Here is a 72,089-nt window from a genome sequence, read left to right as displayed (position 1 = left end):
TTTATTTTACACATCCAATAAACAAATATTTAACAAATTATTTAAAATTAGATAAGTTTTATATTATAAAAATAAATAAATAAATAAACATATATATAATTAATAAATAAATAAATTAATAATATAAAAGTTTGATAATAAAATAATATTATTAATAATATAATAATAATACTTATAATAATAAATAAATAAATAACATAATAATTATATATATATATATATATATATATATATATATATATATATATATATATATATATATATATATATATATATATATATATATATATATATATATATATATAATCTAATAATGAAAATACAATAATATAAAAACCTTAATGTTTATTTGTATGACACTACTTTTAATCTAACTTTAAATCTATCTATTTGTATCTCTAATTGATTCTTAACATAACCATAAACTAAAGATTTAACTCAAATAGTTAAAAGATTTAACTCAAATCTAACTAACATAACTTTAAACATAACACTAATTTAACAATTATCTTAAAATATATAAATTAATAATATTATTTTATTTAAATTAGATTATAAAATATCCCCTACAAGCAAGAAGAAAGTGTTGGATATTATTTAAATTCAAGAAGGAAACCTGGTCAACTTAACTATTCGTACCATACTTAAATTTCCTTTTTCAAAATTTAATGATGAGGACTTCGGTTTGTCTATAGTACTTCTCTAAGTCTAGAAGTATAAATTATGTGTAATCTCAAACCTTAATGAATAGGATAGTGATACTTTAGTGGAGGGCTCTAGTACTTTAGTGGAGGTTCTAGTATTATAGTTATTATCCAGTTGTTGAGTATTTTAATTAAGGTTTCAAATCATTCTCAATTTTTTTACAGCAATTTATTTGGCAAGTCCCTTGTATATAACTAAGGTTTAAGGGCCACATCATCAAATATGATGCCACATCAGCATGCTTTTTGTCAAGGTGTTTAAATCAACCTAAATAAAAAGTGAGACCGATACTTGTATGCTGATGTGGCAACACATGATTCATTGCTTTTTAGTGCTTAGAGATACATTTCATTTAATTATAGGTAATCATCATCACACTAACAACTTTAAAGTCACAACTATTGATAAAATGTTGTAAAAAATATTGTACATTAAATCAACAAATATAGACATTAAATTAACAAATACTATTATAGCTATTGAAACAATTCAACAACTAAATCCTTTCTCCTACCCAGTGTGCATTATTTCCTCTATCACGATTCTCCAGTTGACATCATTCTTGTAATGTTTAGCGATGTGCCTTATTCACTATTACACCAAGCATGCAGACTTGCCGCAAAGATTATTATAAAAAATTGGTTGCGTTTCTTGCCCAACCCTGTAGCAGAGTATGTAACGTGCTTTCTCCTCCAGCGGCGCCTAAGGGAGAAACTAAAAAAGTTAAATAATAGTAGACCATTGCCATTTTCATGACAGTGACCTGTAAACTAGCACCCATCTTGTTGTCATCTGCAAGTGAAGAGATGCCAGATAAATCAATATACAATTTAATTCATCCTACAAGAGTTACAGGAGGACAAAGGAATTTATCTCATCAATAAAATAAAGGGAGGAAAACACGTGTTGAAGCACAACTATAAAATCTAACAATAAACCATTTTATCAAGGTGCGTAAACTATTTTATAGAATGCCGCGTTGCACAGCTTCTGCTGCACTCCATGAGTCACACATGTTAGGGATGCTTAATAATTAAAAAAAAACATTATAAAACTATTTTAGGAATATAAACTCTGCAGAGTTGCAGACGGCATAAATTTCAGACTTGAAAATTCACGCGTTTTCTTGTATTGGCAGACTACAAGTCTGCATTGTGCATAATAGGCCACCAAATTACTTTTAACTTCTGAGCACCTTGCTTCTCCTATCTTTAGAATTCGTATTAACAAAAATAAAAACTGGTTTCTAATTGATAAAAGTAAATTTATTTAAATCACGGCCAGTTAAACACTGCCCCTCGGGTATAATTCTAGGCAGGAATTAATAACCTTCAATTTAAAACTTCTCCTAATCCTGTAATACTAATATTATACATGGAGAGTTTAAAACTCTCCATTCACATGGGTGCAAGTCTTTTTGGGTATGCTTATTACGTGGAGAAGCATAACCTACAATGGCAGCAATCTCAATAAGAAAAACCTACAATGGCAGCAATCTCAATAAGAAAAAAGAAATGATTCATATTCTGACAGTTACAAAGGCATATGATTACAAACATTGTCCTATACATAAAAAGAAACGATTCACATGCTCGATAGTTACAATGAAAATGGAAGACAAAGCGGTTTGTCTGGAAGATGCGTGTGTAAAGATTAGAATGAACAGAGAAAGCAATAACAGAAACAGAAAAAATAAAATAAGAGACAACACACGATTTATCGTGGTTCGGCAAATATGCCTACATCCACACTCAATGTAGGAAATAACTTATATTAATCAACTCTATCTTACATGGGCTGCACACAGCCATTATATAATCATATTCAAATATGAAATGAACAATCGGGAGAACGTGAATGGTCATGTGACTGTTGGGCTTCACATTCCCAACAATCTCCCCCGTGAAGTTCAACTGGTACAATCATGCAGAACATCCCTGCTTCCATTTCAAAATTCACATTACAACCACCCTGCTAGAATTTAGCTTCGCAATCTTCTGCTGGCATACACTTTGAATTAATCTTAGCCAAAGCACGTCAGACTGAAGAAAACTTATCCACTGAGCATCTTCTCTTGAAACTTCTATGGGCACAAAGTTGCTCATAAATCTATAATCAGAAACATCACTATCTGTAGTAGCAAAATATACTCCTTCATCAGAGTCTCCTGCTTGTGTGCTCCCCCATAATAAAACATCAAAAAAATTGTTATCTTCCTCGGTCTTCTCCTTCTGCCAAGTGAGACATTCTTGATTCACTACAAATTTTTCTACCCTCTCAAGGTGTATCATAACCAAACCCTGGTACCCAGGTAGGACATCCATGAAAACATGCAACCGACAAATGTCACTGCAAACTTTCAACTGGGGAACCGTGAAAGACAGGTATCGCCCACAATTGACACATACAAATAGACCTTCCACAATAGTAATTCTGTAATGATTCCCTTCAGGTACCCATTTAAGTGATGCACCATGTGTCACTTGAATATGGAACCTACTCCCTTCCTCTGTGCTGAGATCATGGAACCCATTTTCTATAAAAAACCGCTTTGGACAAAATAGTAGTGAAACGTCTATGGGTCCTTTTACATTTGTAATGATTGTAGGCTTCTCGCCTTCCAAGGCTACATCAACTTCGTGAGACTTGGCCTTTCCAGGAAAATCCCTAACCCTGTCATATTTCTCATGCCTATCATATGAATCATAGCAATCATATAGTAACGGCTTTACTGACTCCAATTTTTTCTCAATAGTAGACTGATTCTTATCCATGTTTCTCCAAGACAACACTCTGAAAGAGTTATTGAAACACTGATCTCCTCCAGCTGCCCTCAGACGCTCCACCACCACCATTGTAACGCCACGGTAGCCTCCATTGCCACTGTTGGCAGTCCTGGATTCAGCCTGATTAACGATAATATTTCTTTTCTTTACTTGTCCCTTACTCTCACTGTCAGAATACTTCCTGGATCCTTTCTTCGTTATATATCTCTTCTTTCCCTGTTCACCGTCATCACTCTCACTATCAGAATACTTCCCGGTTCCTTTCTTCATTATGTATCTCTTCTTTCCCTGCTCACCGTCATCACTCCCACTGTCAGAACACTTGCCAGAATCTTTCTTCTTTGTTCCATTCCTCTTATTTTCCCGTGCGTTGTCCTCGGAATCATGGTCATCATTTTTACCATTCAATTTTGCATTCACGCACCTATCAATCCCTGTTTGTTCAATATTTGGTCTCTCTCCACTGGGATCAAATTCCATCTCCTCATGCGACGGACTAGGAGTAATCTTCCAAATACAATTCTTTAGCTTTCTTCTCAATTTCTGTCGTTTAAGCCTGCAATACTCATCAAAATCCAGCCCCTTTAGTTCCTCATCATCACTCTCTGATTGGTTATCCTCGCGACGCCTCACATCCCTCTCCAAAAACACTTGGCGATTTTCGGTGGGCCTGTAGGGATTATAACTGGGACTCCCTCTGTGATCGTAAATAGGGCTTGGACTCCGCCCTTCCATTTCATAGTACCCATTCCGTCGAGGGTTCGAAACCCCGTAATCCTCAAACCTAGGGATTGGACTCCCACTGCGCTCGCTTTCATGATGACTTTCTCTCACAGAATAGTAATTTCGATCACGATGCCCATTTCTATAAACAGAAGGCTCTGCAATGGGGCTACGCTCCCTTTCATAGCGGCTTTCTCCTCTGCTACGACCTGGGCTTGGGCTTGGGGAATGTCTTTCACCTCTGTAGTCATCCTCTTTTCGTCGTGAAGTTTTCCTGCGATCTGGGGATCGATCCTTGCTACGCCGTGCATACTCCCTTCTCTCATCTCTCAAATTCCTCTCACCTGCTTGTCTGTCTGCCATTGTATCCATTTTCATGAAGCGAGCAGACATGACTTGGTTCCAATGACTCAAGTCTTTGGAAAATGAAGATGCATCTCTCAACTTCTCAGCTAGAGCCTTATGAAAACGGTTTTTACAATATATTGAAGCCTGCGATCCACCATGGCCATCATAGACACCAAAAAAGTGGAGAGGAGTAGGCGTAGGGGCTGCGAATCGAGTTGCAATCTGCTTCCCTCTATCTCTGGTTTGGGCATCACCACTGTCATCCTCTTCTGCTGCCAACTTAAATTGTTTGGAGCATTTCCCATTGTCCTCCGCTCCTATCAAAGACCTCTTCCGTTGCAAACCAGAAAACCGTCTTTCATCTTGCACTTCTTCATCTAAGTCCATAGGCTTGTAGGCTTCTATGAAATTATCTGTGCAAAGGTTGTCATCATCATGGGAGTGCCTCTTTACTTTTGCCAGGGCCATGCCATCTGCAGAGCTTTCCGAAGCCAAAATTTCTCCCAAGCCTCCTTGCTCTGCTACCTCACTCTAATCTGCACCCTCCTCATCCCGGGAGTCAACAACAGATTGAACTTGGGTCTCCGATAGCATACGCTCTTCATCCCGCAATCTCTTGAGTTCACTCTCTTCACCAACAACCTCTTTTCTAGCATCTTTCTGCTCAGAAATTTCAGCATCTATACAGGACTATCATGGCATTCAACCTTCACCACACGAATGCCAATAACTTCTCGACCATTAACAGTCTGGCCAATAAGTGCCAAGGCTGGCTCAACGGGAGAGCAAATAAGAATCCCAACATCCTTTTCTTTCGCTGGATTCTCCTCTTCAACTGAGTCCCCCTCTTTCTTCCAACCATCCCACCAATGAACGTGGCGCTTGAAGCATAGTTTTACAAGGAACGTAAAACTGCCATAGAAGTTATAAGTTTTACCTTCTCCTTCTTCCTCCATCTCTGCTCAAGCCAACATGGTTCTGATACCAATTGTAAAGATTAGAATGAGCAGAGAAAACAATAACAGAAATAGAAAAAGTAAAACAAGAGACAACACATGATTTATCGTGGTTCGGCAAATATGCCACATCCACACTCAAAGCAGGGAATAACTTCTATTAATCAACTCTATCATACATGGACTGCACACAACCATTATATAATCATATTCAGATATGAAATGAACAATTGAAAGAACACGAATGGTCATGTGACCGTTGGGCTTCACATTCCCAACAGCATAGACGCTATAATATGTTCCTTATCAGTAAGTTTTCCAGCCAAATTTTGAGAAAATGGAAAATTATATAAATACATGTACAAGACAGAGAGACGGGCATCAAGGTTATTTCATTTCAGAAGAAAAAGAAAGAAGAAGCGCGTGAAGAAGGCTAAAAGCACATGTAAGTCATTTGGATTTACTTGTTCTGATTTGATTTTAAGGAAATATAGCTGGAGGATGCCTTCCTTCATTCTTCTTATCTTTCCCACACCCTGTTTTCTTGACTTCTGCAAATTCCCTCATTTACTTCCTTTTTCTGTCCTGATTTTAAGGAAATATAGCTCTATAGGATTGTTTTGGTTTCGAAGAGAAGCCATAACAGTATTAAACATAATTATGCAGGGTTGTAGTAACTTATTTTTCTAACCCTGAAAATAGTTTTCTTGATATCGTAAAATTGCTTATGAAAGAGATCGGTGATTTTGCTCCATGAATGTCTTGCAGCATTGCCTTCCTCAATGGAGGAATCTGTGGAGCTGGGCTATAGCCCTGTAGATTTGTCCTTTCAATGCGACTGTTGAGTAAATACGGTTTAGGAAGTTTAGTTTGAATTTTACAAGAGGAAAAATCTCATTACACAGTTTGGTGTGTTTTGCATTGTCTCATTACAAAGTTTGGAGGTGCACTAAGAAAGATATGATATAAAATCTTGAAGTATACTAAAAATAAAGGAAAGTTTAGATTTAAAAAGTAAGGAAAAAATCTTAATTTTTAATTTAGAAAGATAAAAAAAGCATTTTTATATATATTTTATTTTCAATTAGAAAGATCAAAAACAATTTTAAGTTTCTAAATTTTAAACATTTTAAATTAAAAAAAAAATAAAAAATTTCTATACGAACAATTCAAAAGTAATATTTAATTTTTAATATATAAAAAATATTTATTATTAAAAGTAATTTCTAATTTATCATCTAAATTATTTTTTCTAAGTAAGGAAAGTATTTTTAATTTTCAATTTAGAAAGGAAAAAGAATTTCTTTATATGCATACACAAATAGTTGAAAAATAATATATAATTTTTTATTTTCAATTTGGAAAGATCAAAAAGATTGTTTTTGTTTCTAAATTCAAAAATCCAAGTTAGATTCATACACAAATACTTATATCTTATTTATCTCTTATTTGAGTTTTAAAATTTATTTGTATAAAAAAAAATTAAATTAGTTCCATTAAAACAATTTTATATAAATTTTGATTTAAAATTCTAAAAAAAATAGAAGATTAAGAGAATGAAAAAATATAATATAATTTTTAATATATATTTTAATTATTATTTAAATTTTTATTAAATGTTTCTAATTATTCTATAACTATTAAAATTAACAAAATAAATACTTTTTCTAACCAATTAATTAGTTTTTAACTTGAAAATAACTTTAAACATAGAATGTATGCTCAAAATACAACTCTTTTTCATTTTAAAGAAATATTTGACTCAATTTAGCATTTGAATTATATTTAGAACTTGACTTTGATTTTCAATTTGGTTTTTAAAATCATGCACATGTTATTGAATTTGGAAGAAATTAGAAGAATGTAAAATTAAATGAAATTAGAATTTGGGGATATGGAAATGGAAGAATTAATTAATTAATTAAATAATTTAAAGAAACCATTTAATTATTTAGAAATGGAATTTAATTAAATAATTAATATTTAATTAATATTTAGAAAATGATTAAAATGATTAAATAATGATAGAATAAGAAATAGAATAATTAGTAAGACTATGAGGAAATATGAAATAGAAGAATAAGATTAATTAACTTAATTAAATAATTAAAGAATTATTTAACCAATTAGACAAATAATTAGTACATGATCAATGAGACATTTTTAGGTGTCTACATTTGCCCCTCTTTGAGACAATGTCGAAATGACGTTGTTTCAAAGAAAACGAAAAATTTCCTGCCCCGGTAATACTTAGGGTGTAATACCCCCTCGAGAGATTGTTTATGCATTAAAGATATGAATGATCTCTTGAAAAAAGAAGAATGTGAGATGAAAGAATGAAATAGAATAATATTAGATGAGAATTAGAAGCAATTGAAGATGATTGAAAATGATGAGAGAATAATGTTTAGAAAGAATATACGGTTTAGAGAGAATATGGGAAATTAACAGACTATCAAGAAACACATAAGATGAGAATGAAATTGAATGAGTCACGAACCTGTGTCATTTATTTTATTGCGCAATATATATTCATCACTGAGCCTTATTATTGAACAATGGAGCTTAGCACATCAGGGTATAAGGAACCAAGATGTAAAGATATCTCATTGAAGAAACAAACACGTAGCAAGCAAGCAGCAAACAAAGAAAAAGATAATGCCCATCATTGCTCCTCTAGTCACTTGTGGACATCCTTGAGTAGCATAGGAACATAATATGTCACCAAATGATAAAAGATAAAGACTGACCCGGATAAAATCCAGTAGCCATATTGACCTTGTGCCTTCGTTCTCAGTTGCTTGATGTGATAGTTGATAATGTCTGATCTCAGAAAGTTGTGGAACCCATTTAAGACTGACCTGACTAATTTTGAGTGTATCCTCTTTTGTTTAAGACAAGATAATGATCACGTTGATATGGATATGATACGATTAATAAGACAGTTTGATTAGTTGATTGTAGATGTTTGACTGGATAGTTGTATCCTTTGTTAACTTCATGTGAAGTGTTTGTTCGATATTTGCTAGGGTTTATGTTTCTAAGAAGATATTTTATTGCAAGTTTTTTTGATTGATTGATTTTTGAATTTTAGTTGTTTTCCAAGAGCTTTTTCGATGTTTTTGGATTTTGTAGATCGATATTTGAATGTTTTTGGTTGATTTTTTTCAAGATCATATTTGAATGTTTTTGGTTGATTTTTTTCAGGATCGTTATATGGATGTTTTTGGTATTTTACGATTTTCAATGTTTTTGAATTTTGTGTTTTTCATTATTTTTGGATTTTGAGTTTTCCATTGTTTCTGGATTTTTTCAGGACTTTATCTGATTTTTAGGATTTTTTTCAGGACTTTATATGTTTTTTTGGATTTTTTCAGGACTTTATCTGATTTTGAGGATTTTTTTCAGGACTTTATCTGATTTTTAGGATTTTTTTAGTTATACCCCCAGTGTGCAGACCTGTATGACATGATGATCTGCAGAATGTATGCGGAGATAAATGAATTTTTGACATGACCTATGTGAATGCAATATGGAGAATGAAAATGTATTTCCTATTCGAACAAGGTTGACTGTGTTTGTTTTAGCATTTGTAATACCCCAATTGAAATGAAGGTGCAAAACATTTCATAGGTAAGTGGTCAATCGATCCCTAAGGCCCTTTGGAACATTCAACTCAACACACTTAGTGACTCAAATTTACAAATGGAGACATGGAAAACTTCCCCATTTGTTCTTGAAAATTTGATCTTCATTTGCCCATGTGTGTGTAGATGAGTTAATTCCTTCTCTTGTGTTCACTAAAGATCCTTAGCATCCTATATGACTAGCTACATGGATTATTCTAACTTCAAAAGTATCTCGAATAGAGCCTCACTACCAGCAAACCTTGAGAGCTCCGATGAGGTTATAGACTGTAATTTCTCAAATATTGCTCCATTGCCAGTAGGCATTCATAGCCCTGATGGAGTTACTTGCATGTTCCGTAGTCAAGATTTTTTATTGCACTTGTACACATGATATTTCAGTTATATATCATTGCTCTTTTGCCTTGGGATGGATATTTGGCATATCTCTTTTTCTTTTTATTTTCTTGCCTTGACTTGTAAGTAATGAAACCTACTTGGGTGTGACAATTACAACGGCGCTGAAGTAGAATTTTAGATTTTTCACTAGTCATATGATCAACTAGGTGTCTAGAATGAATTAAAGATCTTCTTAATGTGTGAGATATAACAATTGATAGATTTTGGGTTGACAAGTCTCAAATAGTGAAATCACTACCCAACCATAAGTAAAGCGTCTTCACAGGGTAATGTTGAAAATGAATGACCTTAGGATCTCGAAGACTTCATGTCTTAATATCTAAGAAATGAGATGATCTTTGCTTCTCTAAAATGCAAACAGATGATAAACTTGAACAGTTGTCTTGTTTTATTGATGTTGCTATATGAAAATGCAGAAATTTTGAGAATGCGATGCATTTAAAAAAGAAACTATATGTAATGCAAATGTTTTAAATGATATGATATGCAATGTAGAAAGTAAAAAAACCTAAACTACACAGCCCTGAGGTATAATATCGCTTGAGGTGTATGTTGTTCATAGGGTCAGAGAGTGGATCTCCCTCCATGGTAGCCAAATTATATGCTCCATTGCCTATGACCCTTTTTATAATGAAAGGACATATCCAGTTAGGTTCAAATTTCCCTGGCCTTTCTCGTTCCGCTAGGTTCCTTTTATTTTCTTTAAGTACTAGATCTCCCACTTGAAAAGTTCATGGGCAGACTCATTTATTATAACTCCATCTCAGTCTATTTTGATATCCTTGTAGATGATTAAATGTTGTTTGTCTTTTTTCATCAAGGGTTTCGAGTTCTTGTAACCTGGCTACCCTGTAGTCTTCCTCTGATATGATGTTCTCTAAGGAGACTCTTAGAGATGCTATTTCTATTTCAATGGGAAGTATCGCTTATGTACCATAGACCAAGGAATATGGTGTTGCTCTTGTAGGTGTGCGTACTCCTGTTCTTTAAGCCTAGAGAGCGGGATTTAATTGGAGATGCCAGTCCCGTCCTATGTCAGTGACTACTTTCTTAAGAATTTCCAATATTGTTTTATTTGTAGCCTCTTCTTGTCCATTACTTTGTGGATAATATGACGTGGCAAATCTCTGTTGTATGTGGAATTTGTCACACAACTCTTTCACTTCCTAGTTTTTAAATGGACGTCCGTTATCTGTAACAAAACACATTGCAACTCCATATCTACATATAATGTAGTTGAGCATGAATTTTTCTATCTTCTTTCTAGTGGTGTATGTTAGAGGAATTTCCTCAACCCATTTGGTAAAGTATTAAGTGGCTGTTAATATAAACTTGTGCCCATTAGAAGAAGTAGGGTTTATTTTACCCACTAGATCTAATCCCCATTGTGAAAATGGCCATGGTGATGTGATGGGTTGAAGATCTTGTGCTAGTGCATGAATAAGGTCTCCATGCATATGGAATTGTTTACACTTCTATACATACTTGTAAGCATCTTTTTCCATGGTTGGCCAGTAATACCCTGTTCTTAGCAATTTATTTGACAACGGTGGACCGCTTTGGTGAGACCCACAGATTCCATCATGGACTTCTTTTAAAGAAAGGTATGCTTCATTCTCATCCAAACATTGGAGAAGAGTTCCATTGAAACCCTTTCTATACAAAGTATCAACTATAATGGTGTATCTAGATGCCTGACGAATAAATGTCTTCTTTTGATTTCTAGATAGATCAGGTGACATGTATTGAGTATGTAAATATGTATATATTTCATTGTACCAAGGTGATTCTAGACCCATGATTGCACATACATATTCCAATAGGGGAGTCTCATTTGTAGGTAGCATCAACTGTTCTATGAACTCAAACTGAGTTTCGTTAGCAGGCATATTCAAAAGAGATCCTATGGTTGCCATTGCATCTACTACCTTGTTTTGTATCCTTGGGATTTGTTTGAAGGCAATTTTGCTAAAGTGCTCTTTGTAATCTTCGACCAACTTCTTATAAGGGATGAGTTTGTTATCCTTCGTGTTGTAATCATCATTGACCTGGTTTACAATCAACTGCGAATCACCATAGACTTGTAACTCTTGTATTTTCTATTGTACAACTATACAAAGTCCTATGAGAAGAGCTTCATATTCAGCCATATTGTTGGTGCATTGGAAATTGATCCTAAATGACTTAGGTATAATGTCCCCTTGAGGAGTAATGAAGAGAATCCCTGCTCCAGATTCGTGACTTGTATATGACCCATCAAAGTATAACTTCCACATTACTGAGGCAGTTAATGTAAACATGGATTTGTCTGGAAAGTCTATCAGCAATGGGTGACTATCCTGTAAAGGAGCTTCTGCTAATTGATCTGCTATAATTTGTCCTTTGATGGCTTTTCTGTCTATGTATTCTATATCAAACTCACTCAAGATCATAACCCACTTAGCAAATCGCCCGGTCAATGTTGTTCTACTCAATAGGTACTTGAGTGGGTCAAAACATGCAATGAGTTGTACCTTATGACTCAACATGGAATGTCTGAGCTTTTGGGATGTAAATATTACTGCTAAGCATGCTTGCTCTATGGAGGTATAATTAAGCTCATAGCCGATCAAAGTCCTACTTATATAATAAATGGCTCTTTCTTTTCCATTTTTGTCATGATGTGCCAATAGAGCTCTTAGAGCTGAGTTCGTTGCTGATATGTATAACAATAGACGTTGTCCTAGAGTAGGAGATATTAACACTGGTGTGTTCAAAAGATAATCTTTCAGATCTTGGAAAGCTTCTTGGCATTGTTCTATCCATTTAAAAGTAACTCCTTTCCTGAGTAAATGCTGGAATGGGTGACACTTATCTGCCAACTGTGCTATGAATCTCCTTATGGATTGCAGTCTTCCTTGTAACCCTCTGAGTTGTTTAAGTGTTGACGAAGGTTACATATCAATGATTGCCTTGACCTTGGCAGGGTCTATTTCAATTCCTCTGTTTGATACTATAAACCCTAATAGTTTACCTACTGTTACGCCAAACACACACTTCTTCGAGTTTAATCTAACATTATACTATTCTAACCGATCAAATATCTGTGTAAGAACTCCAAGGTGACTTTCTCTTGTTTGTGATTTAGCCAATATGTCATCCACGTAATCTTCCATTATGTTATGGATCATGTCATGAAACAATGTTGTCATGGCTCTTTGGTATGTTGCTCTGACATTTTTGACACCAAATGGCATCATATTCCAACAGTATGTTCCCCATGGGCATGTAAAAGTCATTTTATGTTGATCTTCTAGTATAATTTTAATCTGGTTGTATCCTGAAAAACCATCCATTAAGGATAGCATCTCATTTCTAGCTGTTAGGTCAACTATCATGTCGATATTGGGTAGCGGAAAGTCATCCTTAGGACAAGATTTATTTAGATCTCGAAAATCAGTACAGATTCTTATGCCTCCTGTGGGCTTAGTCACAGGTACCAGGTTGGATATCCATTCCACGTAGTCAATAGAACTAATAAAACCTACATCCAGCAACTTTTGTAGTTCTATTTTAACCAGTAATGTGATACTTGGATGCATTTTTCTCAATTTTTTCTTGTAAGGTTTAACTCCTGGTATCAAAGGTAAGTGATGCAACACTAATTTAGAGTCTAAGCCTGGCATGTCTGAATAGGAACAAGAAAATTTGATAGGTCTTTGTTTGAAAAAATGGATGAATCTATCTTTTTCTTCCTTGCTTAGTGATTTTGCCAGATGGATGTTATGTACAACCTCCCCTTTTTCTATGCTTACTTCTTCTGTTTCCTCTGTAAGTAACGCTGACCTTTCCCTTTCCATAGGAAGATTACCCAAATCACTCTTGTCATTATAAGTAGTTTGATCCTTATGTTCTTTTACATAAGTACTTTCTTCTCTGAAGTATGCTGTTCTATTTAGGTTTATAACAAACCCTGCTTTATGATCACCTTGTGGAAATCCCTCTCTGACTCCTAGAAATTCTGAAATTGCTTCACCATTTTCAAACCAATCGAGTGTTGGTTTTCCTTCTTGCCCCCAATCAATCAAGTGTGAATGCACTAGGGGTAAATCATTACTCCCTTCTGTAGTAGACTCTGATAACATGAAGACTTGATTGTTTAACTGACTTTGTGTATCTTCATCCTGTATAAGCCTTATTTGATTTCTTAATATTACACTTTCTAGTGGGCTAGAATCATGGAGTGATAAGAATTCGTAGTCATGAGAGTCTGTCTCACTTTCAATATATGTTTCATCATATGAGCTATCATCACTTATTTCTTCTTGTTCCTGCCTCTGATTTTGTTGTAGATTGACTGGTCTTCTTTGGACATTAGTTACCCTCCTTAAGCCTCGTATAAGCCTTTGCAATCTTTCTTCATCTGTTTCATTAGGTTGAGCCTGAATTGCTTCTCATGGTAGAAGTAGTGACAATAACCATGGGTGGGATTCGGGTGGTGGTGGTAAACCTGCATCTATTGCCACATTAGCCTGTACTGTTGTGTCAACAACTGCATCATTTTGTAACTCAGTGGTAGGGTCTTGCAAGAGTTGTCTCATGTCTTCTCCATCTGATTCTGCACTTGGTGATGTAGGTACCCGATTACTTGTTTGAGAGGAAGATGGAAGCACCTGTGTGGACAAATTCCTTTGTGATATGAAATCTGATGGTTTGCTTGGTCGATTTAGTATATCAAGAGTACGCTATCTTGCTTCGGTGATATGTTGTGTACATTCTTGTATCCCAATCCTTGATTCCCTGGATTATCATTAGGAACAATAGGTTCTAGTCTTCCTTTTTTCTATAACCCAAGGCGTGTGGTACCATCATATCCATGTCTTTGGAGTATTTTTAATCCATTGCCATATTGATCTGTGTGTATTCTGGGTATTATCATATGATCTTCTTCTCTATATATCCAATGGTTAACATCTTCATTTAGGGATTCTTCTTGTAAGTCACCCCATCTAATGAAAGAGCATGAGTCTATGTATCTGACAATTTCTTTTCCTTTGTCTCGCTTTTGCACTATAGTGTGAGGTTTCCCAAAGGACTTAGGAGAAAGAGACAACTATTTCCCACTTAAAGTATTTGCAATAGAGTACTCTCCACAACCCATATCTTTTATTTGTAAGGAGGATGTTGTAGGCATTTCCTTTTTTGTTTCTGTGATCTTTAATGTTTCCAGCTGTGTAGTGAGAGGTGCAGCCTGATTGATAGGTACCAGATTATCGACACTATCTTTCAGATAATTGCAATGTTGGAATGGATTTGGATCACCCTTTATGGTGATTTCAATACCATTGTATGGGAATTTGACACATTGATGGAACGTGGATGGTACTGCTTGCATGGTGTGGATCCATGGGCGGCCCAATAACATGTTATATCCCAGCTCTTTGTCCAAGACTTGAAAAGCGACCTCTATTGTTATTGGTCCTATTTGTACTGGTAATATTACAATGCCTTTAGATGGACGTTCTTCATCATCGTAAGCCTTGATATTTATCCTCTTGGAAGAATCAATGTGAAGTTCTTTACCCTAGTGCTTTGACTAGCTTTAAAGTACAAATGTTGAGACTGGCTCCCCCATCTATGAGTACTCTTCTGATTCTTCTCTTATGAATGCAAGCTTCCAGATGTAGAGGGTCGTTATGAAATAGTCTATCACTAGGAATATCTTGTTCTGTGAATGCAATACGTGTGCCTTGTGTCAGATTTCCCACCATATATTGGAAGGCATTTTCATCTATATCTTTGTTAACTATCGAATCTTGAAGTGCTTTGTCCAATATAGCTCTATGAGTTGGCAAAATTCGCAATAGTTCAAATAATGATATCTGTGCAGGAGTTTTCTTAAGTTGGTCAACAACATTGTAAGTTCCGTGGTTGATTTTGTGGTATTCCTTGTAAAGTTACCTTTGATATGCGAGTAACTACTGCACAGTCTCTATCTCTGGGAGTTATGGTGATCGTAGCGATTGTATCATTTGTATCATAGGCTATTTTTATCAAGATTTATGATAATCCCTCCTCATAGTCTGTATGGGTATGTTTGACCTCCATGATATATTCTATGAGTTCATCTTCAAACCAACTTGAGTGAGATGTTTGATCATGCCCCCAGTCTGTGAGACAAAGATTTCTATCATCATCATACTTCGGTGCCTCTAATATCATGCAAATTTGGTTATCATCTATGTGAGTGTTTTGATATTGGTCACCTTGATCAAGTGTTTCTTGTGAATCATTGTTTGCTATATCCCCTGAGCTAATGGCATGAATAGTGTAGTCATATGAGACCTTTGTGTAGTTAGATGTATTGTCTTGGGTACCTGACATGGTATCTTTCCCCTTGTCATTCTTAACAAAAGGATTCTTAAAAATTGTATGATTTGTGTTTGTTGAGGTTTTATCGGTATCAATTGTAATGTCCCCTTAGTCTATCATATCTTGGACCAAGTTTTTCAATTTGTAGCAACTTGCCATTTTGTGACCTTTAGTCCTATGATAATCACAGAAATCATTATCATTCAACCATGTGGGTTTGAAAGGACCTGGTTCATACACTCTTACCTCAGGTAAAGTGATCAGGTTTGTTTGCATTAACTTTTTGAGCACTGACTCAATAGGTTCTCCTAAAGGTGTGTAATTTCTTCTTGGAGTATTTACCTTGGGGTATCTTGTGTTCATGTTTTGTGTAGCATTTACATTTGCTGATGTTGTGTTATTCCCTATATGTGGATTTGTTGATTGACTCGTTCCCAAAGATAAAACGGGTTGAGTTCTGTTTATCATTCTGGCATCTACAATACCATCATTGGTCACATTTTTGTTTTTCAACCAAAACTTAGATTTGTCATTGTTGTTAACATTGCCATACTTAATGAGACCTTGTTCTACTAATCCCTTCTCACATTTGAGATCCTTTTCTGTGATTTGTTTGAATGTGGTTAAACATTGCATTTGTATTGGATATTTAATCTTAGAAATCAGATTTTTTGTGAACATATCCACTTGCTCTGTTTCTGGGATAATTGTCTTGCACCTCCTATAGAGAGCCCTCCATTGTTGTATGAAGGATGCAAATGTTTCATTCTCATATTGTTTAGCGGTACACAAGTCCATCCAAGTAATTGGGGTGTCAATGTTGTGCGAGAAGTTTGCAATAAATTGTTCAGCGAATTCTCCCAATGATGTGATGGTTGGTGGTAAATGTGAAAACCACTCTAAAGCCGACCCTCCCAGACTTTTAGGAAATAGTCTCATTAGATAAGTATCTTCTGAGGCAACCTCTATACATGCCATAAAAAATTCTCTGATATGATCTCTGGGATCACCCTTCCCTCGATATCTATCAAATTTAGGCATTTCAAAATGTTGTGGGAAATGTGGCATGTATAATGTGTGATCGAATGGATAAGGACGTAAGTCCTGCATTATGTAGCTCTTTTTATCGTTACCAGTTTGCATGGTCGTCATTTATTGTTGTAAATTTTGTATTTGTTGTGTCAGAATATCTGTTTGTGTCAAAGGTATACCTTGTGTTTGTGTATGCCCCACAAAAGGATTCGTGGTTGCATAACTAGGAGGTTGTTGGAAGGTACCAAGATTATAACCTTGTGTGTTGTGCGTTCCACTAGGTACTGTGAAATATCTGATATGTGAACCCATGTTTGGTTGAGTTGTACTTTTTGTATTGGCAAGACCTAGATTTGCATTTTCATAACTATATGTGGATCCCATAGAATAGGAAACTGGAGGTTAGGTTGCACTTGTTGCTTGTGTTTGAATAGGTGCTGAGACACTTGATATTATTAGTATGCTTTGTGATGGTATACTAGCATTGATCGCCGAGGATGACACACTTGTTTAAAAGTTTGCATTTGTGTTGCCATTTGTTTGGATAGGTACATTTTGAGGAAAAATGGAGGTCGTTGCTTGTATTTGTGTCAAGGGTGGTGTTTGATTGTTATCTTGACCTAAAGTTTTTCCTGGTGGTAAAATCTTTGTGACATCAAAATCCTCAGGTAGTTTTGCCCCATTTTGTATTAACAACGAAAGATACTTGTCCCTATCGCTATGTATAAGTGCATCTAGGATCATGAGGACATGTGGGTCTTGCTAAGCGGACTCAACTTCTTCCTTTGTCAAATGCTGGTGTAATTCGTTTATGGGGGACATTGTTTGTGTACTTGAGTGTTGAATTGTTGACATGTCCATGTTCCAAGTAGGGTTTATAGATTGTGTGTTGTTCGGGTCCATTATTCCTTTCGCTTTCTATGACCTTGTGACGGACATCTAAAATTGCTTATATGAGGGTGGTTCTATGCAAGACAATGACTTACCCCTAGACTGTAGACGTAAATACAAGGATATACTAGAATCTCTATTGAGGATTTTGACGTGAGACCTTTTAAGCATTTCTAGATTTCTCTAATGCAAGTCTTTCAATTTGTTGACGAAGTTGTTCAGCCTCAATCTCTCTATCAATTATATGGGAAATTCTAGACTCAATGTTTATCTCGTGGATGACTCCTATATATTGAGGTGCGCTTCTTCTTAAATCCCAAGCTAAGTTAGCTAGACCATCAATGATTTCTCATTAACCACCATTTGGAACTAAATTAGGTTGCTCGAAGGGGAAAAAACCATCACCTGGGAGACCCATGAAGGCACATGCTATGAACCCATAACTGACAATGGACTTAGACGTATATGAGGTCTAGATGAAGACGTATATGATAATGTAGGACTATGTAACTAATATGGATGATAATGCAAAAGACTTAGAATGATAACGAGGATGTAAGTGGGACTATGCAAAAGACGTAGGACGATAATGAGGACATACGTGGGAATATGCAAAAGACATAGGATGATAATGAGGACGTATGTGGGACTATGCAAAAGACGTAGGATGATAATGAGGACGTAAGTGGGACTATGAAAAAGACGTAGGATGATAATGAGGACGTACATGGGACTATGCAAAAGACGTAGGACGATAATGAGGACGTACGTGGGACTATACAAAAGACGTAGGATGATAATGAGGACGTAAGTGGGACTATGCAAAAGACGTAGGATGATAATGAGGAGGTGATTAGGACTATGCAAAAGACTATTTAAAAGACTACCTCGGGTCACAAGTATGTAAGGAATTTTGAGAATCGGTTTCAAAATGGACTTTGTTTTCTGTAACTTCGTGTGTAGGACAATGTTTTGTAGTTTTCCAAATTTGAGAACAATTGCTGGTAGGTATGTATAGCTGACTGATTCAATTTTCATACAATCTCGGAAAATTCAAAGATATGTGTGATAGGGCCTGAAATAGCCCAAGGGAGTGACTCAATATTGGTCTAGCACATCAATACATAAAAAAGCACGAAATACAATGTTAGGCTGGATAGTGGACACCATTTAGTGAGGCCCTTACGAAATACCGAGACAAAATGAACAGATAGAGAGTCTGGCAACACTGGCTCCACTCCACGACACACATTTCTCGGGCATGCTAGTCTCTCTTACCCCGAAGATCCGAGGGATTCCTGTATCATAGTGTAAGGTACATGAAGGGTATATATGGGGTACAATCCGCACTCCCGGAACCACTGAATGTAGGATTTTTGGCAACTAAATTGGTTCTTCGTATTAGGTTTCTAGGGGTCCCGATCCAATGACGAATTCTCAGAGTAAGCCACTTAAGGCTTTAGTTGAGCTTATCGGTGCAGGGAAGGCCCCCACATACATCGAATTCACTCAACACTCTAGCCGCCTGACCAATATATTTATATAGCGGCTCGAAAAACCCGCTCGAGAGTACGCTGGGAGAGATGATATCCCCAACGTATCCCAATTTGAAGTACCTCTGTGGGTGATAAAATCCCCAATCGAATATACCCCTCACTACGTAGATTAAAATAATATTTGGATGTCGTTGTCACTTTCCTCCTTTCTACCAAGACCCCGAAGGCGGGTGGAAAGTTTATTACTGCAACAGTAGGTCCACCCCAAACATGATAAAAATTCTTTACCTTAAGAAAAAAAGAAATATGATTTAATCTAATGCAGCCTGATTCACATTCATTTTATAGCCCAAATTTAGGTGTTAGATACGCATGTGCATGTCTATTTTAAACACCAAATCCAAGTATGAAGGCATACATGTCAAATTTTAACCATTTGTTGATTTTAAGCACCAAAAACCAAGTGTGAGGTACATGCATGTCAATTTTAGCCCATGTTCATTTTAAGCACCAACAATGAAGTGTGAGATTATCCATGAATGTCCACTTTAACTGTTGTTGATTTTAAGCACTAAAATGAAGTGTGAAGTGTGCATGCAAAAATACTAATCTAATCCTCTCTGCGAATCCACCACAGGTTGTAAATAGAAGATTAGTAGTAAAATCAAACTAACAGAAAATAGATATTCAAAACTTGACAGAGGTGATTGTGTAATTTTACCTGTGTGATTGTGTGATACTTACAGACCGAATGCATGAATTTGACAGACCAAATGTGTAAATCTGACAGACCGAATGCGGGATGATATCTGATTGATTGCATAGCAATAAGAGGTCAATTGCATGACAGAAGGCAGACAACAACAAAAGTTAAAAACTAAAAAAAAATAAGAAAACTAAACCCGATCAGGAACCTGCAAAACTAATCGTGAAGCCCTAGCCAAATCCCTCATCATCCATTCAAAATTGATTATATCATATTTAATTGTATAAGAAAGAACTAGGCTATTATATTTGTCTAAGGACAGTTGTTCTTCCGAATCTTGTATCAATTTTTCTGTCTGGATAACCTTTTGATAGCATTTGGCTTCTCTCCTTTGTTGTTTCATCCTTCTTGCACCTGAAATCTTGAACTGAACTTTTCTTGCCATTAACTGTATCAATCAAATCATAAAATAAAAGAAATTTGATCCCAGATTAACCCAATTTGAGGCAGAATTAAACAAAACAAAAAACAGATGGAAGAAAAAATTAAACAGCAAAACTTCCTGCGAATGTGTGATCCAGAAAGGGCGATTGCGCGATCTAGATAGGGCGATTGTGTGACCCTGTCAGAACGAATGCGTGACCTCGAGGGGTCGAATGCATGATTCTTTCTATGTGATTGTGTGACAATGAATGCTCGATTGTGTGATGGAAAAATCTTTTCTCGAAATTCATGCAACTTGAAAAAAAATAAAAAATCCGCACAATCTCCAAAAATCACGCAGAAAAATAAAGATGGTTAAATTGTTGTTACTTCATGTCGGGTTCACCAAAATGTATACATCTAAAATTCATCTTAAAACAAGTAATCAATTAGAAACAAGGGAAATCACGAATCCCTTCTAACCAAAGAATCTAACAAATAAGCCAATGAAATAACACATTCAAGCAAATAGGAATTAAAATAATCAAATGAAATCAAAACTCCCTATCCCAAGATTGCATATCGCTTTCATTGCTCTTCTCCTCTCTGTGGTATGATGGCTCTCAAATATTGCGCTAGTAACCTGCAAGTGACACAAAGATTCAAAGTTCGTGATTTAGAATAAATTGTCCAGGATTGAGGAGGATTAGAAATGGAGATTGAATACTTAATTTATAGATTTTTGGATGAGATTGATTGAAAGGTGGAACAAATTGATCAAGAGGTGGAACTTAGGTGAGCTCACATGTTGATTGATAGTTGAACTGCTGATTGTAGGAGTGAAACTCAATAGATTGAATAGATTAATTGAGTCAACTGATTGAGAAAAAGCTGATTGAAGGAAGAAAAATAATGATTGGTGGAAATAAAGAAGATGACACAAAGAGCTTAATTTAGAAAAAGCTAACTTAAGGATGGAAATAGAAGTTGGAGAGATAATGATTTAATTAATTAATTTAGCATGTGCTTGCATTTAGATTTAGATTTTTAATTTAATCTTTGCATGATATTTAATTCAAATAATTGAATTTATTTTAATTCAATTTAGTATTTGAATATATTTAGAACTTGACTTTGATTTTCAATTTGGTTTTTGAAATCATGCACATGTTATTGAATTTGGAAGAAATTAGAAGAATGTGAAATTAAATGAAATTAGAATTTGGGGATTTGGAAATGGAAGAATTAATTAATTAATAAAATAATTTAAAGAAACTATTTAATTATTTAGAAATGGAATTTTATTAAATAATAAAGATTATTTAATTTAAAGGATTAAATCATAATTAATTAAATAATTAATATTAATTAATATTATTTAGTGTCCGCTTCCTTTTTTGGAATGATCATTTAGGTTGCTTATGTTTATAGTAAACTATGTAAACCCAATATGGGTCAGAATAGCATAGACATGTTTAAACAGCAATAAGTCTATATGGGTTTCTAGGGAGATGGACTGGTAGGTGTTTTTTGTATCTTTTTGAAGGTGGTCTAAACACCAATGCCTGGAGGTTTGAAAGTTCTAGGAAAGGGCTAAAGAGATTTATGAAAGCCTGAATTTTGAAGATGTAATAACCATATTTTATAATGATAAATAAAATATTATTACTGATCAAAAAAACCAAAATTAGAAAATGATTAAAATGATTAAATAATGATAGAATAAGAAGTAGAATAATTAGTCAGATTATGAGGAAATATGAAATAGAAGAATAAGATTAATTAACTTAATTAAATAATTGAAGAATTATTTAACCAATTAGAGGAATAATTAGTACATGATCAATGAGACATTTTTAGGTGTCTACAAACCCATTTTTTCCTTTTCAATAAACTCCCAAATCCTACCAAATCGAACTTGAACCCTAATTTATGACCTTAACCCTAATAATCAACCTAATTGAATTGTAACATTTCTTGAACCTTAATATTAACATTAACCACAACCTTATTCTAAACCTAAACCTAATCATAATTCTAATGCTAAACCTTAACCCCAACCCTAATCATGATATAAACTCAAACCATTTCCATAATCTTAACCATAACCCCAAACCCTAACCCTAACCATAATCTTAACCTTAAATCCATTGTACAACCTAACTATAACCATAATCCTAAGCATAACACTAAACCCCAAACCTAACCCTAATCATGATGTAAACTTAACCCTATCCATATGCCTAACCCTAATCCTAACCATAACCTTGATCTCTAACACTAGCAATAATCCTTAGGCCTAACCCTAACCCTATCTCTTAACCTAAACCCTAACCTTAATCATGATGTAAACCTAACCCTAAACATATCCCTAGCCATAATCCTAAGACCTAACCCTAGCCATGATCATAACCTTGACCTTGATACATCAACCTAATTGAATTGTAATCTTTCTTGAACCCTAATCCTAATACTAACCATAACCCTAACCCTAAAACTAAACCTAATCATAATTCTAATGCTAAACCTTAACCCTAATCCTAATCATTATATAAACCAAAACCCTATCCATAATCTTTTAGCCATAACCCTAAACCCTAATCATAACCATAATCCTAACCTTAACCCCAAACAAGATGATCCTAACTATAGCCCTAACCATAATCCTAATCCATAAACCTAATCATGATGAAAATCCTAACCCTAAACCCTAAACCTAACCCTATCCCTAAAACCTAACCACAATCATAACCCTGAAGCCTTAACCCTAACCCAAACCATGATGTAAACCCTAACCCTAGCCACAATCTAAATGACAATCCTAAATCCTTATCCTAACCATAATCTTAACCCTAACTATAACCCCAACCATGATATAAACCATAACTATAACCATAATTCTAACCACAATCCTACACCCTAACCCTAATAATAATCCCAACCCTAACCCTAATCCTAATCCTAGCCTAACCATAACTCTAAACCCTAACTCTAACAATAAACCTTAGTCCTAACCCTAATACTAACCATGATGTACAACCTAATTGTATCCATAATCCTAACTATAACACTAAACCCCAAACCTAACCCTAATCATGACATAAACTTAACCCTATCCATATGCCTAACCTTAATCCTAACCCTAACCCTAACCTAACCATAACATTCAACTGTAACTAGAACAATAATCCTTAGGCCTGAGCCTAAAACCTAAACCATAATCGTAACCCTATCTCTAAACCTAAACTTTAACCTTAACCATGATATAAACCTAACCCTAACCATATCCCTATGCATAATACTTAGACCTAACCCTAGCCATAATCATAACCCTGACCCTAACACTAATCCTAACCTTAACCATGATGTAACCCTTAACACAAAACCTTACCATGATGTAAATAGTAACCTTAACCATAATGCTAAGTCCCAACCCTAACCATAATTCTAATCCCAACCCTAACCATGATGTAAATCCTACAAGTCTAATCCTAAACCAAGCCCTAACTATTATATAAACCTAACCATAATGTTAACCATAACCCTAACCCTAACCTAACCTAACCTAACCTAACCTAATCATGTGATATCATTCCCAACCTTAGCCATAATCCTAACTATAACCCTAAATCATAAGCGTAACTATAATATAACCCTAACCCGAACCCCAACCATGATGTAAATCCTAACTCTAACCTTTAACCCAATCCCCTAAACCCACCAAGTGCTTCTCTGTTGATTCATCCTTTAACCCACCAAACTTAGGAATCTTATCTTTGATTTGAGGTGGTATGGGGTTTGGGAAACCAGAATATCATCAAACCTCAAGGCCTTACTTTGACTGCTTGGCTGGGGCTAACTTCTCTCAGCATGTTCACATTAGGAGCCAAGTAGGGATACATATTTTGATACATTTTAAAATGTTCTTTTACAAGTTTCTTGAAAATACAAATACAAGAGACTTGTGACTACACTCTAAACCACTTTTCAAGAGCACAAATCATTACAACACACTTCTTCTTTCAAGAAAATAAAACTCAGAAAATATGCATAAGCATGTAAGAACTTTATTATTACAACTTCCCTCTAGTAATGTTATTATCATTCAATAGGGAACTTTCAAGTGCTGAAACCTTTAACAAACAATTTTTAGAAAAAAAAATTATTCTTCACTTTCTTTTTTGATAAAACTTCAAAGGTGTGGAGCTTTACATCACCCCTTCATCAAGGTCTTTGACAGAGTCTTCACCTCCTTGTAGAGGAACAATTTTTTGAACAGTAGAAAGCTCATTCAAAAAACATAATATTCTGAGTTCTTCACGAGTAGAGCCACTTCAAACTCCTTCATACAAGTTGCACCAAAAAACCTTCCAGGCTGAAAATCACTTAATGTTTGAAACAAAAGTTCTGATCCTTCACTTTGCTGATTCTTTCCAAATGGAATTAAGACTTTGATTCCCCAGCATAGTTGCCAATTTGTTGGTTCTCAAATGTGATTCGGTCACAAGACTGAGATCTCCCTTGCAAAACCAAGGTGGGTCCCCTTTGTAATGTCTTAATAACCTACAACAAATTTATGCTCAGACATTGCATGCTACAACAAATTATCCCAATAAAAATATACCAAGGAATGATAGATAAACTCCTAGTTTTGGCTATAACCTAAGTTTATCAGCATCTATGCAACCATTGAGATTAGTTTTTCTACATTACTCCTACTAGTAAAACATAAATGAAAAACATAAATAAAAGGTTTTGAGAAGGTTTGGGACCAACTGAACCAGAACTTGTGAAATATTGACCAGGGCCAAAGAAGGGCAACGAAGTCATATAAAAGAGCTACCTATGTTGTTATATTTAAACATGTCTTGAAGATATTTTAGCTGCTATCAACTTGTAATAACAAGATCACTAAAACAATACCAAATAATCATACTTAGTAATGCATCTAAAAACACAAAAGTCCCATTGCATTTATGTAAGCATTTACTCTGTTCCTTGGATAGAAAGCAATCAGAAAACACAACTTCGAGCAGCAAATGTATCTGAATAATGATAACAATACTTGATTATTTGATTCAAATAAGTTTACATTTTCAGCTGGAGACAATTACCTTATAAAATAAAGCCATTAAGCATATTTTCAAAACACAGAAAACTTCACAACTTAGACTAGCTTCCATATCTTTGAACTTAAACTAAAACACTTAACAATCTTTTTACAATGCTTTTGTTTGCCTAAGCAGAAAATCAGGGTTGGAACCTTTCAAAATGAGGAAGAATATGAATAAATAGACAATATAAAAAATCTAATTGAACCCCTAGAATACATCAAAATTTGACACATGTCACTATCTCTATTGTATTCAAATTCAAATTGGCATTTTCTTCCTCCAAAATGGGTCTTCAAACTGCACTCAGATTGTGAATGTGACTCTTCAAAAATCTGGAAAAAATTACAGCAGTCACCTGTCACACTCAACCTTGCTCACTTACCATATTTGCACCACTGTCCACCTCTGCAAACAATCCACTTTCCAATTCAATCTAAAAAGGAAACTTCCCCTCTTGGTGAAAATCAAAATCTGACTTTTAATTTGCATCTCTCATCCGTTAAAAAAATGGCAAAATACCCCCTTGCTGAAAATGACATGTCATGTCTTGCATGTGACTCTCTTTGTAAATAAAAATTCACCATGAGAAATAATCTCCTTTGGCACAAGTGATTTTCAGATTCTAAATACATTCCATCTTTGGGTTAAAATTTTACTTTTGCACTTAGCCCTCTGCGATAAATTTTGTCCCCTGTATGAAACTATTACACCTCCAATGAAGACATTTCACATTTTAGTGAAAAACCTTTCACCCTAAAAATTTATTCATTCCCTAACTTTAATAATTTTATCCTTGCTTTCACAAAATTATTATACTGCTGCAAAACCACGACTTTTGAAAAAATGAGACTGTCAAAACATGCCGCCTCCTTCATATGACATTGGTGCAACATTGTGTGCTTCCTTCCATCCTTGTAATGCGTTTATTAATATACATACAATTCTTGCAATGCTCATGAAAACACTTGTGCAAATATTTTGGCATTCGCAATCCCTTACACTACATATGTTCAGCACATTCCAGTGACTACACAGCATACTCATCGCTGGCATTTGCCTGAGGATATTCAAAGCCGTTATAACAAACTCACCAAACTCGCCACTTACAAGTTGACAAAACAATATAAGGATAACAATCGGCCTGCAGAAAAAAGCATCATGCTCGACCAATGTTGCAACGTGCCCTAATTTACCCTTTCCCCAGGCCTCACCTTCCATTCGGCCTGTGCTAGGTCTGACAGATAATGCAATGCCTGAAAACGTTTCGCACCCTTTCATTTTTTCCAGATTTGATCATAAGCACCACCCATTCAATAGAAATGAAGGCAGACATTCGTGCAAATGGGTCACCATTCAACTGCATATGCATCATTTTATACGAGCTCGATCCACTGTGTGCATCGTAAACATCTCACTAGGCATATCTTAACTATGGAAATCAGACTTTCTATCTTGCGGTTTCAAAGAAAATACCCTCTTCTACGTGCTACGGGTTTATTCTGGCAGGTATGATCCTCCACACAACACGTTCTCTCGCCTGTGCTTTCACATCAAGTCACGTTAAGTCAATTGGCAGTGAGGAAGCGCAAGAAGTGCGACATGACGTTGCCTTTACCACAGTTTACTTGGGAGTTGCAAAACTTGTAACTCCAATCTCTGCCCATGATCCTCAAGCCATCAGTGTGCTCAGTGGTCCATGATTGCAATGAAAAGAAAGACGACATTGTGAATTCACAGTTCTCACTTCTTATCTCGTGTAACTGTATTTGCTTGCGCCCCTGTCGCTAGCTTGTACGACAATGGGGTTTCTCAGCCAAAGCATTCGGCTGGACCTCTATCAGTCACGCCCATCTTGGAAGAATTTCTGGACTCTATATTTATGTTGACGGGCAATTCACAGGATACTTGGGAGGTCTCAGACTGATTATTCAAGGAGAAACTCACTCAAATACATGGGATTGAAGCTTTGGGAGCCTATATAGATCTTGAGTTTATTATGATTGCAGGAGACCACGGCCCCAACAACGAAGTCCCCCATTTATTCCACTTTCGGCTCAAGCAGATCTTGACCGCTCTTGGTGTGGCATGTCTGCTTGCTACTCACATTTTAACACATTGAGCTCCCTCAGGAAACAAATCGATCCATAAGCTTGTAAATCAAATCCACCCCACATAGCTCCAACAATGGAATAAGCGAAGCAATCGGGAAAAGAGCACCGAGTTCAATTCAACGCCTTCATCCTCAGAGCTCTCAACTAGGCATTCAAATGCACAGACATTTCTTGACCAAAGCTCACACCGTGAGCCCGGGAAAAGTAAACCCTAAGTCCCTCACCCTGCAATTCATCTCGGTCTCCCTAATTCCTTATTACTTTCCCGCACGGGCTGCCTTCTTATTTTTTATCCCGCAACACCTTTCCTTGACTCCAACCTGTTGTGCAGGGTGGTGGGATATACTGTCTCCCTGCGCTGCTTCTCATTACTTTCCCCGGGCGACTTTCTTCACTTCCCAATCCACCCTGCGGGGTGGCGGGAGACGGTCCTCTCCACGCTCTCGTGAAAAAAATTACTAAAAGTTGCATATAAGATTAATCTTAGTCACATGACCATTAGTAGTTTATTGCTAGTCATTTATAACGGCTATCAAATTTAGTTGTTTTGAATTAGTCGTTAATTTAATCATTGATTGTTGTTAATGGTCATTTATTTAGTCATGGTAGTCATTTATTTAGTCATTGATTGTTGTTAATTGATCATTTATTTAGTCATGATAGTCATTTATTTAGTTATGTATTTAGTCATTGATTGTTGTTAAGTGATCATTTATTTAGTCATTGAAATCATTAGTCATTTTTATTCACTGATTGGCATCCATTGGTAGTATATTTAGTCATCTTTATTTACTGGTTTCTATTAATTGGTAGTAAATATAGTTATGATATGAATAATTTATTAAATACCATAAATTTTATAATGCAAAAATAACATAATATTAAACTTTAACTAAAACATAAAAGAAAATAAAAATATTACATATACAAACAAGCTACAAAGTGCTAGAATTAAAAGATTGATCCAACATCATGATAAATAAAGGTAATTTGCAATAATCCAACTCTTTCAAATACACCATGATAGTTAAGACCCTTGAACAACACATTCAAAATACTGCATAAAGTAGTGAGCCAAGATGTCCAACAACTAGTACATGATCAACTATGTCAGCTTTTGCAAATATTTTAGTGGTCACCATGTGAAGGTCCCCTCTTTCTCTTTCAAACAGACAACTCCATCTATTTTGTCTTTATAAGCAAGGGGTATGTTACTTGTGACCTTTAAAATGTTTACATTTGCATCTCTTGTTCCATGTACAATAGATAGGGAGTGAATCCACCCAATGCCCACAACAACATTATCAAATGGATCCAACACCCCAACTTTATCCCCTTCTTTAAATTTATCAATACATTTCTACAAAGAAAACAAAAAACAAAAACATGTTATATTACAACGATCAAACAATATGAATAGAGTAGTCCATATTCAAAGTGATTAGACACAATGCAAACACCCATGAGCAAACTTTTACCAGTCAAAATGACAACGAACAATGTTGTTGATGAAAGTTGTAAGACAATGAATCAAAACCTAAAGATAGTGCCTTTGATTGCAATGTCATAGTAAAAGCTAAAGAGCATTCATTATCAACTCAAAAGAAGGCATGCGAAACCTAAGAAAATTGGCATAAAGAGAGTAGTCATATTACATGCAAGAAGGATAAAACCATAAGTCATGAGAAAGACAAAGGAAACTCAGAGAAGTTAAAAGAGTCTCGATCACAGAGTCAAAGAGTCTTAATATAGTCAAAAGCTCTAGAAGACCTTGAGATTGTTATCAAGAGAAGACATTGTTATAATATTCATTAATGCATACCAAGCTCAAGGAAAGTGACAGGCATAAGTCACAACATGAAGCAAAATAATGAATGTATCCTTGCCACAAGACATCATGTAAAGTCACAAATAGTCCGAGAAAAAAACTCGATACAAAGCACAGTGACAAAAAGTTTACACAACAAATTAAGAGATAGTGTTCAAACCAAGGTATAAAAAGGATATGATAGAAAATATTATACCCCAAATAAACTATAGCATCTTTGTGGCATAATACAAAAGACTTGTCATAATCACATGAGGCCTACATTATCACCATACATTGACATAACAATCAATAATGCAGTTCAAGACTTATAACAGAGCAAGAAGATAGTACAAGAAGATAAATCTCAATGCATAAGGTTCATTTTTCATTTAGTGAGCAAACACACATAATGAGCAATTTTTTACCAACCAAATTGTAGCAACCCTCACTGGTTAAAATGTTTTGGTTTTGTAAATATGAAGCCACAGATCCATAATAGAAATCATTCATGATTGTTATGCAATCAGAGTAAGAAGATACATAGTAACATCTCAAATATCACTGTATGAGGGTGTGTGCACCAAGATGGTACCAAAAAAGTGGACACACACTAAAAAAAGGTTGAAAAAATAGAAAGCGTGTACATGGTTTTTGAATTTTGAATAACCCCATACGTGCTTTGGTTTGTTTATGCTGAGCCTAAAGGGAAGGGATCGCATACGCAGTCCTTTAGAAATTAGGACCCCGTATGCGGTCTTAGTGTTTTAAGACCGCGTATGCGCTGCCTGTCAATATATTTTTTTTGTTGCCGAATGGTTCTTATTTTCAACCCGCAACCAAAAGTAGTTTGGAGGGGCATTTTCTTGCGAAACCGCGCACGAGCTCCCAATTTCCACTTCCCAGCACCATGGAAAGAGGTAGGTTGTTAATTATTTTTTGTTTATTTTGCATATTTGATAAATTTTATTTATTTTAAATTTAAATTCATTGATTTTTATTAGTTTTTCTATTTTTTGTTACAAATATTTCAGATTCTCAAAATCCAGAACCACAACAAGATGAAAACCCACAGCAAAACCCGCAAAATACACCTCCAGCTCCTCCTTTAGAGCATATACTAGATACATAGGAGCAATTGCTTAATGAGTTAGGGCAGAACACTGCTAAACTAAGTAGACTAATTAATAAATTGAAAACATCTGACCTTGAGCATCATTTATCCCTTTCCACTAGCCTAGAAACATTAGCTAGTGGTGCCACTATAATTTCCACTCAGATTACAAAATGGGGAAACTATAGGGATAGGTGTTGTGCATTTTATGAGAATGGATTATCATATGAGGGAGTGAAAAACAAAAACATAAGTAAAGCACAAATATGTGCTCTTTTTGTTGATCCTAGAATTGGTGAGTCCTTACCTCTTAATGTAAAGAGGTTTCCTATACATTGGTGTACCAATGTGCAGATGAGGAATCTATTTTGGAATAGGTGGTGGATGGTCTTCGATGAACCACCTTGTAATAATTATGAGGTGCCATTGCATTTTTTGACGAAAGTATATTGTGAGTTTGTCCTTAATGAGAAATTATTTTGACATGAGAGAGTTCCATGGTAGAGGTGGCAACTCTGCCCAAGATAGACCTGGAGCTCGTAGGGTAGTAGACCCGCAGAGTCATCGCCCCCTAGCACCCAAACCCAAGATGCATGTGATTGTCCCAGTAGCCCTAAAAGAGTCGATGGAGCTACAAACTCTTCAGGCAGCTACAACATTGACTAATGTGATCATCCAACATGGGACACAGTTAGCACACCCTCTTGTACTGGATGATGATCTATTAGTTGGGGCAACTGGCCCTGGTCAACCCATTCAGCATGTGTGTCCCACTTGCTCAGGCATATGCACAGGGATGGATGACGAGGCCACTACAAATGGCTCCACAGCCCATTCATGCAGGATTTGTGGGAGTAGATGTTAGACCAACACGACTAAGGATGTGGCGCTGATGGATGAATTGATGGATATATTGTTTGATAGTAAGCCATAGACGCAGGTGTGTTGATTTGAATTCATAACATTTTATTTATCAGTCACTTAAAATTTGTGATTGTAAATGAATTTTCATTTATAGATCAATTTAAATTGATGCAAACAATATAAATTTCAGGATGCAGCAACGACATGTGATATTCCTCTCACAGTTATTGCAGTTGCAACTTCGAGGCCTGAGGTATAAATTTTGTAACATGTTAAAATAGAATAGTACACTTTTAATTCAAAAAAATTATAAGATACACTAACTCTCTTTAATGCTTGACAATTTTTTGTTTTGTAGACATTGTCAAGGGACCAAATGTCCTAGATTGATTATGTCACGCTCCCAGCGATTGATTTTGGCCTACAGAGGTATGCAGTATCATATTTTGTACACCTTATTTTATGTATTCTTTTGATGGAATTTATGCAAGTCATTTAATTTTAGATTTATTAAATTATGTTTAATATTATCTATACTAATATTTCTTGTGTTAATTTTTTTTTTAACGTACCCCCTCCATCTCTAGGCCTGGTCCTCAGAGAAAGAAATCCTCAAGGATGCCTAAATGTGGGAAGAAGGTAATTGAACATATTTTTAATTATACAATTGTTTGAAAAGGTTAAAATTGTCTTAGTTGGAATTTGTAGATTGATTAGTATTTTTTGTTTGTTTTATATACAACGGACATTGAGCTTTGTACATATGTTCAATACACTTGATGCACTCGAGGATCGAGAGATGGTGAAGGTGTGTATCTGTACTTTATTTTCTTGATTTGATGATTGTATGCACGTGTACATGTGAACTTGAGATGAATTATAATATTATCATTTTTCATATAGGAAATATCCATAGTTTCTTCATCAAGGGTGAGCCCTCCTCCATGTACTGGAGGAGCATCTTAAGCTCTGATACAATTTTGTTCTCCTCCATGTACTGGAGGAGCATCTTAAGCTCCGGTACAATTTTGTTCTCTATATCGTAGATTTTTAGTGTTTTTGATATATATATGTTAGTATATTGTATTAATTGTATTTAATCGACCATAGCCCCCTTCGCAGTTCGACCATAACTTGGAGCCTTTGAAGAAGGTATTCAAGAGAACTCCTAAGGATGACAAGGAGAAGACAGTAGATCCTAGATCAATAGATAAGGTAATCTACATTTCTATTGCAAAGAAATTATAGTTGAAATCATTTGAAATCATGAAAAACAAAAAATTCACTTACTTCAATGTATAAAACAGTCACAAAAGCGTAGTAATAATTGCAGTGGGGCCTTCAACGACCTCAAATACTTCTTTTGAGACCATTGAGGTTGTTGGGCAACTAAAAGTATGTCCTAGAACTATGTACGTGATATTTTTAGTAACCACGTATGCGCTCTTAGCCCTAAAAATGTTCAACAGGCCAACGTTAATATTTCGAGCACCTTGTATGTGCTTTTAACTAAGAAAAAAATTGTACGCACTTTCTGTAGTAAAGAACATGTGAAGGGAGGGAGGGAGAGGGAGAGGGAGAGGGGGAGGGAGCGAGAGGGAGAGGGGGAGAGGGGGAAAGAGAGAGAGAGGGGGAGAGAGAGAGAGGGGGAGAGAGGATGGAAAAGGGAGGGAGGGAGAGGGAAGGAGAAGAAGGGGGAGAGGGAAATAGAGAGGGGGAAAGAGAGAGGGGGAAAAGAGAGGATGGAAAAGGGAGACAGAGGGGGGGAGGAGAGAGGATGGAAAAGGGAGAGAGAGAGGGGGGGATGGGAAAGTAAGGGAGATAAAGGGAGAGCATGCTGGTTATATTGTGTCCCATGACCCCTTAGGACACCATATGGCCCCTTACGACACCATAAGGTGTCATTATGGGATGTATGTTGTCCTTAGGGGTCATGTGGTACCCTGTGACCCCTTAGGACACCATATGACCCCTTACTACATCAGCAAAACATTGAATGGATATGAGCTCAACTATACCTTCATATAAAAAGATTGTTTAGCTATGGTGTTCGCTTCCTAAAAGTTTCGAGACTATATGCTAACTCACACAATCAATCTAATAGAAAAAATAGACCCATTAAAGTATCTACTTAGTAAAGCTTCTTTAACCGAAAGACTTGCTAAATGGGTGATGATTTTGAGCAAGTTTGACATTCAGTACACAAACAAAAGAAAAATCAAAGGTCAAGCTATATTAGATCAGTTGGAAAAGGCACCATTACAAGATAATCATCCACTGCATGTTGAATTTCTTGACAAGGATGTTCTCACAGTCACAACCCAATCATGGGTCTTGTTCTTTGATGGATCATACACATAACATGGATCAGGTGTTGGCATCCTATTCATCACTCCACAAGGACACACCATCCTAGGATCTTATAGATTAATGTTCCCTTGCACAAGCAACATTGTTGAGTATGAAGCCCTAGTCACATGAATCAAGGTGGTAGTAGAATGGAAGATCACGTAGTTACAGGTATTTGGAGACTCCTAATTTGTCATCAACTAGGTCAATAATAACTATCAAACATAGGATGAAAAGCTGATGCCATTTAAAATAATGGTGGACAACTTCAAGAAATACTTTATGGATATCAAATTTGAATAGATCCCAACGCTGGATAGAAAAGTTGCAAATGCCATGGCGACCATCCCCTCACTCTTAGAAATATCGAAAAAATAGAATTGTTAAGAGTTCGTAGTGGAACAATTACTTTCCCTTGTCTATAAAAATCCCAAATCCCAAGTCATATGGCACCTAGTTTATTCTGAATCACCACTCTATGGAAAGATCTCTACCTACCTAAAGGATACTACCCTTCCACCAGATCTATCTAGAAACTAGAAATGCAACTTTATACATCAAGAAACTCTTAATACCCTAATCGTTGATACACTTTATAGACAAGGTCTTGATGGTAATCTCCTTCGATGTCTTGATCATAACAAATTTGAAACCACCTTGCAAGAAATTAACGAAGGTATCAATGGGACACATTCAAGTGGTCCTACTTTAGCCAAGAAACTTCTAAGAATGGGGTATTATTAGCCGACCATGGAACAGGAATCCTACCAATTTTCCAGAAAATGTCCGAAATGCCAAATCCATGGAAATATTATATATGCACTGGAATAGGAGCTACAACCATTCACTACATCATGGCCATTCTATTAGTGGGGACTTGACCTTGTGGGTAAGATCCATCCCTCCTCATCTAATGGACACAAATTTATAATCACGGTGTTGGCAATTGACACTCATTGGATTTATTTTGTTGTCATTGATGGCAACAAGATTCATTAGGAAGCATACATGATCATTAGAAGCATATACCGAAAGATACCGGCATTGGAGTCATCAAGTTCATCACCGGCACCAACACCGACACCAACATCCAGCACTTCAGTGAAAGACGACATCAGGATTTATTTGTAAAATCATTTTGTAATTATTGTAGGGTCGACATTGAATATCTTTTGTAATACATTGTAAGCCGACATAAGGCATATTGTTTGTAAAGGGTATATAAGTTAGTTTGTCAGGTCATTTTGAATATATAGAAGATAAGACATGGTAGCAGAATAGTGTGATGCAAAGGATATGCATGCAGATCATTTGTGTGTGAAAGTTATATCATGCAATGATCTATAGATGGTTTGTAAGGCATTCTTGGAGGCAAGGAGATACTTGTAAGAGGGTTTAAGGTTTATGAACCTATACAGAACAGAGCTATAACTAGAAATTTTTTTGGCATTGGAGATGCATTTTGTGAGTTCATTATTACTATTTTATCTCAACAGAAGCTTGTAGTCAGTGAGACTCTTTTGTGTCCAACAGTGTGCTCTAGGCAGTGTGCCTTCCTGCATGTGTAGGCCCCCATGCTATATAATATCTTTCATATGGGCAGTGAATTGATATTATGGGTCACAAATCCCACCGTGGTGTTTCCTCATTGAGGTTTTCCATGTATAAATTATGTGTGTTATGGTGTTCATTCATGTGGCTAGTTTATTTACTTCATGTTATTGTTGGTATTATGGATGACTTTGTCATGTGTTGCATTGGTTTTGTCATTGATGTCAACACTTGTCATTTCTAGAGATCTACATTGATGTTTTGATATTCTGGTATTTTGGTTGTGCATTCATCAGTAGACTGTTATGCACTCACCGGCAGGTTATCCGACAGGATATTTTGTTCACCGAAAATGATGAAGACTTGTTATCATTTGGAGATCATTTGGCTATGTCGAAGACATTGATTGGAAGCTTGGTTTTGGTGTTTTGGATATTGGTCTAATTGGGTTGACACATTTGCCTTTACCAACAAATAGGTCTTGGTTATTCACCGACACACGTTTCATGTCTAGATCTGCATTGCACGTCATGGAAATGGTTATTGTATTGAGCCGACATGTTGTATCTTATTTGTAATTCTTTTTCATTGTAATATCTTTTGTGAGATGACCTACTCATTTGGTCCTTGGCTTTGTATAAATGTAAGATCATTTGATCATGAATGTACACTTGGATATGGAATTGGTATGAGTGAATATTGAAGAGAAGATCCCTGTGCGAATCAAGCAGACATCATTCGAAGGTTGAAGGAAAGGTTATGAAGAAGTTATGAGCCTAAACCCGTACTGAATCAAGCATTGTGATGCTATCTTGTGTAGTACATTATCTTGGATTTAACCATCCATTTGTAAGTCAGTGAGACTTCCCTTTTTGTCATTGAGCAGTGAGCTCTAGGCGGTTGGCCTTTCTGCATGTGCAGACCCCATTTGTACACACATACTATCTGCAGTAGTATCATCTGATTATGGGTAAGGTTTCTCACCATGGTTTTTCCCTCACCAGGTTTCCACGTCAAAATCTCTGTGTTATTTGTTGTGGATGGTGTTTCTCTTTCTGTCTTTCACTTTAAGTTTTACCGGTACTGCTAAATCTGTTTAACTATTACACCAGTACTTAAGTTTGGTTTATCGACATTAAGGTTTAATTGTTATATTTGGTAAATTGGATTGCAAATTTTATAGAACTGGTTGACAACTGATTCACCCCCCCTCTCAGTTGTCCTTCCGGGACCTAACAATTGGTATATAGGAATAAACTTAATGAAGATGGTGAAGTAATCAGAAACAAAGCAAGGTTAGTGTGTAAAGGATATTCTCAGAAAGAAGGAATTGATTATAATGAAACCTTTGCACCGGTAGCTAGAATTGAGGCAGTTAGACTATTTCTATCATTTACAGCTTACAAGAATTACAAGGTTTATCAAATGGATGTTAAATATGCATTTTAGAATGGAGATCTTGAGGAAGAAGTTTACATTGAACAACCTGATGGTTTTTATTTGGCAGATAAAGATATGGTTTGCAGGTTAAGGAAATCTGTGTATGTCTTGAAACAAGCACCCAGAGCTTGGTATGCTAGATTGGATAAATATATTTCAAAGCTTTGGTTACACAAAAGGTAATGCTAATAGTAACTTGTATTACAAGGTTACCAATGATGACATTTTGGTTACTGAAGTATTTGTGGATGATATTATTTTTGGAAGTGAAGATGGTCTATGCAAGGATTTTGCTAACAAGATGCAGGAAGAATTTGAAATGTCTATGATTAGAGAGATAAAATTCTTTTTAGGCTTACAGATTTCACAGACTGATAAAGGGATATTCATTAGTCAAACAAAATACTTGAAGGAACTTTTGAAGAAATTTGGTATGGAAAATTCCAAACCGGTAAGTACTCCTATGACTACAATTGATAAAATGACCTTGAAGGATGAATCTGCTTCGATTAATGTAACAAGGTACAAATCTATGATTGGAGGATTACTGTATTTGACACAAACAAGACCTGATATAATGAATGCAATATTTATTGTATCTAGATTTCAAGGCAATCCTAAAGAAAATAATGAAACATTAGTTAAAAGGATTTTTCAGTACTTACAAGGGACAACAAATCTTGGTTTATGGTATCCTAAAGATCAAAACTTTGATTTATGTGCATACACTGATGCAAATTGGACAGGTGATGTAGATGACAAAAAAAGCACCACTGGAGGAACTTTCTTTCTTGGTACCAGACTGAATTCTTGGATAAGCAAAAAATAGACATGCACTTGTTTATCCACTGCAGAATCAGAATATGAGGCGACAGAAACTAATTGTACTTAAGTATTATGGTTAAAATAAATGTTGAAGGATATAAGGATAAAATGCAAAGAACAAATAATCATCTATTGTGATAATTCAACAACAATTGATATATCAAAGAATCTGGTATTTCATTCTAAGACAAAGAATGTTTCTAATAAGTACAATTTTCTGAAAGAGAATGTGGAAGCAAATGAAGTAAAACTGGTTTATCTGAATACTAAAGAGAAAATTGCTGATATCTTTACAAAGCCTCTATCTAAGGAGACATTTGAATATCTCAAAGAGAAACTTGGGGTAATTTTCCCATCGACAGAGACTTAGATGATAAAGTTTTGGCATCAAACTGGTAGGACTTATCAGAAAATTTGTTTTTCAACTTTGATGAGGGAGAGCTACTTCTCAAGGGGAGTAGTTGGTTATGACAATTGGTTATTATAATTGGTTGTATCTGGTATTTATATTGCTTTGGCATTTGATGTCAAAGGAGGAGAGATATCTATGAAAAAACAACATTATCCTTTGGGGAGAGATTATTCATTGGGGGAGAGATTTTTACTCTCTGCATTTGTATTTTGATTTTTGGTATTGATCTATTTTGGAGATTGTTGGATTTTGGTTTATGGCATTTCTGTTTTGGCACTTAGATGGTTTTTCCATCTTGTGTTGCCATCAATCCCAAAGGGGGAGATTGTTGGTATTATGGATGACTTTGTCATGTATTGCATTAGTTTTGTCATTGATGTCAACACTTATCACACTTGTCATTTCTGGATATCTACATTGATGTTTTGATATTCTAGTATTTTGGTTCTGCATTCACCAACAGACTGTTATGCACTCACTGACAAGATATTTTGTTCACCGGCAACGATGAAGACTTGTTATCATTTGGAGATCATTTGGCTATGTCGAAGATATTGATTGGAAGCTTGGTTTTGGTGTTTTGGATATTGGTCTAATCGGGTTGACACATTTGCCTTTGTATGCGGGAAAAGTGGGTGAATAAAACTTAATATGTGAAAATATTGCTAAATGACTTGTCCACACACACACACAGGACTTCTTGATGCAAGCTATGGAGTAATAACGTATTACTCAGCTTCCCAAGGAGGGTCCCATGGTTCTCTATCTCACAATGTCCCTCAAATCAATGTTTTTGCTCTCAGATCACTGAGCAAAATGGTTTAGGGATGGCAAATGTAAGAACGAGGGATGCACTGATAGTTTTTAGGATGAGATGTGTTAAGCTATGTATGATCTTAGAAATGCAATAATCTAAATGATAAGATGACAAGATTAGTATGAATACTATCCTAGCATACTATATTTAATCTATGATTGAGCTAAAATGATAAAGAAATTATTCTAAATATGCATATTAGTCTAATTCCTGATCTAAAAGAGGCTAAATGAGGAGCATATATGAAATGAGAAAGCTTGAAAGAATTTGAGCATAAGTATAATGCTTCAAATTTGAAAGATAATTGTTAAAAATGGAGGAATGAGAGCTCTATTTATAGCACAAACAGGGCAATGGATGGTCAAGATTGAATGGTTTAATCAAGGGTTGAGTTTGAAAGTTGGGGATCCATGTGCACAATTGGCACCAATGAAATGGTGACAAGTGTCAACATAGGGTTGGGTTGAGAGAAGAGGTTGGAGGCATTAAAGGCCTGAGAAGACCTCATGGTTATCTAAAGGCTAAGGGTCAAGTCTAAGTTAGGCTTACCCACTGGATTTAAGAGTTAATCCAAGGATAAACCTTTGTGCAAATGATTAAGAGATAATCATGGTCAAAGCATTAATGGCCTGATGAGACCCTTGGGTTGGATAGAGGTTGAGTCAAAACAAATGTTTTAACCATGTAGGAGGGTTTGAGTTAACCATTAATGGTTATTGGAGACTTTGGGGATTAAGTGGTTGAAGGTTGGAAGCCTTCAATGGTTTTCAAAGACTTTGAGCCATTTAGTGGTTGAAGGTTGAAAACCTTTAATGGTTATCAAAGACTTTGAGGTTTTGAGAAGTGACTTCCCTTTGCTTAGGGATGTGACAAAGTTTAGAGGAGGGGTTAGGTTAATTAGAAGCGATTAGAAGATTCTTGAAGGGATTAGAAAGGGGTTTGGGATTTTGCAAGTGGATGGAGGGATAATAGGATTTAATTGAATTAAATGATTTTCATTCAATTTGGTTGCAATTTGGGAAAATTGAATAAATTAGATTTATTCATTTTTAGGATAACTATTTAATTAAATTTGAATTTAATTAAAAGTGGATAGGGGGGATTTAATTGAATAAAATGATTTATTCATTAAATGGGTATAGTGAATTTAATTTAAATAAATTGAGTAATTTACTTAATTAAATAGAGGAATGTGGATAATTTAATTAAATTTGATTTAATTAAATAGAGAAATGAACATAAAATATTCATTTAGGAATGTGGTCATTTTTATACGTCTACATTTTGCCCCTCTTTGAAGTGACGTGTGTGCACATGTTATTTCAAAGAAAATGATGCCTTATCATGATTTATGATCAAATGCAATTTTTTTTTTTTTTTATTATTATTTTTTATTTTTATTTTATTTTAGTGTCGCTCTTTTGATTTGCCAGTCGTGCCCCAGATTTGATTTGATGTGTGATGCCCCAGATTTGATATTTGATGGTGATGACCCCTCGGGAGATGAATCAATTTTTGAAATTTTTTGATTTAATTTGATGAGTTGCGGATGATGTGTATGATTTCGTGCATGTGAAAAGTGTTCAAATTGATTCATCTCCTGATAAGTTACAACTGTTTTGGTATAGGGGAGACCGCGACCATATTACAGGTCCATACGGCTAACCCTAATTTCATTTTCCTCCTATAAAAGGGGAAAAGGGCTTGATTTAAAGTCATTTGTGCTTTGTTGACTTTGAAGAAAGAGAATTGGCTCTGGAGAGAAAATGCCTATTCCTTAACACAAACACCGATTCGAGCGCGTTCGGAGGTACCGGAGACCTGTAGCGCGTGGACCACCAGTAAGTCAACATTTTTGACCCTCTTTTGATTTTTTATTTTGTCGTTTTTAGGCATTTTTTGAATTTCAAAGTTCGGGTTCGACATTTTAGCGCGTCTAGGGTCTACAGTAGCGCATATGAAGTGTGAAGTAGCGCATCAAGTTCAAATTTAGGGGTCGCATCTAAAAAAGATAGGCTAGTGCATAAAACTATTAGGTTAGCGCGTGCATGGATAATAGCGCATAGAAAGTGTCGGGTAGCGCATCCATTCAGCAGGTTAGCGCGTAGGGGTGACCTAGCGCATAGGATTCGCAGGGGTTCACATAGGGAAGGGGGTTTAGCACATAGGATTAACCTAGCGCATAGAGCTAAATTGATAGCGCCTAGGAGGGATAGATTAGCACGTAGACAGAGTCTAGCGCATAGGGTGGGTTAGGTGGCGCATGGGGAGAAAAGATTAGCGCGTAGAGTCAGTCTAGCGCATAGGGTAAATAGAATAGCACGTAGGAGAGACAACCTAGCGCGTGGGGGTGTTTTAGCGCATTTGAAAATTTTTGCAGAATTGGCCCATTTGAAAATTTGTTTTGTTTGCCTGTCGTGTTTTGATGAATTTATCCAACATGAGTGTTTGTATAACTTGTTTTGATTTGCGATTTTCCAAGTTATGTATAGATATCAAGCTGTTGTGTTAATCAGAATATGATGTATTTGCGTGTTCTGTTTCAAGTTCAGTGTGTGTGAAGCCTGAGTTGTATTACAAGCCGATATGGGTTAGAAACTTGAGTTGTATTACAAGCTGATATGGGTGGGAAACTTGAGTTGTTTTACAAGTTTATGTGAGTGTGGAGACTTGAGTTGTTTTACAAGTTTTGATATAGTTTTTGAGAACTTGAGTTGTTTTACAAGTTGATATGAAATGATAGGATTTTGAACTTTGATGTAGATGAGCAAATTGTTTCATGTTTGTTGATGTGAGTTTTATTTTGATATCTTTGTTGTGATGTGGGAACTGATATTGGATATGTTTTGTTTGATAGGAGCGATTGGGTGTGGTACAGTCGAGGGAGAGATTTCCCAGACCATGGACATTGATACCGCGGTTGTCACAGGCTGATTTGGACATTATTGAGAGATGTGGATTGATGTCTCTTCTGGATATGCCTCGGTTCACTGTGAACCGGGGGCTTTTGACAGCTTTGGCAGAGAGGTGGCACAGTGACACGAACACCTTCCATTTTGCCACTGGAGAGATGACAGTCACACCTGAGGACTGTTACCGAATTCTGCGTATTCCTGTGGTAGGTGCACTACTACCATACGAGCAGTCGGAGGAGGGTGGCACAGAGGCACTGCGCCGGATTTTCCATGATGATACAGTCTGCGGCTACGAGATTCCATGGCAGGAGTTTCTAGATTTGGATTATGCACCGCTGCCATCTGTACTGGCAGGATTCATTGGGGGATTCCTTTGTCCTGATCGCAGGTCAAAGGGATTCTCGGTGGGATGGGGGTTAGTTTTGGAGGAGATGGTCACATAGGGCTGGAGATTTGCATGGGGGTCAGCTATGCTGGCTCATTTATACAGGAGTTTACATGAGGTAGTATACCTCGGTTACAGCAGTTTGTCAGCTGGCGTGACTTTGTTACAGGCATGGTGCTGGGAGCACATTCCAACAGCGAGGCCACTGGCAGACAGGGACAGGCCCGTAGGTGCAACATATGCCTACGGATACAGAGGTCTAGTTGTCCAGCGTAAGCTGGGCAAACTAGAGCATTGGAGGAGGGTTTTTGATGACATAGATACGGTCACCTGGAGACCGTATACAGGATGCGAGGTATGGGCAGAGGATGGGCTGGAGATGCCCTTTGTTTTTATGATGAGGTATCTGATTGGGAGGACCCCATTCGTCATTGAGCGGTTTGTGGTGACCCAAGTTTTGAGGCAGTTCGAGCGCTAGTAGGGTATTCCACAAGGAGCGTGCCTTTATGCACGGCGGCAACAGGATGTGGCCGATTGGGGGCTGACTATTGATAGTGCCGTGGCAGTGGAGGAGTTTGTGGGGTTGGCCGAGTAGATCTGGGACTATGCCCCAGAGATCCAGGATGCAGGGATGACAGACGAGTTCGCTCGATTGTTTGCTGTGCGGACAGTGGCTAGGATCTCAGATCCGGAGGAGATGAGGCCAGCATTTGACTCAGATGAGGAGGAGGGAGATGATGGGGATGATGGAGGAGGAGGAGGAGTTAGAGGAGCCAGAGGGAGGCAGGGAGAGAGAGGGAGGAGAGGAGTGGATAGAGCAGTTAGACAGGGGAGGATAGATAGGGGGAGAGGTGGATTGGCTATCGGAGCCAGTGGAGAGGGGAGAGTGGGGGAGGTGTTGGCTGCAGTGGGTGGTGCAGAGGAGGCTGTGCGACCAGCTCAGAGGAGGAGGACAGATGTGCTCCCACTTCAGCACCGAGGATAGGCCGAGTGGGAGGGGTTCCTCCAGTACAGGTACCACTACGGGTTCGGGTCCCAGGACATGTGGAGGATGCTCAGATCTGGACCTTACAGGTTACTGTGCAGTAGCTACAGGCACTGATTTTGACCTATCAGCGACAGATTTCTTAGTTGACTACTGAGAGAGATATCGAGATAGAGCGAAGAGGACGAGCGGAGGAGGTGGTGGTGAGCATGCAGAGAGTAGCGGCGGGTGGTCCCATGAGAGACACCCTGAGAGAGTTAGCACTGAGAGCCCAGGAGGCAGAGTACTATAGGCGGCATTATGAGGCGGTGGTACCCAGGGATCGGCGAGTTGAGAGTTTTGCTCAGTCGAGATCTAGCCGATCTCGAGCCACTGGGTTACGATCTGAGAGCCGAGGTGTGACTGGTCCACCGAGACAGGACCCTCCTGGAGATCTAGGGGCGGGTGCATAATGGTATAATTGAACCATAATGACCTGAGTAAAATTTACATGATATTTGATTTTGCAAGATAGCACAAGCGTCAAGGTATAATTGAACCAGGACGACCTGAGTGCGCATTGCGTAAACAGACAAGATTAGATCATTTATATGCGTGAAGTGGAATCAGGCCTTCAGTGATATTTGACATATCACGTCTCGAGGCATGTATTCACACAGTACAAGTGATCGCCTCCTAGATAGAAGACTAAGAAAATATTGGAAAGTCCTCTTGACCTCTAGCTATGAAGCATGTAGTGAGACAAGGAAGAGAATCCAATAATTCAAAAAGTTCAAAATGCAAAACTAGTCAAGACTTTATGCAAGAATGCAACATCTAGTACTTCAGAAAATCATCCATCCTTGATATTTGTGTGAATTGTTTTGGTTTTGGTTTTTGCGATGAAGCGTAGTGTTGTGTGTTGGATGTCATGCTTCTGATTTTGGCGATATTTTGTGATGTTTGGAATGTTTGCAAGTTTTTGAACCAATGAATGCCCCTAGCTGAGTGTGCCTCTTGATATGATTATGTACAGTGATTACCAAGCCATGGTGGACTGCGGTAAGAGAATAGATATAGATGGATAACCCAGGATAGTGACTATGTTAAGTATATCCTGAATGAATATATGCTAAGTGGCAGGAAATGGCCGATAGTGTTTTGATGGATAAAATGGCATGGAGATAGATAGAGGAGCCGTTCTTTCACAAGGGCGCTTGTTTACCAGGTTTTCACCATTTGTTTTTATTATACTTTGTATTTTTTGCTTTTTCTGGATTTTTGTTTTTTTTATTTGTTTTTGGCTTTTTCCATGCACTAGGCTACTTTAAGTATAGTACTTCTTCAGATGAATGCTGTTAGTTGGGTCGTCGAGCACATCTCCTTCAGAAGTTGTTAGTTGATAAGCACCTGATCCATAAACTGATATGATAACATAGGGACCCAACCAGTTAGGTTCAAATTTCCCTTTCTTTTCTCGATCTTGCTGATTTCTTGGATTTTCTTTGAGGACTAGGTCACCAACCTTGAAGTTGCGGGGAATGACCTTGTGATTGTAGCTTCTGCACATGCGTTGCTGATATGCTTTGAGATGGGTATAAGCACGTTGGCGTCTTTCATCTAATAGCTCAAGTTCTTGCAGTCGGTTAACTCGATACTCTTCATCTGGGATTAAGCCTTTCAAAGAGACTCTGAGAGATGGGATCTCTACTTCTAGGGGCAAAATGGCTTCTAATCCATATACCAAGGAATATGGTGTTGCGCCTGTAGGGGTGCGGATGCTGGTTCGGTATGCCCAAAGTGTTGGATTGAGTTGTACGTGCCAATATTTGCCTGCATCATTCACTGTTTTCTTTAGGATTTTCAGTATTGTTTTGTTAGATGCTTCTGCTTGACCATTTCCCTGTGGGTAGTATGGTGTAGAGAACCTATATTGGATTTTGAATTTTTCACATAGTTCTTGGACATCTTGATTCTTAAAAGGTCGTCCATTATCTGTGATGATTGAACTTGGAATACCATATCTGCAGATCAGATAATTTAGGATAAAAGAGGCAATTTGTTTCCCAGTCACTATGGTCATGGGAACTGCTTCTATCCATTTGGTAAAGTACTCTATTGCAGTTATAATGAACTTGTGTCCATTTGATGATGAAGGATGAATTTTGCCAACTAGGTCTAGTCCCCACTGACAAAAGGGCCAAGATGTTGTAAAGGGCTGCAGTTCCTGTGTTGGTGCATGTATGAGATTACCATGGATTTGGCATTTAGGACATTTCTTGGTGAAATGATATGAGTCTTTCTCCATTGTAGGCCAGTAGTATCCCATCCTGAGAATCTTTTGAGCAAGAGTAGTGCCACTTGAATGTGTGCCACAAATACCTTCATGAAGCTCATGTAAAGCAGAATCAGAATCATTACGATCAAGGCAACAAAGAAGAGTACCATCGAGACCTCGACGATACAAAGTATTAGCAGTAAGGGTATAACGGGCAGCTTGTCGGATAAAGTTACGTTTTTGGTTACGGGATTGGTCAATGGGTAAGATATTATGCTTGAGATAGTCGTATATTGGTCCATATAATGAAGAATCTGAACCAGTCAAGGCATAGATAACATGGGATTCAGAGTGGTCATAGGCGGGGGAGAACAGTTGCTCTACCAGGAACTCGTAACGATTCTGTTGCTCTGGAATTTGTAGTAGTGAAGCGATTGTAGCCATTGCATCAACGGCTTTGTTGTTCAACCTTGGTATTTGCTCGAAGGTGATGTGCACAAAATACTGTTTGAAGTCATCCACCATTCGTTTGTAGGGTAGTAGCTTGTCGTCCTTTGTCTGATAGTTGTTATTGATTTGATTTATGACTAGTTGTGAGTCTCCATAGACTTTTAACTCTATGATTTTCCATTCGACGACCATTTTGATGCCTATGACCAATGCTTCATATTCAGCCACATTATTTGTACATGGAAACATAAGCCTATATGATCTTGGCAGTGTGTCCTTCAGGAGTAATGAACAAAATGCCAGCCCCTGAACCATGTTGTGTATAGGATCCATCAAAGTATAGGGTCCAATGTTTGGTAGAAAGAGCAAGAACGTCCCTGTTTGGAAATTCGATCTCCATGGTGTGTTTGCCTAGGAGTAGTGCTTCAGCCAACTGATCTGCAATTGCTTGTCCCTTGATGGCTCGTCTTTCCATGTATTGGATGTCGAATTCACTGAGAATCATGACCCATTTAGCCAATCGGCCTGTAAGAGCGGCCTTGCTGAGTAGATATTTGAGAGGATCAATTTTTGCTACTAGCTTGATGGTGTGTGCCAGCATGTAATGTCGGAACTTCGGAGATGCAAAAACTACGGTTAGGCAAGCCTTTTCAATGAATGTATAGTTGAGTTCATAGCCATTCAATGTCCTACTGATGTAGTATATGGTGCATTCCTTTCCTTGTTGATCTTCTTGTGCCAATAGTTCCCCCAGTGATATATTTGTTGTTGAGATATATAGAATAAGTGGCTTTTGGGCGACTGGTGGTACTAGAACTGGTGGATTCATCAGGTACTGTTTGATTTGGTAAAAAGATTCCATACACTTGGCCTCCCATTTGAATGGTACATTTTTGTGTAGCAAATGGTTAAATGGGAGACTTTTATTTGCTAGTTGAGTGATGAATCGCCTGATTGATTGAAGTCGTCCCTGTAGAGATCTGAGTTGACTGATATTCTGTGGTGGTGGCATGTCCATAATGGCTTGTACCTTTGCTGGATCTACTTCAATACCTTTAGCTGAGACTATGTAGCCTAGTAACTTGCCTGATGTAACCCCGAAGACACACTTCTTAGGGTTAAGCCTGACTTGGAATTTCTCCAATCGATCAAATTTTTTTGTTAGGATGCCAAGATGTTCAGCTCTAGTGAAGGATTTGGCTAGTAAATCATCCACATAGTCTTCCATAAATGTGTGCATCATGTCATGGAATATTGTGGTCATTGCTCTTTGATAAGTGGCCCCTGCATTCTTTAAGCCAAAAGGCATAACATTCCAATAGTACGTTCCCCAAGGATAGGTGAATGCTGTTTTATCTTGATCTTCAGGAGCTATTTTGATTTGATTATAGCCTGAGAAATCATCCATTAGTGAGAGCATTGCATGGCCTGCTGTGAGATCTACAATTATGTTGATACTTGGCAGAGGAAAGTCATCCTTTGGGAAAGCTTTGTTGACGTCTCTGAAGTTAGTGCAGATTTTGATACTACCATCTGGTTTTGATACTGGAACAATGTTGGAAATCCACTCTGCATAGTCAATGGGTCGAATGAATCCGACGTCTAATAGTTTCTTTAGTTCAGTTTTGACAATGAGTGCTACCTGTGGATTCATCTTTCGTAGCTTTTGCTTGACTGGTTTAGCTCCTGTAGAAATGGACAAGTGATGCATGATTAAGTGTGGATCCACTCCGGGCATATCAGCATATGACCAAGCAAATTTAATTTGTTGTGCTTTAAAGAAGATGATGAATGCCGATCTTTCTTCCTCTGTCAGAGATTCTACAAGGTGTATGTTTCTGGCTGCTTCTGTGGTACCAATGTTGATTGATTGAGTGGGCTCAATCAAAATGGGTGATCGCTCATGAAAGTGCTTAGGAAGAGTGTCAAGTCTCCCATCGTTAGGTGCCTTAAAAAGGTTTTCACCCTCTGATGCGTCCTTTATTTTTAATTTTTTATGATCTAGAGCTACCATTGACTGGTTTTCAGCATAAGATTCTTTATTTGTTATATTTTTGCGACTGAGAGACTTGGCACTCCCTGATTGACAGATATCGTTATTTCGTTCACTGGTAGAGCCCGTTTCCGGATTTACAGTACATAGGTAATGGACAATAGATGCATCATCTGGGAAAATTGGTATATCATGGATTTCAGGTTCGTCCCAGTCGATGAGGTCAGGAAAGACAAGTGGTAAGGAATTGTTGGGTGGATCAAGTTCGGCTACTGTAAGTGTTAGGATAGAGTTTTCATCGTGCTGGGTTTTGTTTTTAAAGAAGTCCAGGATTTCGTCGAGGTCCTCGATGGTATCATTCTCCACATAGACTTGTTCATAATGTTTTTGTTCGCTTTCCTGGGCATCATAGATATTTTGTGGTCCAAATCCAGGAGGTCTATCTTCTGCGTTATGTTCTTCTTGAGAAAGGGATATAGGATCAGTATCATCCAGGATATCGGTAGTAGCATTGGAGCAGGTACCCCATTCATATTCATTGGAATCTGTCTCATAGGCATCATCCCAGATTCTATCCGTGCTGCAAACAGGTGTGTTGTATGGTGAAAACAAATCTTTGATGATGGATACCATTTTGATGGTTTTTGTAGATTCTGTATCAGATCCGTCTTCTACTTGCTGGATTTGTTCATAGACTGTTCTTCCTTGGGGAGGAATAACAGTATCTGGAGATGATATGATTTGTTCTTGAGATATTGGTGATTGAATATGAGCTACTGCTGCAGATAGGGCCTTCTTGTGACTTAGAAGCTTTTCCTGATGTAACTTCTGATCTTGACGTTCTCGTGCCTTACGGATTGTTTCTGCTGATTCAAAAAGTGCTTCCTGCCAGGATTCTTCTTTGTACTTCTTCTTTTCCTTCCATTGAGGTTTTGTAGCTGTGTGTGTCGGTCGTTTCAATAGGAATGTGAGTTTAGAACCCAATCCTGCTTTGTTTCTACTAGGTTGTGAAGGAAGATCTATAGGTTCCGTGACTCCTTCCTTGCGTTTCCCAATAGGTCCTTTACCGCCATATCCCATTTGCTTCATGATTTAGTAGCCTTTTCCATATAGGTGTGTTGGTAGAACAATGTCCAGAGTGACTGCTCTATGATCTTCTTCCTTATCTTTGTATAACCACCTAAGAACGTCCTTGTCTTCTGATTCATGTGCGAGAGTACCCAATTGGATGAAGGTACCATCAAATTTAGTGATGGGTTGAGTAGCCAGTTGTGTTGATGTAGTAGGCAAACCATGTGATCTAGGTGATGTTGGCAATTTGGCCAAACATAAAGGCTCCAGAGAGTATTCTCCCATGCCTTGGTCTGTGATTTGCATTTTCTGCTTGAAGTCTCCCCATAAGGAGTTGGGCTTTGCTGTTTGTAGATCTGATGTCAAGGATCACTGCTTTTCTCTATTATGAGGAACCAAACTGTCTTGGGCTACCCCCATTGCATTGCAATGTTGAAATGGATTGTGATCAGCTGATATGGAGATTTCTTGTCCATCATAAGGAAACTTGACACACTAGTGATATGTAGAAGGTACTGCTTGCATTTCATGTATCCAGGGTCGTCCTAACAAGATATTGTAAGTGAGATCAATATCTAAGACCTGACATATAGTATCCTTTTGTACTGGTCCCACTTGAATAGGTAATATCACTGTGCCTTTAGAGGACCTTTCCTCATCATCATATGCCTTTATGGTAATTTTCTTGCAAGGATCAATAGATTCTTCTGAGAAGCCTAATGTACGGATAAGCTTTAAAGTACATATATTAAGTCCGACTCCTCCATCTATTAAGACTCGTTTTACTCAATGTTTGCAAACAATGACTTCAATATGGAGAGGAGTATTATGTGGATGACTCAAGGAAGTATTATCATGCTTTGAGAAGGTGAGGTTATGAGGTCCTGTCATATGGGCGACCATGGCTTGAAATTTGTCTGTATCCAGATTTTGAGGTACATTTGTTTCCAATAACGCTTGCTCCAATATGTCTTTGTGCTTTGGTGATAGTTTCAATAATTCCAGGATAGATATCTGAGCTAGAGTCTTGCGTAGTTGGCTAACCAAGTCATATTGGATTTTTGGTGTGGCAGTTGTAGGTGCAGTATGTCCCTTCAAGACATATTTCTGAGTTCGAGTTGTTACATTGACAGATTCATGATCATGCCAATATCGAATGGTGATGACATTGACTTGATAATCTTCAACTGATATGTGGTTGATGGTGTTGTTGTAGATGTGATTAATACGAGCTCCGCGTGTATCATCTGAAGTTGATGCTCCATCTTTGTTGTAATTTGGGAGAGGATTTTTAAAGGCTCCGTGATCACCATTTTTTTTAAGACCATCCATTGTTAAGTCACCTCGATGAATCATGTCCTGTATTATATGTTTCAATCTCATGCATTCGTTTGTTCTATGACCCTTGTTGCGATGGAAATCACAATAGTGCGAATCATTCCACCAAGGTGGTTTGATTGGGGGTTCATAGTTGTTGATTGGAGGCAACGAAAGAATCTTGTTTGCCAAAAGTTCTCTGAATGCGGATTCTAATGATTGTCCTAGTGGTGTGAAGATACGCTTTTGGAAATTGTTCATGTTGTTGCGTGAATTGTTGTTAGGTCCTGGATTCATGTTTTTGCTTTGAGAATCGTTGGTGTTGTTCGTGTTGAGTTGTCCTTGATCATTGTCTGGTGCATATGTGTTAGCACTGGGGGTAGCATTTTTAGGATTTTTCAGATTTTGAGGATTTCTGGATAATGCAAGCACGGGTTGCTTAGATTTGGGATCATATGATTCATTGTTGCCTTCGTTTTTGTTTCGAGTCCAAAATCAAGATTTGTCAAGGTTGGTGTTGTTCTGATTATTGTAGTTTGATGAGTTTGTTGCTTCCTTGTAGAATTTGAGTGTTCCCTTTTTGACACATGCTTCCTCTACTTAAATGCCATTTTCAATCAATTTAGCGAAAGATGGTATGCATTGAAGTTTTAGTCGGTAACTCATTTCGCCGTTCAAGTTATCGATGAAGATTTCCATTTTCTCCTTTTCAGGAATATCTCGAGGATATCTAGATACCATGCGTCGCCAGCGTTGAAGGAACGCCATGAATGTTTCATTGTTCTTTTGTTTGGTGTTGCAAACATCTAGCATGGTTATGGCATGTTGGATGTTGTAGGAATAGTGGGTGATGAATTTGTTAACCAATTCATCAAATGATCTGACATGTGGTGAAATTTTGGATAACCATTCCATGGTTTGCCCTCCTAGGCTCCTAGGGAATAACCTCATCAAATAGGTGTCATCATGAGAAAATTCAAGGCTCAGTGTGCAAAATTCTCGAACATGATCCCGGGGATCACTTTTCCCATTGTATTTATCAAATTTGGGAACGTCCGAGTTTGGAGGAAAAGGCACCATGTTCAATCTTCTGTCAAATGGATAAGGACAAATTTCATTTAAAGAGTACCGTACTGTTGTCCCTTGTTGCATATCTTGTATTTGTCTTTGCAACATTTGCATTTGTTGGGTAAGAGCAATCAAAGGCGCATTATCTTGCCGAGGGAAGAGTTCTTCCCTCATATTTGTTCTTAGCTGAAAAGGTGTGGTAAATGGTATGTTTTGTTCTGGAGTTTCGAGCTCAGGTATATGCATTTGTGGTATGCGTTGTTCTGGAATGTGTTGTTCAGGTATGTGAGTTTCTTCTTCTCTTTGTTGTTCTTCATATGTATATTATCGAGACCCAGTTTGAAAAATGTTTGCGTCGAAATCTTCAGGAAGTTTAACGCCTTTACTTGTAAGCATGAGCAGATACTTTTCTTTGTCATTTTCCATGAGCTTTTCTACAAGTTTTTGGAAGGAAGGGTTTTCCTGGCATTCCCGAAGAAGTGCTTCAGTAATTTCAGTCTCTTCGACGGGTGGAACTTCAAAAGGATTTGATAATCTTCGATTCATACTTGATTCTGCATGTGTCTCGCTTTGTTTGTCTCGTTGAGAGCGAGTGACAGGCATTTTAGTAGAAACTTTCAGTGATGAAAGGAACAAAATCCTCTTCAATGTGTTGCTCGGGGGTTGGTGGTTCTGGTCGAGATGTGGTATATGTGATGCACTTGTCGGGTAAGAATGCTGGATTGATCTTTCCATCGCGGTTTATAGTTTGATTGAAAGCAGACTTTTGATAGTATGCTCTTGTCTTCAAGGGTTCTTTGTCAAATTCGCTAGATTTGTTTTGGATATACTTTTTGACGTGATGAAGGAACACCCGATGAGATTTGAAGAGTTGACGATTGATGTATAAAAATTTATTTCTCTTGATGAATTTGGAAAAACTAGGTTGTTGTTTCTTCAACGTGATGTTACGATAGAGGTTCTTTCTTCTCAGAATAAGGGGATTAGTCATGCATGAGTGATCAATGGTTTCCTTTGATTTGTTTGGATTCAGTTGATTCTTGTTTTTGAAAATTTCAAATCTTACTTTATCAGAGTGAAGGTTTAGATGTCCCTTCACGACAAAGCGTGTCAAATGATATGGATAAAAGCTTCCCGATCTGGAAATTGGATTTGACAATTTGAAAATTCTAAACAAGTGTTTTGAGATAAAAATCCGTAAGATGGTACAGGATTCTGATGACACTGATGATGAAATTTTTCTGGATTATGATAGGAGAGACATCCTCTATTGTGCGATTTGTTTAGGATTCTGACAACTTTGTTTGACACAAATTTAGCTCGAGAAAAGTTTTTAATGGTTTGTTTTTGTCACTCTGGTTTGATGAAAAATGATGTTTGACGAAAAAGGCTTCTAAAAGGTTTTTGAAAATTTTAAAATTTTTTCTCGGTTTTGCTCTTTGTTTTTCAGTCTTGGATCACGCGCTATAACAAAGTCTACATGCATGCGCTACTGAATTTACTTGATGCGCTAAAAGAATGAGCACACGCGTTAAGCTGCCCCTAGATACACACTAAAGTTTGGACTTTCTGAAAATGGCAGTCTAACAGTTGAAAAGTTTATGCGCTATCTTGGATCCTAGACGCGCTAACTATTTGACTTTATGCGCTAAAATTTAGTTTCGAAGCGCTAAGCTATTTTTTTCACGCGCTAAAATTTAGACTGTTGAAAATTGTTGTTGAATTTGTTTGGAAAAGCTACGCGCTATACTGGGCCTGTCACGTGCTAAATTTTAGACTTTATGCGCTAATTCTTGGTTCCTACGCACTGAGATGTTGCTTCCACGCGCTAGACTATTGTTGGGATGCGCTAAAGGACTTTGCACTATTTTGCCTTAAGATGAAAATGCTACTATTTTGGGCTAACGCGCTGGTTTTAGGTTTTAATGCGCTAACAGAAGTATTCCACGCGCAAAGAGATTGCTCTTATGCGCTAGACTGCATTGATTTTTCCTTTGGTTCGGTTTTTGTTGATTTTTGAAAGTTTTTGTGGATTTTTCAAGCTTGATGGATGATTTTCTGAAATAGTAAATACAAGCACAGCACAAAAAGTACAACCATTTTGCCTAATCTAACAAAAAGTGTATGTTCTTGCGAGGATGTGTTCAAATCCCCAATGTTTTAACAGGTTTGGATACAAGTAAGACACTTCAGAAAGACTCTTTAGTCAAGGGTCATAAATAATATCATAGCTCACTAGTCTCGATACTCCGTCGGCTCAAACAGCCGTGTCACCCCTAGAGGGCGCCCATTTTTTTGCCTTTTGCCTGAAATTAACTCAAAGTGAATCGCTTCACAGTTGAGTAGTTATCTTGGAAGATATATGGTGAGTAATCTTGGGGGCGGATTCTTCCCACCCTTGCACTATGATGTTATAAATGTCTGGTTACTGATTCGGCTCAAAGTTTCTATTTCTATGGTTCGTAATCAGGCTTCCCGTTCGGCCGTTAGTGATAAACTCCCTCAGGAGGCTTCCCAACCTTTAGAACAAAGGCTTTACGTATCTCAAGGATACTGGGGGAAGGCTAATCACTGTGCGCAACCGTTGAAAAGGACTTTCGTCACTTTCCACATTTGATTATATTAGGTTGAAATTCTTGGCATCAAAGTCGTTCCCCACTTAGGTCGTTCCTTTCACACTGGCCATAAACGGCTTTAAGAGTTGATTGCAACTCCTTGGGAAGGAAGGCTTGCTAAAGGATGTAAATGCTTGAATTTAAAGAAAACTGTAAGAGTGGGCTGGATTTTTGATCACCTAGTTAAGGGGAGAGCATATTCCTTTCACTTTTGAGACAAAGCAATCAATTGGGTTTATTTTATCCTCTCAAATCAGTGATGTGCTAAAATCTATGCGGAGATGTTGCTCCACAAAAACATGGTGTTCATTTTACCTCAAAAGAATGATTTTATGATCTATGAAAAGGAAATGGTCAACAAAGCAAATGTTCAATTTTGCGGTCAACAAAAGAAATCGGTTTAAAAAGGAAAGGCGTCCGCTCCACCTGCAAGAAATTTGTTAGAGTCCTGCAAGCAAACCAGAAAAGGAAAATGTTAGCGAATTTGGGGGACTTCCACAAGTCTAAAATTTCAGTTCAGTTACAATAATTTTTTTTTTTTTTTCTCTGTTTGTGATGCGCTACAGAACAGACTCTACACGCTACAATATATGTTCGATGCGCTAAAATTAATGATCAACGTGCTATTCTATTTTCTGAATGCGCTACTTTGTGTGTTGGAAGCGTTGTTCTGTCTTTTTCTCTTTCCCGCCGAGTCCTGCAGGAAATTTGAAATATGATGTGCTAACGTTTTAAAGATACGCGCTGGATGATGGTCTATAAGCGCTGAACTGTGGATCGTATGCGCTATTCTGGTTATTGAATGCGCTACTTTGTGTTTCACCCGCATCGAGACCTACAGGAAAATGGTAGAGGGAGTCATGCGCTGCGAAAAGGTTTCCACGCGCTATAGTGTAGACCGCACACGCTAAACAGTGAGCGAGATGCACTATACTATTAATTAGATGCGCTAGGGAATGTTTCCCACGCACTGATTCTTGTTTCCCGCAGACCTGCAAAAGTGATTAATTTGAAAAACCGATTTGTTATTTGGGGTCGAGCCCCACGGTGGGCGCCAGAAATGTATGCGGGAAAAGTGGGTGAATAAAACTTAATATGTGAAAATATTGCTAAATGACTTGTCCACACACACACAGAGGACTTCTTGATGCAAGCTATGGAGTAATAACGTATTACTCAGCTTTCCAAGGAGGGTCCCATGGTTCTCTATCTCACAATGTCCCTCAAACCAATGTTTTTGCTCTCAGATCACTGAGCAAAATAGTTTAGGGATGGAAAATGTAAGAACGAGGGATGCACTGATAGTTTTTAGGATGAGATGTGTTAAGCTATGTATGATCTTAGAAATGTAATAAACTAAATGATAAGATGACAAGATTAGTATGAATACTATCCTAGCATACTATATTTAATCTATGATTGAGCTAAAATGATAAAGAAATTATTCTAAATATGCATATTAGTCTAATTCCTGATCTAAAAGAGGCTAAATGAGGAGCATATATGAAATGAGAAAGCTTGAAAGAATTTGAGCATAAGTATAATGCTTCAAATTTGAAAGATAATTGTTAAAAATGGAGGAATGAGAGCTCTATTTATAGCACAAACAGGGCAATGGATGGTCAAGATTGAATGGTTTAATCAAGGGTTGAGTTTGAAAGTTGGGGATCCATGTGCACAATTGGCACCAATGAAATGGTGACAAGTGTCAACATAGGGTTGGGTTGAGAGAAGAGGTTGGAGGCATTAAAGGCCTGAGAAGACCTCATGGTTATCTAAAGGCTAAGGGTCAAGTCTAAGTTAGGCTTACCCACTGGATTTAAGAGTTAATCCAAGGATAAACCTTTGTGCAAATGATTAAGAGATAATCATGGTCAAAGCATTAATGGCCTGATGAGACCCTTGGGTTGGATAGAGGTTGAGTCAAAACAAATGTTTTAACCATGTAGGAGGGTTTGAGTTAACCATTAATGGTTATTGGAGACTTTGGGGATTAAGTGGTTGAAGGTTGGAAGCCTTCAATGGTTTTCAAAGACTTTGAGCCATTTAGTGGCTGAAGGTTGAAAACCTTTAATGGTTATCAAAGACTTTGAGGTTTTGAGAAGTGACTTCCCTTTGCTTAGGGATGTGACAAAGTTTAGAGGAGGGGTTAGGTTAATTAGAAGCGATTAGAAGATTCTAGAAGGGATTAGAAAGGGGTTTGGGATTTTGCAAGTGGATGGAGGGATAATAGGATTTAATTGAATTAAATGATTTTCATTCAATTTGGTTGCAATTTGGGAAAATTGAATAAATTAGATTTATTCATTTTTAGGATAACTATTTAATTAAATTTGAATTTAATTAAAAGTGGATAGGGGGGATTTAATTGAATAAAATGATTTATTCATTAAATGGGTATAGTGAATTTAATTTAAATAAATTGAGTAATTTACTTAATTAAATAGAGGAATGAGGATAATTTAATTAAATTTGATTTAATTAAATAGAGAAATGAACATAAAATATTCATTTAGGAATGTGGTCATTTTTATACGTCTACAGCCTTTACTGGAAGATAGGTCTTGGTTATTCACCGACACACATTTCATGTCCAGAGCTGCATTGCACATCATGTAAGTGGTTTATTAATTGGTTATTGTATTGAGTCAACATGTTGTATCTTATTTGTAATTGTTTTTCATTGTAATATCTTTTGTGAGCCGACCTACTCATTTGGTCCTTGGCTTTGTATAAATGTAAGATCGTTTGATCATGAATGTACACTTGGATATGGAATTGGTATGAGCAAATATTGAAGAGTAGATCCTTGTGCAAATCAAGTAGACATCATTCGAAGGTTGACGGAAAGGTTATGAAAAAGTTCTAAGCCTAAACCATACTGAATCAAGCATTGTGATGCTATCTTGTGTAGTACATTATCTTGGATTTAACCATCCATTTGTAAGTCAGTGAGACTTCCCTTTTTGTCATTGAGCAGTGAGCTCTAGACGGTTGGCCTTTATGCATGTGCAGACCCCATTTGTATACACATACTATCTGCAGTAGTATCATCTGATTGTGGGTAAGGTTTCCCACCATGGGTTTTCTCTCATCGGGTTTCCACGTCAAAATATTTGTGTTATGTGTTGTGGATATTGTTTCTCTTTTTGTCTTTCACATTATGTTTTACCGGTACTGCTAAATCTATTTAACTATTTTTTATTATGGGAAAATAGGTTTTGATGGGTCCCTGAAACCCATTACAAAAGATCAAGAGATAAGCATTAAAGCACGGCTAAAAAAAGACAACATCATAAGAAAAGACAGCTGGCGTACAAAAAACCAACAAGCAAAAGAACAGATAGACAAAATACCAACAAAGACCTACAGAAAATTAGGTCATATTTTGAAGCATCTCTGTCGCTTCCAGTTCCAACTGGTTCATAGTGTCTACAGCCCGTTTGATGTCCTCGATTTCTTTGCTCTGGTTCTGCATCCTTTTAGTACTAGCACTGGTTCTTCTATCGATCCCAGTTCCCTCAGGGGTGTCATCTTTAATTTCCACAATACTCTCCTCAGCGTTTTCCCCTTGGTATCTCTCCAGCTTTCGAATGAGGGTTTTCATTCTTGCCGAGGCCGCTTTCAGGATCCTATGGCTCTGTTCCCCAATTTTTTTTAGAGTATTCTCAATATGCTCCAGTTTGTTATCTGTAGCATCAGCTTTGTTTTCTAGGTGAGTAAAACTCTTGTGATTGGCATTAATAATCTCCTTCGCATTGCCAATCGCCTTGGTTAGCTCACCAAGAAAATCTGGAGGGAGTTGAATTTTCCAGAGCCAATGGCCTCTAGGGTTTCAATTTTCCTAGCTTCATGGACTTGCTTGACTTTTATGTCCTCAATTTCCTTGTGAATCCAGTCGATCACTTGTTTGAAGTTATCCATCCTGTTATTAATACATAGGCCTATGTCCACATGCTGCTCTCCCTAAATTTTGACATCCATGGTCTCAAGATTGACCTCTAGGCTAACCTCTCTTTCCTCGGTGTTTTGATCAACTTTCGTATCCATGTCCTCCTCCATGACACTCTTTTGCTTCAAATCAGACCTTAAAGGAAACTTTTCTTCCACCTCCCTGCCTTTTGAATTCTTCTTTTTCTGTTTCAGACTCACCTGGGTTTGAGCTTCCTCACTTCCGGTGTCTATTTCATTGTCATTCCCTTCCTCCTCCTCATTCAAGCTATCATCTTCCCCTCTCTATTTGTTTTTAGCGGATCCTCTATTTTGCCTCCCTTGTTCTGAATTTTTCTTTTGTTTGCTTATACCAGCCATTTGGGGATCTTCTTCAGTCTCTGCTCCCGTCTCATAGCCCTCACCTTCTTCCTCTTCTGACTCGTCAAAGTCTTCATCCGAGTCAGAAATATCTTCTATATTCATCTAGACAATCATTTTCTTGATGTGACTATACAAAATCACAATCAAGCCTTCATGCATAGCAGGGTTAATGTGGGGGTTGTAAATGGCATCCTTAATCCCCGCATTTAGGGAGCATAAAAGATAGTAGGGAAGAGAAATCCTATCTTTGTGCCTAAAATGGTTTAGCAAGACAAAATGATAGATATAGACCCTTGTATATCTGCCATCCAGTGTGATAAAATCCATAATAGAAAATAAAACCTTTCGCCAAATTAATTTGATTACCTTAGGCAAAAAATAGGTGTGGCTACCCTTCACTAGCTTAGCCATTTCCTCCTCAGTCTTTGGGAATTTTTTCACCATAGCATCGGAGATTTTTCTGTCCCTGTAAAATTTGATGCCCTCAATAGGAAGGCCAGTGAACTCCATTATCATTGTCTTGGTGACTTTAATCTTCTTGTTTCCAATGCTAAGAGTCCCATCATTCCATCCCTTCTTGAAGATCTTGGTGATTTCAGGTCGCCACTCCTACCTATTTTCCATAAACTTCATCATATTGGTAGCCTGGAGGATGCTCCAGACCTATGGCTGACTCTTCCATTTCCCAATGATAGTCATCTCCATTCTCTTCCTTTTGCCTCCCATGGTTCTGTGAATTTTAGTTCTTGGCTTCAAACTAATGCCTTGCTTCTTGCTAGAAAATCTGAGAAAGCCGCTTCGATTACTACAGAACTTTCTAGAGTAATTTTTGAGGAGGGTTAAAATTACCCATAAAGCATGCAAAATTACACTACACTTATGACTGTACGTCCTCAGAACCCTACAAAGATTATTCAGTAACCTGCAAAGCCAATGCCTAATGCCACGATATTGAATATCACTTTGGGAAATGAAACTAAATATCTCCCTGCTTACCATGTAATCTTTCATAGATAACTATATCACGTGCTGCACACGGAAGATCCCTTTTGCCATTCCAGGTAATTATAGATTCACTCCATACTGCTGCATTGGTCATCCAGTCCGCACTTCGATTAGCCTCTCTGAAGACATGCATGATGTGGCAATTCTTAAACCCCTTTAGAAAATCTTTGGCAGAGTCTATGATGTTCTTGATGGTCCATGAAGGTTGATGATTTCCAATAAGACAATTAATTATATTTATAGAGTCACCTTCCAACCAAAGACAATTGACCCCTAATTTGGAAACTAATTTGATGGCTTGAAGTGCCCCCATAGCTTCTGCAATATGATTGGTTTGAATGCCTAAAGGATAGGAAACCGCTCCTATACACAAGCTGACCCGGTTACGAATGATGCCCCCACGACCAGCCGAACTAGGGTTTGCTCTAGCCACCCCATCAAAGTTGGTCTTGAACCACTCATTGGGGGGGAAAGACCAATTACAGAGGCTTCTTTTGATTAGGTTAATGCCAATTCCCAAAGAGGTAGGGAGATTCCATCTTCTGAGAGCCTCAAAATCCTCCTTGTTGTTACAACACTACACTCCCCTGATCATCACATTTTCAACACAACTATTTTTAATTTTGAGCCAAACCACTTTCGAGGTGTTAGTTTCAATCCTAAAAATTCTATTGTTTCTCTCTTTCCATGTCCCCAGAGGATATGGGCAAAGGAGAATTTCCAAAGATTTCTAATGGTAGTGTTTTTGGTGGAGAAATGCCAACTTCTAAAGCAATCCTGCATCTCCTCCTAGAACACCCAATCAAGTCTCCACATCTAAAAAACATCCCCCAAATAGAAGTAGAAAAAGGACAGTGTAAAAAGGTATGGTTCACTGATTCCTCACTGTATAGACACAAGTAACAGATATTAGGGAGACAGAAGCACCTCTTCCTCAGGTTGTCAGCAGTCAAAATTTTGTTTTACAAGAGGATCCACAGAAAGATATCGATTTTGGGAGTCAATCCATGATGCCAAGCCTTGGCCCAACATGGAGTAGGAACTTGGGACTGAGCCAATAAAAGGACAGCAGAAGAGACTGAGTAGGTCCTTGATGAAGTCCCACACCACACCATCTAGTCTTTCCTTCCCAAATTAAGGACTGCATGGTTTATCCTTAAGTTAATCTGATTGAGTTTGGAATCAATATGAGTGAGATCCACCCAAGACCGGCCTCTCCAATAGTCCTCAACTTTGGTTCCTATCTTCTCTTTGCATTGTTGGATGAGTGTATGAGTGGTCATGTTGTTAAGGGGGGCCCTCCAATCAAGTCATCATCCCAGAAGTTCACCTTCCTGCCATCCCCAATGGTCCAGCCACTGCCTAAATGAACAATATTTTTAGCTCGGGTTATGCTATTCTAGATGAAAGAATCCCTAGGAATTTGATCTGAGGCCAGGAACTCCTCCATGGTGGGAGAATTCCTTAGATATTTAGCCTTCCAAATTTCATTCCATTCTCCTCTTCCTTGATAAGTCCTATAGATTTGTTTGGATAGGAGAGTTTTGTTCAAAGTTATGATATTCCTAAGACCCAATCCTCCCATCTTTTTAGGTTTACAGACATTTTCCCAGGCAATGAGGGCCATTTTCTTCTTCTCCTCAACTCCCAACCATAGGAAAGCTTTCTAGATTTTGTCAATAGCATCAACAAATTTACCAGGGATTTTTAAAAGGCTTAAATCATAAAGTGGAAGGCTCTGGATGGAATATTTTAATAGTTGGATTTTCCTTACTTGACTAAGAAGAGTCCCTTTCCAATCTGCCAGCTTTCTGTTGAATCTATCAACAAGCGAATTCCAAAACAACTCCAAAGGTTTCACACCCAAGGGTAGGCCAAGGTAAACAATAGAAGACTTCCCCAATTGGCACCCAAGGATCCTAGCCAATCTATTCATTCTTTCTTCAGGGGTATTAAAGAAGAAAACATAACTTTTCTCCCAATTAATAGATTGACCCGTAGCCATGTTGTAGGTGTTAAGTAGGTTTTTAAAGTTGGAGGCTTCTTTGATGGTGGAGGTACCCATAAGAATGGTATAATCCACAAACACTCGGTGAGTACAAGCTCTAAAACCTGAGGAAGGAGAGATACCACAGAGGATCCCTTTAGAAACCGAGTTGTTGATAAATCTTCCCAAACATTCAGCCAGAATAATGAAGAGAATGGAGGAAATAGGATCTCCATGTCGAATGCCTTTGGAGGATTTAAAGAAAGTGGAAGGCACTCCATTGACAATAACCGAAAAAGAAGGGGTAGAAATGAGCTGGTCAATCAGATTAATGAATTTTTCATCAAAGCCAAAGCCAGACAACACCTTGCCCAAAAAGTTCCAGTCCACGCAGTCATAGGCTCTAGACAGGTCCAGCTTCATCAAAAAACCTTGTTTTTTAGAGTCCACCAAAGAATGAATGTTTTCATGGATTTCAATGATGGAATCAAGGATTTGTCTTCCAGGAACAAATCCACTCTGTTGGAGCAAGATGATCAGGGGAAGAATCCTTAACATCCTGCAAGTAACTACTTTTGAGATGATTTTGTAGAAGGAATTGCAAAGACTTATTGGATGGAACTTATCCATGGAGTCCACTCCCGGGCATTTGGGAATGAGAACTAGGAAAGTAGAATTAAGTTCCTTTAAGATTCTTCTAGCTCCAAAGAACTCCTTCACACCTTTGACCACATGAGCTTTGAGGATTCCCTAGAAAGTTTGAAAGAAGAAAAGCGGAAAGCCATTCGGGCCTCGAGCCTTGTTCCCATCAAAAGAAAAGACAACTTTCCTGACTTCTTCCTTTGAGGGGATGGCCATAAGATCATTGTTCTTCTCCTTGCTAATGATAGGAGGGATGAAATCAATGACAGTGTCCTGAAATTGACCGTTCAAACCATAGTCCGCTAAGAGCATTTAAGTAGAGAAGTTCTTGACTTCCTTCCCAATCTCCTCATCCTCTCTGATTTTGTTTCCTCCAATTTTTTACTTAGATATTCTATTAGCTTCTTTGTGTTTTATCGTAGTCATATGGAAGAATCTTGTGTTTCTATCCCCTGCCTTAAGCCATAGAGATCTAGATCTTTGTTTCCAGAATTCTTCCTCTCTTCTAATAATCCTATGGTAGGTCATCAAGATTTCATTTTCCTCATTGATGGAGACCTCCTTGTATCCGCTACTTTGGATTTTATCCTGAATTTCCTTGAGATCCATCTGAATTTTAGTTTGGCAGCAAACAAGTCACCAGAAACCTCCTTATTCCAATTCTTGATGTTGTCCTTTACATTTCTTAGTTTCTTAGCAATTCTATACATAGTTGTCCCTTTGACCTCAATAGACCACCACTTCTCAATGACTTTAATGAGGTTAGGGTGGTCCAACCACATTCTTTCAAATTTGAACGAGAAATTTCTTTTAACAATGGTTTTATCAGTAGAAAAGATTATAGGGTAGTGGTCAGACCCTATACGGGAGATAGCTGAAATGAAGCATTGGTAGTGGCTAAACCACTCATTAGAGATGAGGGCCCTATCAAGTCTGACTTGAATGAGATCTTCCCCTGTCCTTCTATTTGACCAAGTAAACTTGGCTTCCTGGAGATCAATGTCATGAAGGCCTTAATTGTTGATAAAGTTCAAAAGATCCATTCTGCTTTCCAACTGAGAGGGGACACCTCCAAACTTCTCATCATCATGGAGAGGAGTACTGAAGCCCCCCATAATGATCCACATATCATCCTTGTAAAGGGCCCTAATAGCCTCCAAGTTTTTCCAGAATTTGCCTCTTCCAGGTCTATTATTAGTGACATAAATATTAGTAAGAAGAAAGGAAGTACCATCCCCAATGTGGTTAAACCTAATAAAAGCCAGATTGCTATCTTGCATGACCAGATCCCCTGACACCCGCTTAAGGTTCCAAAAAATAGCTATACCCCCTGAGGCTACTTCTGAGCTTCCCCCATACACTTCACCCTTCTTGGAAAACTTAATATTTTGAACTTTCTCTTTACTCATTTTAGTTTCTTAGATAATAACAATGTCCGGTTTGTGATCTCTAACTAAATTTTTAAGCACATCCTATTTATGTGGGCTATTTAGCCCATGCATATTCCATGAGATTATTTTCATTTCTTAAGTAGGGAACATACCTCATGGATGGTCTTTCGAGTACCATCTTCTATGTTCTTGCTGGCCTCTTGGTCTCTGATTTGGCTAGCTTTTTTCCTTCCTAGTGGAGAGGGGATGAAGCTCGTGTCAGCTTTACTACAGTTTCTTGTTTTGATTGAGTTAGCCTGGGGTGTCGCCTTAGGCCCTTTTTTACTTCCTCTCTTTCTATCTATTGCTTCATTCGTATAGAAATCTTCTTCTTGAATAATTGTCTGCTTGTCCCCAACATCATCATCTGCCCATTTTTCTTTAAGCTCAGAGGCCATAGGTGATAGGTAGTTATTTTCTTGACTTGTATCTTCAAATTGCTGAGATCCTAAAAGAAAGATACTTCCAAGGATCAAGCACTGTTGGGCTTCTTCAAAGTCATTTCTGAGGCTTGTTTCATTGGTATCTTCTACTATATTATTTGAATCAACTTCTTCATTATTTTGTATTACCACTTGTATCTCTTGTTCTTCCAGGTTATCACTCTTTTGATCCTCCTGGTTGGTATCATTTTGACTTTTAACTCCTTTACCTATTTGGTTCGTTTCACCTCTATCATTTAGAGATAGATCTGGTATCTCCTCATTACTATCAGTGTGTTACTCTACTGTGTTTAGGATTTTCTATTCCTCTCCAAGACTTTTTCCTTTTTCATTGTTCTCCATTTGCTTAGTAGGGTTTTTGGCTTTCCACAGTACCATCCTCTCTTTCTTTTCTTTTACTATGGCTGTTTGCATAGGACATTTCCTTGCTATATGTTTCACTTTTTTTACAATGAAAGCATGCAAAGGGTATGCTTTCGTATTCCAGAGGTTGGTTCCATTTTCCCAGCCGAGAGTTAATTTCAATGGATAGAGGCATGTCTATTCCTTGTGTAACTCCAACGCAAATTCTAGCTAAAGTTAGTCAATTTTTGGTCGCTGTTATTGGGTCCATAGAAAGGAGTTCCCCAAAGGCATTAGCAATCCCTTTAAACACATCCTCCACCCAGAATTCTAATATAAGCCTTGGCAGTCTAACCCAAACCGACACTTGAACAAAAAAGAATTCGTTGAGTGCCATCTTAGGTGCCCATTTTTGAAGAGCAAGCGTTGCTTTACCAATCAACTAGGGACCATCACACAACACCCTTGACATATCTTCTTTGCATGATAATTTCAAAGACAAAACCCCTTTTGGCATAGTTGTAATCTACACTTGTCCTTTCAATGACCATTTGCGTTTAGCAAAAGCCCTTACAATATCAATATTCGGCCTAGGACCCAGAAATTTACCTACCAATGTCATTGCCATAAGGTTAATGTTATGGTCAATAATAGGGTCTGGGATTTCAACGGCAAATCTACCCTTTTCTGGGTCCGAGATATTGCGAGCTGGGGGGAGTGAGGATTTTCCACTCGGTTTGACCCCGAAAAGAGAAGTCCAAGACCTTCCACTATCCCTTCTCGCTGAGTCTACACCAGTAGTGCTTTTTTCACGTGATCCATCACTTTTTCCACCTAGATCGATGGTTTTGTCACCTACTTGTGGGTCCCCATTCGCTAGGTCTTTTCCATTTGAATCAAAAGAATCTGGGCATACCTGAGAATCGTCCTTACCTTGCTTCCCCTAGTTGCAGAGATTCCTGCCTTGTCTCAAATTCAAATTCACCTCCGCTCTATTTTCCCACTCGCACATCATCCTTAACTATTATATCGATACTTAAGTTTGGTTTACTGACATTAAGGTTTAATTTTTATATCTAGTAAATTGGATTGCAAATTTTATAGAACTAGTTGACAACTAATTCACCCCCCCTCTCAGTTGTCCTTCTGGGACCTAACAATTATATGTTTCTTCATTTACCGGTTTATATGTGTATGTTGTAATAAGGTAAAATTTTATATTACTGACATAACACTGATTCATCCCCCTCCCTTCTCAATGTTCTTTGGTTCATTGTATTTCAACAATTGGTATCAGAGCTTGGTGCCTCAAAGGAAGTTTAACAGCTTGACAAAGATCCTGAAACCAAAATCATTGAACATGGCTATGGAAAAGCAACTTGAGATGGCTCTTGAGGATTATGATGTTGAAAGGTTGAAGAAATTAAAGCTACAAGATGAATTGAATTCTTCTAATGAATCCATTCTTATTCTACAAGAAAGGATATCATCAACATAAGCTAGGAGGAAGGAACTTTTGCAAAACCAGGATGATGAAGAGAAAAATGCACTTAAGAAACAATGTCAGAAGCTAAGTCAACAAAACATGCTCATGAAGAATGTAATGAAAGACCTGGCTATGAGGATTTCTAAAGAAATTGAGGACAAAAAGAAGAAGGAAGAAAATCTTGTTGTATCTCTGAAAAGAAAATTTGAAGAATGTGGCAGATTGGGTCATGAGAATGATATGTTGATAAATGAGTTGGTACAATCTCAGAATAATGAACAAGATCTTGAGAGACAGATAATAACTCCGAGAGATGACCTAACTACTGCAAGTGAGTATAAAGAAAAAATCAGGATTAGTGTTGCATAGTTGGATGACTTATTGAAAAGAAAAAGGCAGATTGAAGATTCTAGAGGACTTGGATTTGTACAAGGCAAAAGCTCCGGTACTGCAAATGAAGATCAGACAACTGACATGCAAAACTCATCAGACCAGAGGAAACTAGTAAGGAAATCTAATGCTCACAAATTCAATGGTAGATTCTTTGTGTGTAATAAATTTGGGCATATAGCTAAACAATGTATAAATAGAGAAATTCAAAATTATCATTCAGTTCCCGGTCAATGCACAAACTACAACAAATATGGTCATAAGTCTAAAGATTGCAGAATGAATATTAAGGGTCATGCATATGGAAAATTTGGACATTTGGCTAATCAATGTAGGTCAATGAATAACATTAGATATGACAAAGCAATTCAAAAGAACAATGTTACATGTTATGCATGCAACAAAATAGGTCATATTGTTAAGTTCTGCAGAAGCAAAACTAAACTGGTTAACAATGATAAAGAAAATGAGAAAGGAAAGTAGAAGGTAAATGAAATACAACAGGATCACACCAAGAGATGGGTTAGAAAATCTGAAGAACCAAATGGAGATGCAACTACACCGATAAATGCACTAGTCACTCCATCTGTAGAATAGAGAATTTTTGCACCGACAGGTAATTCAACCAGTAACTAAGGCATATGCCTTAGGGGTTGGCAAATTCATTGTAAAATATTTCTTATTCCCTAGAAGAGATCTTGAAAGAGATCTGGAGAGTTGTATTGATGGAAGTTTGTCTGGCATAAACTGTGAAACTAACATCTGGTAGGGCACATCACTAAGAATTTATGACAATAAAGGATTAGGGTTTACTCATTGATAAAAAGGGAAAATGAACTCATTTTCACTCACCCAACACTAGACCAAAATAGAGCGAAGAAAAGGCGAATCATAGGCGATCAAGAGCAAGCAAAGGCATTCTGAAAGATTTCTAGCAATTATCTGAGTGTTCAAAATCTTTCATCCGACAACTATTATTCAAGTATTTATTTGAAATGGCATCTGGATAATCATCTCCTCTAGATTTGGGCATTGAGGAAATCAAGGGAATGTATCAATCTATGATACTTGGCAGCTCCAGAACAATCAAGCCAGAATATCAAATCATTGAAGACCTAGGGCTAACCGGAATCCTATACATTCCGAAATTCAAAGATGAAGTGATCAGATATTTTCTAAGCAGGTTTCATAATGAATTCATCTGTCTAGACATGCCTCACATGATCACCAGAGAAGCAATTCAAGTGGTGACTGGCTTACCCAAAGTCAAACAAGAACCAGGAAATAAGATCTCCAAAACTGAGGTTGAAAATCTCACCGACGCAACCCATGATGGAAGGTCTATGAGGGTCAGTACCATTATTGATACTGATGTGAAATTTACCAGCATGATCATCGGCTACAAGGTAACTCAATCTAGTTGATTGAACTCTATTTCCAGTTCCTACATCCATGTTGCATATCAGATGTTGAAGAATAATGCAAAGTATGATCTGTGTGAATGGCTGAGAAGTGAATTAATGATAAACCTTGTAAAAATTAAAGGTGTTAAGAAAGGAACATTTTAGTTTGGAAACCTTATTGTCTATTTGATGTTATACTTCATGAATGAGATACCAGGTTTGGGAAAGAAGCGTTAGGCTCATGACATACTGGTAGGTATGCAGATAAAAAATGCAATCACCAGTCTTGGCAGTAATAGGGATAAGGAGCTATGGGGATTATTTAAAATATTCCAAGAGAAGATGAGATAAAGGGAGAGAATCTCTAAACATATTGTGGAGAAATAATCCACTGAAATCTGCTTCATGGTTAAAACAAATGAGATACTCATGGAAGCGGTGGAACCTAGAACAATTTGGGTCACCGAATCAGGATATGAAGTTGATGAAAGAATTCTGGAACTATATGCAAAGATGCTAATTGGTGTTTCTTTGGATGACAAGGCTAAACACTTTGGTACTACAGGGGAGAAGGCTCTAGAAGTGAAAATTGGTTTCAATAAGAAGAGGAAAGAAACGAAGATTGACAAAATGTTTGCATTTGTTCAAAATGTAATCCACAGGATAGTTATAGAACTAGGTTCTGGATCTAAACCAGTAGATCAACCGGCAACAGCTAGTGCTCCTGACGTAGAGAGGTCAACAACCGTCACATCTCCTAATTTTGATAGAAAGGATAATCAACCTCTTGCATTTAGAAGGGTTCTGAGAAAGAAAGTTGACAAGCCTCCGATAGAGGAGAAGAAGGTGGAACCGAGGAAACTTATAAGAAAGGTGATAATCAAAGAACCAATTGCTACGACACCTCTGGCAAAGAAACCTACTCAGAAGAGAAAGCCTGCTCTATCCACTCTTGCAACCACCAGCAAGAAGAAGAAAAAGAGTGATGAAGCAACTAAATCTGGTAACATGACTTGTGCTCATGAGTTAATTAATGAGGTAACCAAAGATAGAATTTTGAAGAATGTATCAAAATTATATGAACATTTTGATGAAAATGAGAAAAATGAAATAGAGGAAGCAATTTTGTTACATATAAACATATATAAGAAGGCTTTGGCAGAAATTTTGAAGGAAATTCCTTTATCACTGTATAATTAGTTAGATTCAAGAAGATTAGATGTAGTTAAGAGGGATAGAGAGATAAAAGAAGTTGAACTTATAGGCATGTGTAGTTCTATAAATAATGAGGAAATGAAAAGGTGTATAGAAATGGCAAATAGAATAATATTTAACAGCAAAAACCGACAAATAAGTCTAATGATGGGCAGAGTAAATGAAATAGTGAATGAGACTAGAGATGGTTGGGCTAAATTCTTCTAAAAGAATCCTAATTTCCTTACTTCTTAGGAAGAATTTGCTAAGACAAATGCTCCCACCATTCTGGACAAATCTAAAAGAAAATGAATTTTGGGGAGTTCAGATCAAATTTTGAGTGAACCGGTAGACAAATCTAAAATTGATGAGAGTGTATAGACTAAACCGATAGAGACAACATTCGTACAGGTTAAAAATAGTATTGTGGATAATGATCCACCGACAGTAACTGATACTGCAAGATAAGGGTTACACCAGGAGAGGATAGACAAAAGAAAGATAAGGAAAAAGAGACTGAATTGATAGTTGATTCATCAACAACACTTTTGGCAATTGACACTTCTCAAGTTGAGAAGAAATCTATCACCGAGATGAGTCCCATAGAGCTTATGATGATGGCTACTCAAAACTTAATAAAGGAAGGATCTGCAGATAAAGGAATGCTAGATCAATCAATAACAATTTTATATAGACTGATTCCAGATTGTTTGATTGAAAATGAAGCAAGCCCTTACGGCAAGCTTAAGGCACTGCCAGAGCACATATCTAAAAAATTTCAGTTATTGTAGTAGATTTTCGACCGACAAGCACTTGAAAGGTTTACTTTGGCTAAGAGAGCCACTTTTGATCAGATTATTAAAACAAAGAAGAGGAAGATTGAAGAAAAATTATTTGAAACAATGTACTAACATCTACAGGTTCGGTTGTAACATACAAATTCTTACATCAAATGTAGATCAGAGAATAAAGGAGTTACAAGATATGATGGCTAATATTCCTAACTCTTTTGATGGAATAACTTCACTTATTGCGTCCATTGATGGACAAATTTTGACACTGGAGAACCAAATTTTTGCTTTTGAAAAGGAAAGAGACAAGATCATTTGGAGAGCAAGGAGTCTGAGAGGTTTGGTGAATCCAAGATTGGATTCACTTTGTGTACATAAGAGGGAATGCATGGATATGCTTGCAAAGCCCACACCGAAAGAAGTCACTAAGAAAGAAACATTTGCACGTTTACTGAGTGGAATTGTATCCATATCTAATACATTCCGAAGTAGCTGGGATACCTATACACAACTTCTAGAGAAACCTTATCCGGAAATTTTGAAATTGGTAAAGGTCTAGTCAAGTAATCTGTAACAATTATTTCACCGGTATTTGGCATTGATGCCAAAGGGGGAGTATATATATATATGAAAAATATGATCCTAGGGGGAGGATATCAGACAGGGAGTATATTGCTCAGGGGAAGCATGTTTCAGTTTCAGCTGAACCGACAGGGAATTCATTTTTCACATGAGTGTTGCCATCAATGCCAAAGGGGGAGATTGTTGGTAATTGACACTCATTGGATTTATTTTTTTGTCATTGTTGGCAATAAGATTCATTAGGAGGCATACGCTGGCATTAGAAGCGTATACCAACAGATAACGACATTGGAGTCATCAGGGTCATCACCGACACTGACACTGACACCGACACCAGCATCCAACACTTCGGTGAAAGCCGACATTAGGCCTTATTTGTAAAATCATTTTGTAGTTATTGTATAAGGATGACATTGAATATATTTTGTAATACATTATAAGTCGACATAAGGCATATAGTTTGTAAAGGGTATATAAGTCAGTTTGTTAGGTCATTTTAAATATATAGTAGATAGGACATGGTAGAAGAATGGTGTGATGCGAAGGATATGCATGTAGATCATCTGTATGCGAAAGTTATATCATGCAATGATCTGTAGATGGTTTGTAAGGCATAGGAGATACTGGTAAGAGGGTTTAAGGTTTATGAATTGGTACAGAACAAAGCTATAATCAAAACTCTTTTTAGCATTGCAGATACATTTTGTGAGTTCATTATTACTATTTTATCTTAGCAGAAGCTTGTAGTTAGTGAGACTCTTTTGTGTTGAGTAGTGTGCTCTAGGCAGTGTGCCTTCCTGTATGTGCAGTCCCCCATGCTATATAATATATTTCATATGACCAGTGAATTGATATTGTGGGTCACAAATCCCACCGTGGTTTTTCCTCATTGAGGTTTTCCACGTATAAATTATGTGTATTATGATGTTCATCCATGTGGCTAGTTTATTTACTTCACGTTATATATTTCTTCATTTACCAGTTTATATGTGTATGTTGTAATAAGGTAAAATCTTATATTACCGGTAGAACACTGATTCACCCCCCCCCCTCTCACTATTCTTGGGTTTATTGTATTCCAACTTATGGCCTTTGAGTATTTTGAAAAAAGATTTTAAGTTGTTCCATTGACTACTGTTACCGGCAAGAAAATATCTTTGTTCATCCTGAACTATCTCATTTATTAGTATGGAATCCCCAACTCCATTATCATTGATAATGGTAGACCCTTCAAAAATAGATATGTGCAAGAACTTTGTGAAAGATTCCATATCCAGCATCGCTTCTCCAAACAAAACTATTCTAAAAATCTTAAAGAAAATAGGGAATGATGTTGGTCGTGATTGGCATATTCAATTGAATCTCACCTTATGAACATATCGAACTAGCATCTGCACACCAACAAGAGCCACACAATACTCACTTGTATATGGATCAGAGGTTATTTTATCCATTGAGGTTGAAATTCCATCACTCAGAGTATCACTGAAAGGACTCATTCCAAATGAGGACTACAGGGTAAACCGATTGCAAGAATTAGAGAACTGGTAGATGAACGCCGTCAACATGCTTTTGATCACCTCAAAGCATACCAACAAAGAATGTGTAGGAGCTACAATCATAGAATAAAACCAAGGGAATTTCAAATCGATGACTTAGTACTAAAAGAGAATCCTCGCAATCAACAGGATTTGGAAAAGGGAAAGTTTGAACCAAACTAGGTAGGACCTTTTGTCATCATAACAGTATATGGTTCTGGGGCATATCAACTATCTACATTAGCAGGAGACTTGTTTGACAAACCTATCAACAACATTCATCTCAAAAGGTTCTACACATGAGTTATCCAATGCACAGAAAATATAAAAAAAATAAAAAATATAAAAGCATGAAAATACAAAAAATAAAAATATCACAAAGGTGCAATAAAAATAAGTGGTGAAAACCTGACAAAAGACACTATTTGTGATAAATCGACTCCTCTATCTATTATTACATATATCATATATCCACTATCCACAATCAGTATTCATATCCATCCAAAACATGGCCTTGTATATACCTCGAGTGTTAGTGTAACATCTCACCATGGCTTGGTGATCATCATATATATCCATAATAAAAAGGTTGTGTCAAGACTAGGAGAAAAATCCTAAA

This window comes from Cryptomeria japonica, chromosome 5 (assembly GCF_030272615.1).
Source record: "Cryptomeria japonica chromosome 5, Sugi_1.0, whole genome shotgun sequence".
Classification (NCBI taxonomy): Eukaryota; Viridiplantae; Streptophyta; class Pinopsida; order Cupressales; family Cupressaceae; genus Cryptomeria; species Cryptomeria japonica.
Note: the sequence above shows the minus strand (reverse complement) of the source record.